Below are 64199 nucleotides of genomic sequence, written 5' to 3'. Positions count from 1 at the left end.
AACTGAATTTGTTTAAACATCACTTTTTAAAAATGTTTTGACACTTTTAAAATTGTATTTGTATTGTATTACTTTTGGAAAATTTGTCATGTTTGATTGAGTTGCTTTTATCTAATCATGAGAAGATTACTGAATGAGGTCTGTTCACAGTGCCAAATGAACACCATCTCCTAATCCAAGCACAGCTGTCCCTGCAGAGAGTCAGCAGTTTAGAAGTGTCTGGCAGAAAATTGCCCAGCAGTGACTTGGCTGCAGCAGAGAGCTGCCAGTGAAGAATTGTCCTAGACCTTCATCAAACTTCTTCTGCATCCCCAGCCTGGGTCAGTGTGAGAGGCAGAAAAGGCCTTGACTCTATGTTAGCACTGCTCAGCAATAACTAAAACATCCCTGTATTGACACAGTTTTAGCATAAATACAGAATATAAACCCATATTGGCTACTGTAATGAAAATTAACTCTAGCCAGCCAAAACCAGCACATGCAATTAAGTTATCTCTGCAAGGATGTTTTGATTAAATCTAGCTCCAAATCTGCCATATTTGTTTGCCACTGATGTAGCTCTCCCTTCTCCTTAACAATTCTGTCTTCTGAGGTCACTGGTAGTTCCCTTGCTGATGTTTTACAGCAAGGGTTTTTTAATTTATTAAGATGTGTTCTAATTAACAGGGCATAAAAGTATACTTATGTCTTTCTCTCCAAATAGTTAGGACTACAGTATTTTAGGTTGACCTATGTTTTCACGTTTAAAAACAAAAACAAAAAAACAACAAAAAGAAAAACAGTTTAAAAAAAAAGAAGACAGAATTGAGCCTTGTCATTCTTCTACCTGCAAAATCTTCTGAATATACATTATTCAGATAATGTATATTGTTGACACACCTCCCAGGTTAGATATCAAGACAGCAGATATAAAAGCCAAGTGACTTGATATATAACTCCACTGGCCTTTATTTGGATTGCAAAATTATACCCCAGAGCAGAAGCTGGTATTTTGGTTTTAGATTATACAAACTAGTTTTGGTTCTGATGACATTAATATGTTCCTTTTTTAAAAAACAGGTTGTAGGTTTACCTTCACAATTATATAAATATAAAGGAAAATCCATTGTGGACTATTTAATATCTATACTTACTTCATAGATAAACAGGTAGTGTGATAATCCTTAACATTAACTAAATATATAAATGTCCTTAGCCACTTATAAGAATACATATAGTCAATGTAACATGCAGCATTATTTAATTATTGGTAAATGTTCCCACCATTCACTGAAATAACTTCTACCATCTGTTATCTGATGATCACAGTAGTACAAGTAAGCTACTGAAGCCCAAAAAGGCCAAGCAAAACTGTTTAGAGACAGAGTTTTGAGCCTTTAAACAGCAAAGGTATTTATTTTCGCATCCAGGGAACTCCCAGCTCATGCTGGACAAAGAGTTCCAAGGGTTAAGGGAAAGGGTTAGGATATTTATACAGTAAAAGGGGAGGTTACAACATCATTACATTCTCAATTCTTGCTGACTTCATTGTATTGTTATAAGGTGATATCAGACCCTAGCCATAACTTTCTTCTTATCTGTTGGTGGTGATATCTTTATGTTCTTCATCTAGCAGATGTTCACATTCTTTGGTGCCCAGCTGGTGCCGAAATGGCCTTGGCAGTGTCTTGTTTTAAGAACAAGACTTACACTTTTAATTATCTCCAAGATAGAAGTTAATCCCGTTAGGACCTTGTATTGGTTATATTGTTCTAGTGGAAAATGGTATGTCTCAGCTGCTTTGTTCAATTCTTTCTCAGTTTAACCCTGAATTTTACTGGTTATGAATACAAAGTCATTAACATATATTACAAGTTTTAATTCTACATAAAGTAAATCCACACAAACAGCTTGGCCTGATCTTCTCTCCTTACAGGAGTTAGTCCTGTCAGGATCTTTCTCTTTTTCACTACAGTTTTGTCATCTTAATCACAATCCTTCTGTAATGAAAATAAATTAAAAAATCTATTTGTTATTGGAAGAGATAATTTTTGTGTTGTTTGGAACTTCATTAAGGTTACCAGAGGAAAAATTTACCTGCAGCATCCTATTCCAAGATCAAGAAAATAGTTGGCATCTTTAGTTCCCCCATTTTGGTTTCTTTCTTACAATATTTTGTAGAATTTCTGAATGAGATGTTAAGTGAATTGAATAAAAACAGAATAAAAAATAGATTTGATGCTCTATCATAACATTTTTATGTCCTTTATTATCACAGAATCATAGAATATGCCAAGTTAGTAGAGACCCTTAAAGATCATCAAGTCCAACTCCTGTCCCTGTGCTGGGAATCCCCAGAAGCACACCACGTACCAGAGGTCATCACCCAGAGCTTCTTGAACTCAGGCAGGGTTGGTGCTGTGTCTACTTCCCTGTTCAACTGCTTGGCTGCTCTCTGGGTGAAAAACCTTTTCTTAATATCTGACCTAAACCTCCCCTGATTCAGCTTCCTACCATTACCCCGAGTCTTGTCATCAGTCACAGGACTCAAGAAATTAGTGCTAGTTCCATCTCTTCCCCTCATGAGAAAACCATGCAGTCATACCTCAGCCTCCTTTTCTTCAAGCTGAACAATCTAAGTGACCTGAGCTGCTTCTCATAAGTCACCCCTTCCATACCCTTCACCATCCTTATTGTTCTCCTTTGGATGCTCTCCGATAGCTTAATGTGTTTTCTATACTGTGGTGCCCAAAACTGCACACAGTACTTAGATTGAGGCTGTGCCAGTGCAGAGCAGAGTGGGACCATCACCTCCTTTGAGCAGCTGGCAATGCTGTGCTTGATGCATCCCAGGACACGGTTGGCTCTCCTGGCTGACAGGGCAAACTGCTGGCTCATATTCAATTTGCCATCAACCAGGGCCCTAAGCTCTCTCTCCACCATGCTTCTCTCCCTCCACTCATTCCCCATTCTGTACTTGCCACCAGGGTTGCCCCATCCCAGGTGCAACTTGCTCTTGTTAAATTTCATGTTGTTGGTGATTGCCCATCTCTCTAACCTATCAAGGTCTCTCTGCAGTGAAACTGAATCAACTTGACAGAGCTGACTGCCCCTCTCAATTTTGTGTACTCCACAAACTTGCTTAAAATTCCTTCCAGTCCTGTGTCCAAGTCATTGATGGAGAGGTTGAAGAGGACTGGGCCAAGGATAGAGCCCTGCAGGACCCCAGCAGTGATCAGCTGCCAGCCTGATGTTACCCCACTCACTGTCACTCTTTGAGCTTGACCTGTGAGCCAGTTGCTCATCCATCGTATAGCATGGTTTCCAGCTGTATGGTGGAAATTCTTCCAGGAGGGTACTATAAGAGACAGTATTAAAAGTTTTCCTGAAGTCCAGAAATGTTACCTGTACTGGCTTCCCTTGATCAACTAGGAGAGTTTCCTTCATAAAAGAAAATCAAGTTTGACAAGCAGGACCTTCCTCTCATGGAAGGCATTCTGGCTGTGATCAATGATATGATATGATTTGATATTATATATTCAATGATATATTCAGTACAAAAAGATGCTTTTCCTCAGTTTGTTTCATGCAGCACGTTGTGCTACTAAGGAGACATTCAAAAATAGTAGCACTCGCAGAATATATTAATGTAGTGCACAGTTGTTCAAAAATCCATGCTGTTCTTTCACTGACATTTACTGAAAAAAATAAAAGCCCATTTATTCATCTTACAAGAGAAAAATGAAGAGTACCTACACTTTGCCTATACAGGAGAGATCCAGCAGAAGCAAGAGAACAGTCCTGGGAACCCCAAATGTCCATGTTGTGTGTGGATTTAGAAAGTCATAAAATGTAAATCACCTATCCATAGAAGTATGGACCTTTCCATACTCTCATAACAATCTAGATACCTACAGATAAAGTCCTAGATTGTTCAAAACAATGGCCATCACAGATTTCTAAGCATTTAAATATAACAGACAGATGAGTTATTAGAAACTTAGGAAAAGGCAATTATATCTATATACATTTTGTAAACAAATTGATAAAATTACCAACAATCATGGAGCTGCCATTAATTTATTTGAAAAACTTCAAGACAGAAGAATAATTGGATACAACATAGGGCCGTGATACCTGTTTATAATGTTTTTGTAAAAAACTAGTGGGATTCAATTATTTCTGGTTTTATGGTCCACACCTTTCACCTTTGCAACCACATTATATAGAGGTCAGATACAGACTTTACTTTGGTAACCTGTCCTATACAAAAAGAAAAGATAAGACCAACAACAAAAGAACAACTTTTCAATAATTAGCACATAGCATGATTTAGTTCTATACCACTCTCATTCCATGAGAAGTGCTGTGGTCATAACATCTGCCAGGACATTATTCATATGAGGTTAAGGTTGCTGGACATGCTTAAGTGCTTCTATTTCCTTCCTCGATGAGGGCTGCCTGCAGTACAGTGTCTGATTAAGACCCCTCAGTGCTACTCCTTAATGACTGTCCTTTCTTTTCTGACTCAAGCATCATGCCCACATATTTTAAATAATTGAGATAATTTGTTCCTTTTTAATACAAAGCTCATTCACTTGGCTTCTCAGTGTAGCTTCTCAAGAGTTTTTTTTCACTATCAACATGACTGGAAACAACATACATTATAAGCATAAAGGACAATTTTCATAGCATTAATCATGAACTCTACTCCACAGAGAAGTCATTGTTGTATAAAATCAATGTAAATTATATTAAAATCCAGTGAACTTCTGCTTTTAAAATTCTGTTTTAAAGCTATGAGATCCCCAGCAGTTTCAGTTCTCAAGAATTTACAGATGTTTTTATATACATATGTGTGCCCTTTGACAGAAACTAGGTTAAAACAATTCTTCCCATGTTGAAGGGAAGAGGTCTTTTAGAAGCCCCTTATGCATGATTCATTCCAAACATTTTTAAATTGTTTTGCCTTCTGGACCCTCCTGTTTGACTTAAAGTGAATGTTGCTCCTGGGTTGTCCCCTGGTGCTCTAAAGGATTTGTATGGGCATGCGCTACTTCCATTCTTGCATGGACCAGCTGTGGTGTCAGAGATTAAAAAAAAATAAATTCATGATTTAATTCTTTCTAAATACTTTGCATAATTCTAAAACTGAGTGTGTTTTTAAATACATGTTTTGAGTTTTAAAATTATTGAGTTTAAGATATACTGTTAAAGAATGCTTTAAAGACATTTCAAATATGCATCTGTGTGTACACAGGGACACATCTAGAGAAAAAATTATTAGACTCTACAAAATTATGGTTTTATTTTGTATCTTTCTTATAGTATGGGTTAAAGAAAAAGTAGTAAACCAGCTTAAAATTTCAGGGTTAGTAATGTCTGATTGTGAAATCCATCCGCTTTTCAGCAGAAAAACTGCCTTCTTGATGACATGCATTTCTATAGCTGTTAAAAGGGCAGTTTCTTTCTGGTAAGATCCTATTATATGTCCAAAAGAAGGAAGTGAGTTCCTGTATAAATGGCATATTCATTGGAGCAGCCATACTTCTGCTTTTCTTACAGACTGGAAGACACGTGAACACTCTTGCAATCCATTGAGGGAGAGATTTCCAAATGTTTTATATCACAGAAAAGACAATGGTGTTCAAAAGCATTGATAACAGTTCAGAATATTATTATTATTTTTTTAATATGACTGCTGCTTTTATTCAGAGGCAGGATATGGAAAGGCTAAGCCAGTGCTAAATCAAGTCTTAGAAAACAAATTATGATGGAAAGATGAGAAGTGTTGCTTGTGCAACTTTAAGATTCCTTAGGTTACAACCGCTCAAGTACTCTAATTAAGCGTGAAGATCCCAGTTGCAGCAGCAAACAAACTAAATTATACATAAGGACTTAATATTAACAAAGTGTTTATTATGACTATAAAGGCAGGAAAGTAGGTTATGGGAACATATGTTTAATATTTTGCATTATAAAACTATTTTATAATATTTCATAGCCTGATACATTTCCCATGAAACCTGACTTAGAGGTGTCCATGCTGTTTGTTTGGAAGAATACCTACGACTGTGATGCACAGTCAGCTCAGATCTGGACTCATTAGTTCAAGTTCAGTAATGGGGGTATGCATCATATCTGTTCCAGGGATATCACTAATGCAAAAATAGTATATCTGCTTTTTGTACACCAGTCAGAATCTGTGACAATTATAAACTGGCTTCATGAAGAGACAGACTGTAAATCTCCACAACCAGTCTCACAAAGAGGAGTACTTCTTGCTATCAGGAACACTCTTTCAGCTTCCTCAGGAAGCAATGTGGGTCCAGTTCAGATTACTGTCTCTGAACTATGGATGACAGCTAGTTCAGTTTCTATAAGGGCTTAATAGAGTAAACATAAATGTGCAGAAGCCCACTGAACCAGCACTAAATCTGAGCAAATACAAGGTACTAGACCACACTGCAAAGACAGTAACTGGCTCTGTAGGAAACAGCTGACAAACGTTACAGACAAAATACAACTGCAGCTGAATCAAAGTTGATTCTTGCAGTCTCTCTCTCTCTCTCTCATCCTTGCTCCTGCTTTTTGTCCTATCCTAACTTGCTATTGTATGGACATACAGTAACGAAGATATAATTTCATTTAGTGCAAGATGATAAATATGAAAAAGCTGATAAAATACCTTGATGGCCCTGATTTTTTTAAATTTACACCCTTCATATAGCAAAAAATATTGTTACTGAAATTTCTAGTCAAAGTAATGAATTATTATGTAATAAAACCAGCCATAATTTAGATTCTCACAGTAAGCAACCAGGTCAGTTATTTTACTCCACATCTCACCCGATTTATTTATGTGTCATTATACTGAGTTTTTCCTGGGGACTGCCACTAGTGTTCTCCACTTAAATTCGGCTATAAGTGAAATCTTTAAGAAAACACAAATAGCTGGTATTTATTGTACAAACTATTGCTTCTGTAACTGTCTTCAGGCCTTATTCTAAAGTAAAATAAGGGTCTTTTTTACTCCATGGGTAACAGGAAGAGGAAAAATTGTATGAAAATATGGACCTTCTTTTTTGAAGCTTCTGATCTAGCTCAGCTCTTTCTTACTTTAATACAGAACCTTTTGATTTTCTTTAAATGTTGTTTCTAGCTATTGTGCTACCACTGAATCACTGCTTTCATCAAAATTAAAATGAGGTAGATACTAAATGACTCCAAAATAGCACGTACTTTTGTTCTCATCATAGCTGAATTCAATAGATTCTGATGACATTTTACAGTATTTAAGCAAAATAAGTCTCTGCTGCACCCTTCTCTTTCGATAGATGTAGAGTCCCATCTTACTGAGAATAATTGCTTCTGTCATAAGAGACCCTTGACTGCTAGCTGTAGATATAATCTAGTATCAAGAATTTTAACCTCAAGTAAGATTGCCTCTCTGTGGTGTTGAGTATTTTGTTGCTATGTATTTTAGATAATTTAACATTCAATCAGACAACAAAGCATGAGCTTAGCTTACCACATTCCCTACTATAAAAACAGAGATGGCATTTTAAAAAATGGTCACATTCAGCCTGTAATTATCTTGAGAGTGAGCTGCAGTAGTACCCTTTGTGATGAAGCAGAATTACACAATGTCTGCAAAAGTACTTCTGCAAATACCACTACAATTGTAAACCAAAACCCAAGAGAAAATTCCCTCTGGAGAATGAAATAAATAATAATGCTTAGCTTAAGAAAAGTCTATTCCAAAATACCTACTTGTCTTTTCTGCTAATGATCTGAGCCCTCTGTTCAAGAAGGACCATCTTGAAAGAGTCCAGCACAGAGTGACCAAGCCAATTAAGGGAGAGGAACATCTCCCTTGTGAGGAAAGGCTGAGGGAGCTGGGTCTGTTCATCTTGGAGAAGAGGAGGATGAAGGGTGACCCCATCAATTTCTATAAATATGTAAGGGGTGAGTGCCAGGAGGATGGACTGAAGCTTTTCTCAGGGATGACTGACAATAGGACAAGGGGCAATGGCTATAAACTGGAGCACAGGTGGTTTCATATAGACATAAGGAAGAATTTTTTCACTGTGAGGGTGACAGAGCACTGGCACAGTCTGCCCAGGGAGGTTGTGGAGTCTCCTTCCCTGGAGACATTCAAAGCCCACCTGGATGCATTCCTGTGTGACCTGATATAGGTGACCCTGCCCTGGCAGGGTGGGCTGGAATAGATGATCTTTCGATGTCCCTTTCAACCCCTAACTTTCTATGATTCTATGATCTGTTCCTGTAACAATAAAGACAGGCAGTGGAAAGGCAACAGGAACAGACCCTTTATAACTCCACATTTCTGAAGCTTGAAGAGGATCAGGTTAGGTCCTGTGATTTCAAGGGGTCATCCAAATTGTTTTTACTACGCAGAAAAAAATTGGCAGATCACATGTTCAACCACCAAGGAGGCTGATTACTGCAACAGTGTCATGATATGTAAGAAATTATTCAGTTTTTTTGCACTGGGAGTAATCAGGACTTCGTCTACAGTAGAAGTTACTTCCCATTTCAGGGTTGAGTTTCTATCAAAAAAGACACATCGTTTCATGCAGAATCCATCTCCTCTTCCTCTAGCACTGATTGGCATGGCACAGGGTCATGTAGTTGTAAAGCCTCCCACCACCACAGGTGTACCCTCACCTTAAGCAAACTGTCATGCATCCTTAAAGCAGAGGTCCTTCAAATCATATTGCAATAACAAAAGCATTGAAACTCCTTTGGATGCTCCTAAAAGCAATGGAAGATTACAAATTTAATTATTTAATTATTGTAGTTATTATACACTACAGCTAGTTGGAGGCTGTGTGCAAACTGTTTCTACTTTATGTACCTAGATTGGTCAAGAGATTCAACAGATTTACTGAATCTTTCCAGAAAGTCCCAGATATACGCCAATAAAATTCAGCCAGACAAGAAGAGGAATTATTTTACTGTAATGATCACTGGCATCCTATGGAGTCAGCCACACATGACAGAAGAACTTCAGAATGATAATATAATTCTTTAAATAATAAATTCCACTGCTGTGAGTCCCATACCAAAAATCACTACAGAAATACTCCACAAAAAATCAGTTGGATTAAGTCTCACATGAAAGAAAAAGGTAACTGTGGAGAGCATCAAAAATATTCATTTCCCTTACTGGATTTCTTGTCTACTGCTGTTATGACCTGACTCATGCCAGCACCCAAGCACCCATGCAGCCAATTGCTCAATTACCCCTGCTCAGCAGGACTCAAGACAGGACAGGAAAATCAGAAGCAAGGAAAGTCATGTGTCAAGATAAAGACAATTTAATATGTGAAAAAAACCAAAAAGCAAAAACCTCACTCACCACGTCTCGCAAGCACAGTGATGCACAGCAATTCTCCAGGCAGTGGCCACCTAGGAAGACATCCCCACCCTTTGACCCTTTTTTGTCTACCCCTGGTTTTGTTTCTTGAGTATGGTGTGGAAAATTCCTTTAATCTGTCTCAGTTTTGTTTCTTTCCAATTTCTTGTCCACCTCACCTCTAGTTTAGACCTCTTGTTCATAGACAAAGGAAGTCTTAGTGCTGTGCAAGCAGTGTTCAAAACCAGACAAATTGTGTTATCAATATTGTTTTAGCCAAAATCCAAGACAAAGCACTACACTGGCTGCTATAAATGAAGGTAATTCCATCCCAAACAAGTCCAGTACAATTGCTTATGTTTACTTTAAAGCCATGAAGTACTGATAATTTTTTAACCAATTTAAGATTAGACTTCTCCTTAAAAAACACTTTATAGATCCAAAACTATTTTCCAAAAGCTATTTCTCACTGATTAACCTCTGTTCACATTTGCATATTGACAGGAAAGAACTATGCCATCAAAAAGTTGGGGTTTTTATTTCCTAACATGTAGGCAGTGCCAACAAGAAAGACATTGCTCTTACAAGAATTATCAAAAATCTCACTGAAGTATACTAAAACTAGGGATCTTTCCAACTGGTATGAAATATAAGAATTTTGCACTTTTTGTTGGTTCCATCAACTACAAGGGCTGCATGGTCCCTTTTGCAAAGAGGAAAGAAGACCAGCATTTCACCACTGAAAATAACACCTGTATCCCACATTAGTGCTATTACTGTTTTACTGTGGGGAAGAAGAAAGTTTAATTCACTTCCCAGTAACACTGCCCATTATGGGATATGATGTCACGTCATGTAGCACAGTCACAGCTGAGGGACACTTGTCCACCCTCAGGCTTCAGTGAGGCCCCTTGTGCTACTCATCAGCTCTGCATGACCCAAAGCAGGAGCAGTTGCTCCTGCACAGTCCCTGTCAAAGGATAGTTGCAATGTTTTCGCTCTGTGAGGTCATCTGGAGCAGGAATTAATTCCCTGGGTTCTGACGAACCCTTGAGGGACTTTCCCTCTGCTCACTGCCTACGCGCACTTAAGTCTCAACACCTAGAGTTTCTGCAGAAGTATCTTTGACTGAAATCTGGGGGAAGGGAGACAGGGGGCGGGGTGGGTGGGAAGGTGGGAACTGGAACATGAAGGGGGATATACTGTGCTATGGAAGGTGCCTGTATTGCTCCAAAAGAAAACACTAAAAGAGTCATTTTCTCACCAAGCTACTCTCAAGCACTGAAAGACACACAGGTTCAATATTCACCAGAAGTGTGCATATTCGCTTTCTCCTTAAGAGAAGCCTGCTTTTGAATCATTCTCATACTCCGTCCCATGAGTGCTGTTGAGAAGCCGTTCGTCCATCTTACAGAGCCAGCTGCCTGCGAAGCAACGCCGCTGCCACAGGTACCCGAATCACAGGGTACCAAAGGGGCCCCCATCACAGCATCCAGAGCAGCCCCATGCCCCGGTGTCCGGAGGAGACGGACACTTCCTTGGCCCCGGGAGAAGCGACACAGAAGGGGCGGTCAGGCTGCCGAGCTCGATGCCATGCCGAGCACTGCCGTGCCGTGCTGCCGGGGCTGCCCTCCTTCCTCCAGGGGATGTGGCCCAAAAGAGGGGTCGGGGGCACGGCGGCTGCACTCGCCGAGGATCAGGGAGTGCTCGCCGGCGCCCCGCTGAGGAAGTGGCCGCGGCTACGAGAGAAAACGAGGAAGCGGCGGTACAACCGGCTGCGAGGGTCCAGCTTTATCTCAACCTGGCCCGGCTCCGCGGAGCAGCCCGCCTGAGGGCTGCCTCCCAGCCGGCTCTCACTCTCCTGGTGGCAGCGACAGGAGGCGGGAGGAGGCGGCGATCCTTGGGGAAAGGTGAGTAGCGGCGCTTGGACGCCAGCATCCTGGGCTCGGCGACGGCCTCACGGCCGTCATCGCCCCTTTCCGCCAGCGCTGCGCTGGTAGGGGCTGGGGCCGGGGACCGGCAGACACGGGAGGCAGCCGGCCCCACGGCCGCACTCGGTATCAGCCGGAGCGCTCCGCAGTTGCCCGAGGGGAGGGAGAAGCGGCGCCGGGCAGCGGGAGATCCGCAAGGAGCGGAGGCAAAGCGGAGTCACGCGTGTCGGCCCCGCTCACAACGCACCACCTGGAAAGCCAGCGTGAAACCTTCCTGTGTTACAGTGTTTCTGGAAATAAATTTTGTTGTGTCTTGAAACGTATTGGGGTGGTAAATTTTAAACAGAAGTGCACACGAAAGTATGGCTTCTGTCTGAATTGCGCTTAATATGTCACAGCCTTGACGCTTGGTGGAATGTCTTAAAATGTGTTTCTTTCTGCTCTGACTTCCCTATTTTGTTTCCAAGAAAACAATTGTAGTGTATTAATAGAAGTGAGCTGGGTGACAGAGTCCTTGCTTTGCTATTCATGTGTCCAGATAGCATTATTGAATTTTATTCTTAAGCGCTGTGCTGTAGAAAATTTGTTCTGAAGATACCCAGATCATTTTGAAGTTTTGTTAACTGGGCCAAAGGCGAGCAATACTTGTGTTTGGTGACACTGGCTCCAGTAGAAGAGTGGCAGGTGGCAGGTATCCCAATCTGCCTATATTGTGTGACATATTATGAAGTGTTTCCATATAAAAACAAAAATTATTCCTTTTAAGGGAAGTAGCTGGGTTGTTGGGTTTTTTTTAATTATTTTTAAATATCTTCTCCTAGGCTTCTTTCATACTCTTACCCACAGAAGCTTACAACTCCTGAGCCTTGTGTTGAACCTACTATCTAATCTGTGGACACAGCCATCCGGCACAATACTAGTATCAACATGTATAGCTGAGTATTTTTACAGGCTTGGAGGCCATAGAGGCAATCCACTTAAAAGAAGTGTGACTTTATTTTTTTTTTTTTTACCCTTACAGTGGATGACAAACAGGAAAATAAGGAAGTTTGAATGTTCTTTCTATTCTGCCAGTTACCCTGTAGGGCAGAAAAATTACAGTGTGATGAAGACACAGGAATTTGAACTACAGTGTTTGTAGTCAGTATGATAGAAAGTGGCTGAAATAGGTAAAAGTAAATAATTTCTTTGGTTTTCACATTCACTTGAAGTAACTGCAAAATCCAAAGAGAAATATGATTGAAGCTTTGTTATTTTACTTCAGATAGAAAAATACTTGCATTCTGACAAATGTGAAGGGTTCATCTCTTACATTTGCATGTTTTTTGCCTAAGATACAAGAGCGGAATTCAGTCTGAAATCACAGGAAGACAAAACCTGAAATTTATTTTTAGAAGCGTCTAGCAGGCTACATTGAGCACAAAATAATGGTTTAGAATGGCAAAATTATAAGCTGGCCTTAAGCACTTTTGAAGGTACCTATGACCAAAAAAAGTGATGCAGGAGCATTTCCATAGTCTTCCATGCTTTCTATTATGCCAGAGGCTTTGTAAATGGGAGAAGGCACTTCTGAAATGTATGTTGTATTCAGAGGTCATAGTCTCACAATCATAATAATATTTCGCAAGAAACACTTTTTTCCTTCCTGACTCTTTCCTAATATTCACTATTTAGCAGAAAGCAATGTGTCTGTTGTAATTGCTGGTTTGAATATTGTGACTGTAAGAAGTGGTGTTTGCATCAGAATCCCCTGAAGATATTAGGTAATGTTATAATTTTTCCATCTTCATAGACTTTTGAATTATTGCCTCAAGATCTGTTGTGTGTGTATTAGACAGGCTGTGCCAGAATCTGCTTTCAGTTACATGTGTTTTGTTCCATAATAATCCAGAGGCAAAGTATAACTTTTACAAATACAAGGAATGCAATGCTTATCTTTGCATGTAAGTAATGGTTACAAAAAGATTGGTCCAAGAAGCTATTTAAAATGAACTTTTTTTTTTTATTATTTAAAGGTAAGCACATGCTTAACTGAGCATGGGGTGAGACTAATTCTACCATTTAAGGTGCCTGCTTAAAAGCTTAAGATACTCTTGCAAATATTTGTGAGCATGAGTAGTAAAGCTCGGTCATAAGAACCAAATCTTCTGATCTTGTAGGATTTTCAGGATCAGCATTTCAATTTCTAATTTAGAAAAAAATATAGGATTTTGTTACAGGGAAAGAGTTTCATAATCCAATCTAACAGTAGTTTTGCTTGTATTTGACAAAAGAAGAAAATATTGGGGAACAGATGACGGTAGCTCACTTTGTATCTCAGCTACCATTTCTAGAAAAGCTTTTACAGGGAGTCATTCCTAGTATTTTTGCCATATAACAGAGGAACATTAATTTCTGCAGTTTAATTTTATGCCTTTGATCATTCTTGAGAGAAAAAAAAATCCCTGGGCTTTGAAGGATCACTCCCTTTACTTGTGTGCAGTAGAGTATAATGGTGCAGTAGAGTATAGTACAATACGCAATTATTAGTATTTTTCTGGGCATAGTAAAAAAATTAGATCACAAAATTATTGGTAATATTTGCATTTCCCTCCCTTAACTTCAGGTTTTAGCAGCAAGCTTATGTAGTTGACATTGTTAAGGTTTTAATTTCATGACACAAGGTAATGTAGAGGCATACAATTACGCAGATTCGAACTTTTTGACACTGCCTTCTGTGTCCTTTCTGGGGCCATGGGGAGACATCAGCATTGCAGCTGCAACCAGTGTAATGGAGCCTATACAGTCTTGCATCCAAAGAAACAATTCTGGAATTTTCTAGAAGAGGATTAATTTTTAAGTATTTATAATGTTTGCTAGAAAGTATCACCTTCCCCAAGGGTATAAAATAAATTTTGTAGTTTGTTTTTACATTCCAGAGTTAAAATTGTATCATAACTTCCTGTCTCTATACATACAGTGAATAAATGGCCACTTCTTTAAATGTGGTTGCTGTGAAAAGGAAAGGGAAAAAGTATTTTTGAGGCTCACAGGGATCCTAATGTTCTGAGGAGACTTCACTATGTGCAAAATGCAGCAAGCCTTCTCTTTGTGTGAGGTATCAAAGAAACATAAAAAATTAACAAGTGTTAGAACCTAAATAGCTAATATACAGGACTATGATATAAAAAGTTTGCACAGTTTCACTGTCAGTGGGATTGTAACTAGCTGGTTCTGGAACATGTTGGTTTGGCCAGCTAGGCAGGACTGCTGTGCCATTTCTGCAGCCTTGTCTTGGTTTGCTATGGTATAGTCTTCTTCAGTACAGTTACGAGATGCTTTGTGTTCTGAGTGGATAATATGTCTAACAACTTATCTTCTTTTCAAATCACAAGAAGGCAACAAAAAGAATCTTTCTGAGCTGGTGCTCAGTAGTTTTTGTGGAGAACTAGGACTTGTGGCACTGTGGATATACCCAGTCCTGTAAATGCATAAGTAATCCTGGGTGAGAATGGAGCTGAGATTAGCAAGAGTCACGATTGTGGTTGGAGGTAGATAGAAAAAACGTAGGCAGCAGGTGTTAGAGTAGAATATGAAAAAAAGGAAAACATACAATTGTCAAAATATTTTAACACCTTTAAAGTTAAAAAAAAAAAAAAAAAAAAGAGAAGCAAAAGGTGATTTGGTTTCATTTTAAAAATACTTTAAAATCTTTGTCTTAAGACACAGATTCCTTAAGCCACGTTTTGTTTTGTTTTTTTTTCCTGTTTGGACAAAATAACCAAGTAGGTGAGTAGGAAAAAAAACCATATAGAACATTTAGAAGCCAGTTTATTATCTAAAACCAGTGCAACTGTGAACACCTGTGGGATGTTAAAATGAGTGGTGCTGCTGACCACTGAGTGTGTAGTTCTGCATTTGAAAATACTACTGCTGCTTTAAAAAATGGCTCTAAAATTTTCACAGAAATTAAGCTCAGTTTAAAACAATGTCTTAAAATTTTTTAGAAACTAGTTTGTTGGGAGTATTTTGTTTGTTTTGTTGGTTTTGGAGGGAGGGTTTTGGTGGTTTTTTCTCTGTAGGGTTGCCTGAAAAGTTCATTTCTTAATCTAGAATGAAAAACTGAGGTTAAAAATCAGCAATAGCAGCACTTCTTCCTCCCTTTCTTTTTCTTTCTCTTCCCCCCTACAGCGCCTTTAAAATATGTTGCAGGAAAACTTAAACTGAAAAATATTTTTTGTCATTTTTTGGAGAGAAATTAGAAAAGAAAGCTAGTAAGTATGCTAGTAGTTTATTACAGTAAGTTCCTACTCTAGGAAATTCAGTCTAAATTTTATAACTTCCATCAAGAAAACACGTTCACTCTATCCAAAAAACAAAACTAAGTTTTTGGCAAGGTGAAAATCTCCAGTATCTGAAATATGGGAAATGTAAGTAAAGGAAGCAGCGTTAATGTAGTCATCTTTGATATAAAGTGTTCCATTTGACTGATGCATTTCAAAGAATACACAGTATTTTGCCAAAAAAAAAAAAAAAAAAATTCAAGCAAACAGGATATTTAAGTAAGGATTATTTTTGTACATAAGATAATAGAATTGGCTATCATTTGAGTGGGTGAACTATATTGCAACTTATTTAAAATAGCTATCAGCAGCTCTTGTCATGCATACAGCAGGATATCCCAGAATCGAAGTGAGCACTGAGCGAGGCTTTGAGTGACTATTCTGTCCTCAGTTATCACATATGGCCTCAGGTGAGCTGAACAGCTTTGTGACAGTGTTCATCCAGTGGATGTAACAAAGGTCTTGCCCGCAGGGACTCCTGTGCACAGAGGTGTAGGAAAAAATCCAGTAAGGGAAGAGTGAACTCCAGCCCACTGGAGTCTGCTTTCTGTGAAGGACGCAGACTGAGAGAATGATGTTGCTAGTGTGAAATCCAGTTGCTTCTGACTCCCTAAGGGAAGATTTTCATCAAGTGGAGGCAGCTTTTTGGTATCTTGATGTTCTAACTACAGCGACTACTGATACTGTCCAGAAAATGGCATAAAATGAGAGAAGAAGCCTGACTGCAAGCTATTTTTTTCGAGCCTGGCATTTTTTCATGCAAGCTTTAGGCAAATACTGCCTATTGGCCCAGAATGTGCCGAGGCCAGGTGCATCCTTTCAGTGATAAACGGGCTTTGTCAAGAGTATTTCACTAATCAAGGTGCTGCAAACAGACTTCCTCCAGAGGAGGGAAAAAAGCTCATGCCTCTGCATAGCTCTGCTCTCTGCATAGCGTTTATGGAAAATGTTTATGGTTTACAGGAGAGGTGAGGCTACAACTTGATCTTTTAATAATTTAATAAGTGATTTTTTGCTGGACGCAAGGGATTCCTGCCTGCTAAAAGACAGTTTTATCCACTCTTCATGGCAAAGATAAGCAAGCTTTAATTGTACTGCTTACTTGGTCTTTTCTGGACCATTTATTCACTGATGTGCCAATTAGTATGCGGAGCTTCTTTGCTATACAGTCTCCCTTTTTTATATACGTATCCTCATAAAGCTAGTTAGGAACAGCTGGCTCTGTTGCTGAGGGCTACTGTTTTTGGGAGTCTGGCAGTGTGAGCAAGTATCACATCTTCTTTTCCAAAAAAAATGGTTGTCCTTTCATCCCATACTTTTATCTGTGTGAACTCTTTCAGGCAATAATTGCCAGCAAGAGATGTCAGTTACTGTTTCTCTACAGCAGAACCTTGCTATATCCTCCAACAAGGAGATTTTTGAACAATAAAATTGTGTTGCACAGTTTTTGTAGAATCTGGAAAGTGACAGTGAAAAACTCTTGAATAGTTATGTTAAAACTTGCCTCTTGTAAGAGAATGAAAAGCAAGTTATTTTTGTTTCTGCAAGAATTTCTGTCCTTTGTATTAAAGCAGGATACTGTATCAGACGAGAGATGACATTGGTCTGAAAGAGGCGCCTGTCTGGTTTTGCCACTTACACTGAGGCCAGTCCACTGAGGCATCCATTCAACAGGTTTTAGTGATTTTAGAGATAGACCAATACATCTAAGAGAAATGAATGAAGTATAGTGGTATCCAGATGTCCTTAGTTTGTTCATCAGTTAATTGCAATAAGCAATTGCTAATATTCATGTTTGAGAAATAAATAATTACTTGCATTTCTAGCCTGTAGTCTCGTTTACTGAGAGTGAACTAGAGACAGACAAAACTGTACAAAAAAAAGGATGTTCATACTGTCATAATTGCTTCAGAAATGTCAGCCTGGAACAACTAAGCAACTAGTTAAGAGAAAGTTAATGAAGATATTTATTGAAGCCAAAAAGCAAGCATATCTTTTGGATCTCCCCACCAATAAAACCTGCTTATCTGAAATTTTGCATGAAACATTTGGCATTTTGATTTAGTCCTGTGAGACTGCTGTAATAATGTTCAGTTTCTGCTCAGATACATTTTTTTCCAAGATGGAAGTAATACTTTTTTCCGCTTTCAGTTCCATAGTGACTTCCTCTTAGAATGGATGATGCTTTAGTTCTGAGAGACGTCTTGTTTACTGGAGATATAGCTAAGAATACCACAAGGAATTAAAAACAAAGTTAGGGATTGTGGATGTATCCACACTTGTAGCCTGACCCTTCTGAATTAAGCCAGCCTTTCTCAGTACTCATGGTAATAAAGATCCATGGTGTCAGCAGCTCTGCTTAGGGCTGCAGTTTTCTCTTTTTGCTTGTTTTCTGAAATCAGGCATTTATTCCAGGTTTGACCTTCTTGGAAAATGACGAACATTTTGTGTCACCATTGTCGTTGGTGCAACATTCTTGTAGATTTGCATCTTCTGGCAACTTCTTTCTGAGTTACGAAAAACAACTGACAGTAGTGAACAGTGGCAGTTTTTGCCATAGCTGCTTCTGTAAAAAGTCCTCTGTAAAAATCAGATATATTCCACTTGCAAACAGGCTATGCTGACATACTTAATGCCACTGTATCCTTAAATCTGGAAATATCCAGGCCATTAGCTAAGCAGTTCCATCTATTTTAGGTATTCTCCTTTCATTTAGGCTGATAACATTTTTCTCTGCTCTTCATGTGTTTTCACTGACTTTACAAGTTCATTGAGCACCTCACTCTGTGCAGCCATAGAAGTCGCTATGGTTGTCATCGTTTGAATAGGAGGAACTAAAGAAGGAGGCTTTCAGACTCCCGAGGAGGGTGGGAACACAAAGGAAGCGGTGTATTCCCTCCCATTTCCTGCCCATACTCTATAAAGACCGGGAAGGCCAGGCAGCATACTGATTTCACCATGAAGTTTGGTGTCATCATCAAACCTGCTGAGGCAGCACTTGATTCAACAGTCAGTGTCCCTGACAAAGATGTTAAACAGCACTCGTCCAAGTACTGAGCCTTGAGGCACACCACTCCATTTGGACACTGAGCCATTTATCACAACTCTTTGGGTGTAACCATATAGTTATCCAATGAGTGATCCATCCATTTAATCCATATTGTTCCAGTTTAGATAGCAGAATGTTGTGGGGGACAGTGCTGAATGCTTTGCACAGGTCCAGGGAGATGAAGTCTGTTGCTCTGCCTTTGTCCACTGAGGCTGTGATCCCATCAGCCACCAAATCAGTCAGGCAGGACTTGCTCTTAGTAAAGTTACATTGGCTGTCACCAGTCATCACTTTTTATCCAGATGCCTGAGCAGAGCCTTCAGAAGGATCTGCTCCATCATCTTGACAGGCACAGAGGTGAGACTGACTGGCCTGTAGTTACTTGGGTCTTCTTTTCTTCTACTTTTGAAATGGAGGTTACGTTTACCCTTTTCCAGTCGTCAGGAACTTCACCAGACTGCCATGATTTTTCAGATATGGAAAGTGGATTTTCAGCTTCATCTGCCAGTTCTTTCAGCAGCTGTGGGTGAGTCTCATCAAGTCCCATGGACTTAAAATGAAATTAATAAAATGAAACTAATCTTGGACCTTGAACAATATGTTTCACTGATCTTTCATTCATTATTCAAAGCTTCTGTCATGAAAACTTTAATCTCTTTATAGAGGTGCCCACTGTTTTAATCTCAGAATTAGAAGTCTTTATGATGCCCTTAGCTCAGGGCCTCGAGCACCATAAAGATGATGTGTTTTAATGTTTTGTTGTATCGGAAGTCTTCCAAAGAACGATGACTTCTTGAACAAACATTCTGGGTAGTTCTGGATATCACAGGCAGTTTCACTCAGCAGCTATGTAAGTTGCTGCAGCAAAGTCTCTCTCTGCTGGAGTAAAGTCTCTTCACAAACTGAAAATAATGGGGTGTATATTGTCCAAAACTTCTGCTCACAGAGATCGTAATATAAATCCAGGGTGCCTAAATATAGATGTGATAGATAAACACCTACTTCTTGCCACTCAAGACTCCACCACAACTACTGTTTTTCACGAAGTGTTTCTGTCTGTCCACTAATGTCGTTGGCATGTCTGGCCAGAGTCTCCTTTGGCTTTTGTGGTGTTTCATGTACGTGGGAGAATTCTGAATTTGCTGTGAACAGCTAGATCACATTTCCCCTATTTTTGACTGGTTTTCTAGTGAAACTGGCTCATCTAGTCAGCATATTGTCAGGCTCTCCCTGATAGCTCTTTTCTTTTGGCCTAATTCATTATAGCTGAGGGTCTAATCAATGAATAGTCTAATCAATGATTTATGGGAATAAGACACTGTGCCCACAGGACAAGCCAAGACAGCACCTCCAGTACATGAAGGCATGGAGTGAACATAAGCCTGCAAGCAGCAAACATATAGCTGCAACATGTATTTCCCTGCTACCCAGTATTTAGTGGATGAGGAGGAAGCTGAAGGTACTTGACTTGGTACTTGTGAGAATTTTGTAAGATGGAGCTAGTGTGTGTCTACCAGGATCCCAGATCATTGCTTGAATGCTTGTAGTGCATTAATTCATGGGAAACCAGGCATAGTTCACAGAGCAATTTGCTGTTTAAAGGAGAGTTTTGCATGCTGCTCATAATGGCCTTTAAAGAAGATTGAAGTACTGTGTAGAAGTGCAGTCAGTGAGTAGCAACAGGGTCCAGGCCAACACCATGATGTGTTAGTAGGTCAGGTTGAAGATCAGGAAAATTCAAGCTCCATCACAAGTAACTAGAACCATTCCAAGCCCATAATCTGAATAATGAATGTGCAGGTTAGGAGTTCCTGGGAACATGCTGTGTCTCAGTTCTGACAGGGCAGATCCCAGCTTCAGCACTACTGCTGTCTATCCAGAGATGACCCCAAAGGTGTGGCTATACCTTTTGTAGTTACATTAGAACTATTTTCAAATCAAATAGCTTGGTGACAGCAGCACTGCCAGAACAGCAGCATGAAGGTCAGCACTGTATAGTTTTAGAGCATTTTGCCAAATTTCCAGGTCAGCATTTGAACCCCAGTGAATGTCCTGAGGTACCACCTTCTTGCTTTTTATATCAGAGATGAGTAGTCAATTCAACTTTGTATGCCCTATGCATGCTTCTCCTTTGGAGAGTGGTCTGTAACATCTTCTAGAAAGAGCAGAGAAATTTTACTCTAGAGGCTGCTGGTCCTATTACTGTGCCTACTATCACTTCTGTTTCTGGGCACTGAGCTCATGCTCACAGGCCTGCAGTTTCCTGGATCCTCCTTCTGGCCCTTCTTGTAAATAGGCATCACATTAACAAGCCCTCCAGTCATCTGGGACTTCCTCTGTAAATCAAAATTGTTGAGAACTAATGGAGAGAACTTTGGTGAGCTCCTCTGCCAGCTCCCTCAGTGCTCCTGGGATTATTCCCATCATTCCCCATAGACTTGTGAGTGTCCAGGTTCTGGGGCAGGTTGTTAACTCCTTCCTCCTGAGTTATGGGATGGTTGTGCTGCTCTCCATCCTCCTCTCTCAGTTCAGAGGGCTGAATATCCTTGAGGTATCTGGTCTGACTAATGAAGATGTAGGCATAGGTGGCATGAAGTATCTCAGCCTTTTCCTAATCACTGGTTAAGAGACAAAGGTAAGTGCAGAGGAATATTTAGCTGTCTAGGCATTGTAAACCTTTCATGGAGTTTAATGAAAAGAAATTTCTCTGCTGATGGTGTAGGTTAGAGACTGGGATAACTCAGGTTACAAGAAGAATGGCACTTCTGTAGATAGGGTTCTGTATAGTCCTGGTGCACTGTTTTAAAATATATAGAAGAAAATAATAATATCTCCTATATGTATTATGTATCTTATGATTATTTTTATTACTATATTAAAAATTCAAGAATTGAAGCAGTTTATGTTACATTCAGTATTCTTCAGAAATGCTGAACTTGCTTCTCTTCTGTTTTTGTTTTAGGTGTGCCTTCATATTAAGGATTAAGGCAAACTTGTGCAGTTATAGGAAACTTATATTACTGGAACACAGGAAAAAACCTGCTACTGAAATTTAGAAAGACATCTGATAACAAGTTAAAAACAGATGTGATCTTCATCCTAAAATCTTTTACAATGCATTACCAACATGCTGCATGTGAATTACCATGTTACTGGTTTATCTTTTTCAACTGACACTCATGTCTCTGTCTTTGTTACTCAGATATAGAAGACTAAGTTTGCTTCTTGGAGAAAAAACCAAACAACACAACAAAACATGGCTGCCAATACAGCGAACCCTGCTAACCATTTGCCTTACTTCTTTGGCAATATTACACGTGAAGAAGCTGAAGAGTATCTGATGCAAGGGGGAGTGAGCGATGGACTATACTTGCTCCGCCAAAGCCGGAATTACCTGGGGGGCTTTGCCTTATCCTTGGCTCATGGACGAAAGGTTCACCACTATACAATTGAGAGGGAGCTGAGTGGTTCCTATGCTATTGCAGGAGGCAAGTCCCATGCCAGTCCTGCTGAACTCATTCACTATCACTCAGAGGAAGCTGATGGCCTTATCTGCCTACTGAGAAAGCCTTTCAACCGGCCACCAGGTGTTGAACCCAAAACAGGACCTTTTGAAGATTTAAAAGAGAACCTCATAAGAGAGTATGTCAAACAAACTTGGAATTTGCAGGTAAATCCAGCCTGATTTAAGCATTAAGTTGTCTTTGGTTTAGGCGAAAAAGAGATTGCACTGTTTGTTTCCCCAGTGTTCATGATGCTATGTAGTTGGTTTTTTTTTGTAATGGAATCATAGCTCTCTGAGTTTTGAACAATGCATTTTTTTCTTCCCCAATACATGTAGTAACTTCCCCGTAAGTGTTGTTTACCTGAAATTATACAAAACTTAAAGCTTTGTGTTGTCTTGGACTAGTGTATCCTTAATCTACCACCACACTAACCTGCATCAGATTTCCACATGCTCCAAAAATTATTATCTGTAATGAACAAGATACAAAAAAAGTTTTGTTTGCTTGCTTTTAATTATGAAGTTTTATGGATTGGTGTGCAAGCAGACATAATTACATGGTGACTTGTTTTAGATCTTCCCCTGTTAAGTGATCTTGTTTCTGTGATGTCTATTTAGATTGTGTCCAAAATAGAACTTGGTTTCTTAACAACAGAGCACTACCTACATGTCTTCATACTTCAGTTGTTGAGGAGGAATATTCCCTGCTGAGGAAGATGTGCTGGATTTTTTTAATAGGCCAGTCTTAACATAGACTAGAGTAGGGAGGCTGCCATGGGACTGTTTTATCACCTTGGGATTCCATGATTTACCATTGTGAACTCATGGAATTATGCTAGATGCATGGTAACTCTGAGTGCTCTGCTAGGTGAAATATCTGAAGCAATGCCCACACTGGAAAAGCTGAAACTTACACTATATTTACTACAAGTGCTGAGGTTTATATATCCTTCTGATGAGCCTGAGCTAAATCTAGAAGGAAGATGATGAACTCAAGTTCAAACTCGATTAAACTATAGGGTTTTGCTCTCCAGATCTGTGCCACATTTAGAAGAGAGAGATTGTAGATAGATTTAGAATAGTTTAAATTATACTTAAAATATTAATCTAGCTCATTCTAGAACTGAGACTGTCCTGTGTGCTTTTTATAAATTTGCATTCATGTATTCAACGTAGTCATACTGCAAAAACACAAAGCATGTTCAGTTTATTTCTGTGAACTACAATACAATATATAGTATGGAGAAATGCTATGGCATCTCAGAGTGAGATAAGTATATTTGTATATATATAAAAGTATATTTAATTATGTCTCTCAATCATAAAAATATTTTAAATTGTATTACTGATATATTAAGGACTTACGGCGTATTTTCCCTCGTGTTTCTGTGAGGTAAAAGAAGAGTCCCAGCTTTATCATGTTTGGATTACCATATGTTCATTTCTGTTGTACTATTTTCATAGCAGCCAGATTTTTTTTTACATATAAGAAATGCATGCAGGTTTTGAATATCCCCAAAGCAACCCAAAATTTGGAGTCACCCTATCATGTTCTATTGCAGGAGGCAGTTTGATTGTCATTCTATGTTTTTGCCACTCTCTAGGGGCATGCTCTTGAACAAGCTATCATTAGTCAAAAGCCTCAGCTGGAGAAGTTAATTGCCACTACAGCCCATGAGAAGATGCCATGGTTCCATGGGAGGATCTCTCGGGAAGATTCAGAACACCGTATCCTCATTGGGTCAAGAAACAATGGAAAATTTCTGTAAGTGCTTTTTTCTGTTATTGCTGTTATTCCCAACTAGTGTTGATATACTTCCTCTGAATGAACCTCAAATGAGAGTATGCCCTAAAAGTGAGTCATTCACAGTGAGAGAGCCCAGTCCAGCATGGTATATATGACTTAATCTTTCCTGTAATAACCAAGATTAATTTTCCACTTAACTGAAGATGGAAAACCATAGCAAAAGCATGGGTGATTAATTTTTAATCAAGTACTAAGAGAGAGCATTGGAGTAAGAAAGTAAATATTTCAATAGCAAGAAAAATTTATTAAACTTTGTTTTATTACTGATAAGCAGCACTAAGTGACTGTGGTAGCTTAACCTTGTCCTACCAAGCTTCTGTCACAACCCCTCTCTTCAAGAGAACAGGGAAATGGAAGAGCATGGAAAAGCATGTTGGTCAATATGAAAACGGGAAGATCACATACCATGGGCAAAACAGACCACTTTGTGAAATATAATGTAATATAATATAATATAATATAATATAATATAATATGTCATCAATTAAATTGAGTTGGACAAAAACTAAGACAAAAATAAAAGAAAAATAAACAACTTTTTCTCATTCCCAGTTTTCACAGGCTAACTTCACTCCCTCACACCCAATACCTCTCCTCACCAAGCAGCAGGGTGGGGAATGGATGGGGACAGAAGCTGCAGTCAGTCCCTAACATCTTGTCTCTGCCTCTCGTTCCTCCTCATGGTGTTCACTGCTGCCACTTGGTCTTAACAGAGGAAGTATCATTCAGCAAATAGGAACCTCCTTGGAAAGCTGCAGCACTGACACTGGCTCCACCATGGTCTCTCCCAGAGGCTGCTCTATCTCCTTAGCACCTCCACCCCACTTCCTCCTCTGCCCTTAGTGTTTTATTGCTCTCTCTGTCTTTCCTTTGATTTTTTCCCACTGCTACCACATACCATGTGTTCCTTTCCTCTTTCTTAAGGATGTGATGGGGATGGCCCACAGCCCTGCTGTAGAAGTCTGGCCACCTGCAGCCAATATACTGACTTGAAAAAACAAACTGCCTGTGTGAACAACTCTGCTGATCCATAGCTGTCAGTTCTCCTGGGGGCAGTGGTGGTGCTTTGTTTTACAATTAAGCAACAGAAGAAATTGCTGTTTTCCTTAATAATGCTATTCACCATCAGCCTCTATCTACTGTTCACTTAAACACATGATCTTTTGGTTTTTGAGTGCAAATCTGTCATTTAGGATAGTAAGTGACAGCCATCACCTTGTCAGTATTAGAGCCAGTCAGAATCTTCCAACAAAAAAATTTTGCTTTTGGAAAATCCCAGTTGGAAAGAAATCCCAGTTGGAAAGAAATCCAAGTTTTCATTGAGCCATTTTTCTCCCCCCTCATAAACAAGAGTATTTGTGTAATGTTATAAAAATCAAGCTTAAAGGTTATGACCAAGAAAGATCACTTAGAGCTATATAATTTCTGAGAGAAATTTCATTGCCTGCCTATATAGTCTCCTTCAGTACTCAACTATCTTTGACTTTTTTTAAAGTCATCTTTACTTCCCTAAGAATTGAAAACTCAACCATCTCACGGTCGCTTTGACCAAGTTGACCACCAGCCTTTTCATCTCCCACTAGTCCTTCTCTGTTCCCAAACAGCAGATCTAGCAGTGAGCTTTCCCTAGCTGGCTCAGTCACCAGCTCTGTTAGGAAGTTATCTTCCACACACCCCAAGAATCACCAGCACTGCTTCACGTCAGCAATATTGCAGTTCCAGCAGACATTTGACAAGCTGAAGTCTCCCACAAAAGTAGCAATTCTGAAACCTTACCCATCTGCCTGTAGAACACTTCATCAACCTCTTCACCCTGGTTGGGTGGTGTATAACAGACCCCAACCATGATATCTGCCTTGTTAGTCTTCTCCCTTATTCTTATGCTCAACCCTCCACCCTAGAAGAAGAAGTGCCACTGGAACTTAAATAATGTGAAAGTATAATCGATAGTATGTTCAGCTTGCAACCCTTTTGTTAAGGACAACATTATTTTCTTCTGCATCTGCAGAGTGCTTTCTGATGCATTAACTGTTTTTGCATGTACCAACTATCTGGTAGGCTTAGAGCTCAGTAACCACTTAGCTGCTGTTTACTCTTATGTTCCTCAGGAAAAAAGGGGGCAAAATCTTCATCTGCCCCAAAATTCAGCAGTGAGAGCAGCAAGAGAAACAACATGCTGTTAATTTGTGTCAGAAATTAGTTATTTTTTCTTCCATTGCTCTTCATAGCTCTCAGATCTATAGTCCTAGAGGTTCTTAGCAAATTCATGTCTAATTCAGAAAGGTTTTCTGTTTTCTGCAGTGCCTTGCCTACTCTGGGCTTGCTCAGCAGGTTCTGAGAAATAAACCACTCACTTGTTATCTAACTGAAACAAGCAAAATTGTTGAGTGTTAGAGAGGTATGTTGTTTCCCACTTCAGGCATGGGCATCTCATAATTTTTTCTTGCCCAGCAGCAGCTCATGTCAGGACCTTGTGCACATCTGTAAACTGGAGACTGAACTTGTGCTTCTGAATGTTGCTGCTCAAGGGGTGTTTTTGTCTCATTGGTCAAGACACTAGAGACCTGTATCTGACTGAAAGGTAGAATTAGAGAAATTCAATGTGTAAGAAAAATTTTCTGTTTATGGTAGGAACTGGAGGCTGAGAGTATAGAGGTAAGCTATGTTTTCGATGAGATGATGAACACTGAGGCTGTTCAACAAATAAACAAGCAAGTACTGGTATATGACAAAAATAATCTTGTTTATTATGTAAAAATTAATACTTTTCAAAAGGTATGCATATTAATGTATATTCCTTACGAGGGTGTCTAAAATTTCATTACACCAGAACTCTGCTATCTGTCTGACCTACCTACCTTGAATAAAATCCAGGACAGCAGTAGCTGTGTTGGCATCTAATACCTAGCTTTCTTTAGCAGTGCTTTGCAGAGATACAAGATGATCAGATCTAGACATTTTTAAAATATATAATATAGAAATAGTTGAAAAACTTCCTGATTGCAGTTCAAAATGTCACAAATACTATTACAGATCTAACACTTTGACTCATCCAAACTGCTGGAAAAGTTTGGAGCTAACTGTGGATGTTTTACTGGGGAATTTTCAGAAGCAGAAGTCCTAATGTCTAACCTAAATCTACCCTCTTTCAGTTTAAAGCCATTGTAATTTGTTCTGTCTCTAAATGCATTTATAAGAAGTCTCTCCCTAGCTTTCTTGTACACCCCCTTCAGGTACTGGAAGGCTGGAGCCCCTGAAGCCTTCTCTTCTCCAGGCTGAACTACTCCAATTCTCTCTGTCTTCCTAGGAGAGAGGCCTCAGCTCTCTGGTCATCTTCATGGCCCTCCTTTAGATTTGAATCAAAAATTCTATGTCCTTCTGGGGCTCCAGAACTAAGGACAGTACTCCACAGGGGACTCACAGGAGCTGAGGGGGAGAATCACCTACCCTGACCAGGTGATCATGCTTCTTTTGATACCCTTTTGATATGGTTGGCTTTCTGGACTGCAAGTGCCCATTTCTGGGTCATGTTGAGCTTCTCATCAAAAAATACCCCCAAGTCCTCCTCAGTGCTGTTCTCAACCAATTCACTGCCCAGCCTATGTTTGTGCTTGGAATTGCCCCAACCCAAGTGCACTACCTGGTATTTGCCCTTGTTGAACTTCATGCATTCTGCATGGGTGTTGAGGTCCCTCGTGCAGTGCGCTGTAGATATTTGAAGTGATAATGAATAGCCTTGTTAATAACATACAAGAGAGACAGTCCTATGGGTTATACAAGCAGAGAATGCCTAGACCTTGATCAGTAGTGGGGAATATCAGTATATCTGGCATGAAGGAAGCTGTTATCACTGAGAAGAGAAAGCAAAATCTAAACTTAAACATGTTCTTGGATGCAGGACTAGGAATAATTTCACACCATTCCTAAAGCAAGCGTTTTGCTAGTTTATTTTCTTCATTATTCTCTGCTGTAGAGTGCTGTGATTTCTTTTTTTCTGCATAGTCAGTGAAGAATGTTGTAATATCAATTTATGTGTTCTTACCCTCAGAGGTTTTTTCCTTTAGAAAGAAGGAAAAGTGGCTTTTCACTTGGATGCAGAAAAAAATAGAACATTGTCTGTTTTTCTTCTGAGCAAAAATAGACATTTTACCAAAGAAGAGAATGGATAGCTATTTAGTTTGTAGTGATATTCCAAGTAGTTACTGGTTGCTATTGGCATTACATTTGCAAAATCATAAAAGTACTCAAACAGTGAAAATTAAAATCAGTAACCTCTTTGCATAGCATCAGTTAACAATCTGAGTTTCTCAGTTCCCTCTAAAATTACTGTTAGAAAATGTGTGTCATAGTAAATCTAGATACCTTGGTGCATCTCTAACATACCTATGAGTTCAGATTTGCTCTCAGTGATGTTTATGTTTTGATTAATGGAAGTGGATGAAAGGATGATATTGTTTATTTGGAGGTATTTATTGTATTTATGTTTTTCTTATCTGCAATTCTTTGCAATCCCATGAAATGGAAGACCAAGTGATATTTCACTGCTGGCTTCCTTATGTGGAAAAATGCTTTTTAAAAAAAAAGATGGAGTTTTAAAATCAAGATTTCTTTGTTTCTTTGTTTTCAGTTTGTACTGTACTGTACACAGATTGTTCCTGTGTGTAATTTCAGAGCATATTAAAGCAGATGGTGAATTTAGAATTTTTTTCTCAACATTCTGAAAATTTCTACTTTTCAAAGAAGCGAAGTTCCATTTATGAAGATAACCCCTAAATCTGATGTGAATACCATGAGTGGTTCTGTAAGCATGCTCAAAAATATGTGATAGACCTTAATTTCCATTTGAAGAGGTTTCAGTTTAAAACCTTTCTGTTTGAGTAGCCTTTTTCTTTGGTTCCATTTTTTAATGGTAACTTTCAGGTACTGGATACTGTGTACATAGCTCTATTTCCGTAGCCTTAGCCTAATCTACAGAGCCATTGCCACAGTCTACAAAACCAAAATGAAATTGTGAAACATAGTCTGTGACATTGGTAATGCGATAGAAAATGCTTTAAGAATGGTTCTTGGACCTCTAAGGGATCTGGCTGCCAAAACTAAGACTGTTTTGCTTTGTAGGGGAACAAAGTGTGCTGGAGTTGACTGGCTACAATTTCAAAAAACACTGAAACACTGGAACCACAACCCCAAGAGTACAAGGCTCCTCTGGACACTGGTCAATCATAAGTGTGCAAATGGAAATCCTTTTGCATGTGAAGTGATAGAAATGTGACAGAAGTTGATAATGGCTGTGAACTGCAGAGTCAGTGTAGCTGTTGAGCTTGGGAAAAGAAGAGCTCAGAAATGCAACTACAAGCTTATTAACCTGAACTCTGCCTAAATTCTGGATACCGATAGGGCTGTTTGGATCTCTGCTATGGTCCTTAGAAAGCAGGACTCCTATGTCCCATTGATGCCTGTGCTCTCCAGAAATATTAACAATGCCTCTTGTGATATAAACAACTCTTCCAAATTAGTATCCATTTCCGTAGATCTCATTGTAATGAAGCCACCAATTTCTCATGGGAAACATGAAGGACATTTGTTACTGGGAAAAAATTTTTATAATCTTACCTGTGCTGTATTTATTTAGATGTGATGAAATGCCATTCATATGTGTTTTAGAAACAATGTCCTCTATTCTGAAAGCGTTTTTCCAAGTCTTATTTGCTAAGAGCCAGTCTGAGAATAAAGAATAAAAGTTGTTCTTCATTTTAGCAGAACCTGTTTCTCTCAACTCACCATTCGGCACAGGAAATCAGTATGCTGAGAAAATGCCCACATGTGAGAAACCACAAATTTGTTTCAAGTTGCTGTAGAGACACTAAGCAAGTCACTTAGGTTTCAGAAAAAAAAAAACCTAACCCTTCTTCCCTTTTCCTTTGGCCAGTTCACATCTTATGCAACAAGAATCACTCTGCTTGAAAAACAGTTGCATGAGTTCAGACAAAAACAGTTTTAGTTCAGCCTTGAGTGGGGTAGTTGAGGAGCAGAATTTAACTCTTGCCTTTGCAGTCTTCTGAGATGTGAAGTCACATGAGATGAGAAGTGAAGCTGCTATATTTCTTTCTAAGGCTTTTGAAAACTTCAAGTGAACGTGAATAGACTTCTGTGTACATTGAAACAAGATTCAGTGTTACTGAATCTCAGTTTTCCATAAGAAAACCCAATTATTCCAGGAACATCTAGCTGTGTTACTATCTCACTACCAGCAGAAAGTGAACATAGGCAACTCAAACTAAAAGAAAGAACCCAACTTCCTAAACTCAGAAGTGCTGTAACAGCTATAATGGTGCCAATAGCAAATTTCTATCCACTCTGAATCCAGGCACCAGAAGATGCCAATCTCAGCACTTTGCAGGAATCTCAGATGTGCTTGCAAAACAAAATATTCAAGGCACTTTACCTGAAAACAAATGACAGTAAGAAATAAATGAAAGGCTTAACAAAATGTCTTCAGAAGTTCCAGTCCTGATTTTGCTTTGGTTTTAATTAGAAGCTTAAAGAAAAGAGTAATTTCAAAATTAAATTCAACCAAATGCTCATTCCTAGTAAAGTGTAACCCTGAAAATCTCTCTTATTCCTACAGTATCCGAGAAAGGGACAGTAATGGTTCCTATGCCTTGTGTCTGCTGAATGATGGAAAAGTATTGCATTACCGAATTGACAGAGATAAGACAGGAAAACTCTCCATACCAGATGGAAAAAGATTTGACACACTCTGGCAGGTCTGTTAGATTTGTATCACTTTGGTATCTGTCATTGTGTTTTCATGTAACTGACTGTGGCAAATTGTTTTGCTTCACTGTGTGACAACAGTCTTCAGCTAAAAAGCAACCTGCTTTGGCAGGTTATTTGTCCTATGTTTCCAATGTTATATGGTTTCTGTATGTGAAGAAAATATATGTGGTTGTAGAAAGCTATGTATGTGTAGGGAGTTTAATATTTTTCAAATGTGATACCGCAGCCTGGACGAACTGAAAATTGATGTAATTATTATGCACTTAGCTAAAGATTCTCTGGAATCGAAGACCGCATTTCAAAGTGACCATCTTGAATAATAGCTATGGTAGATACAGTCTTTTGCTAACGTCCTTTATGGCAGTAATAAACAAAATGCTGAGAAACACAAAGGGGATGGTTTAGGGTGCTCTACACATACTCTTATTTAGCTTTGAAATTCTCTAACTTGAAGGCTGAAAAAGCACAGCATGCTATGGGTTTTCACCAAAACATCAGCAAAAAGAATGATAAAGGCCCTCCTGTTGAGTCAGGAGGTTCAGAGTGAACCCCTTGCTTTCTAAACTCCTCAGAGAGGAGTCGAAGTGCAACTGGGCCCACTCCCAGTCCCATACTTGATTAACAGTTTATGTAATAAGAAACAAGAACAGTGTTGGCTGGTGTTGACATTGCAGCATGGTTCAGTGAGAAGGGAGGCCTGCACCACCACATTTGCTCTGAGTTACAAAACTGGCTAGTAATGGAACCAGATGTAAAATGCTGAGTCTTAAAAGTGTAGTTTCTGGATCACGTTCCAGATTCATCCACAAGGTTACTGTAGAAATATACATTCCAGCTAAAGAGAAGTAAAGATGAGGTAAGAACATGTAGAATAAAGATCTTCTGTATAAACAGTTAATTTGCTGTAATATGTACCAATTATTTACATATGCAAACAACTTTAAAGAGATAATATGTCTAATTATATGCCCCTTTTCATATCTTTTTCTCTCCTGTCTTTTTTTTTTCTCTCTCCTGTCCTTATGGTAGTTAGTTGAGCATTATTCATACAAACCAGATGGATTATTAAGGGTTCTTACCATTCCCTGTCCAAAGCTTGGCTCAGAAAATGGTGAGTTATTCCAATTCTTTTGATATGTATAAATAGCTATGATAATGATGATAAAGATGTGAGCATTTTTTTCCACTCGCTATGTGCATGGGTGCACATTATGGTAGATTAAAGTTGGATATAAAAAACCTTAAGTGTTAAATTTACAGCTTTTCAAATTAGTTAATATCGGACAGACCATGCAGAACAGAGGCAGGTCCTGTAGCCTAAGGGAGGATACCAAGTCCAGTTATTGCTGTATCTAGGTTAATCAAAAACATGCTTTGCTGGTCAAAGTGGCAATGTGTGTTACCTGGCCCCCACGCACTAACAAATTGGTCATCCCACCACTCCTCTCTCCCAATGGTCCTCACTCCAAGCTGAGGGTAGCACACAGGCAGTGCTGCTACAGGCATTCAGGTTGGGTGCAGTGAGAAGTGGTTTGCTCTCTCTAAGGCCTTCGGTCATTCTAATTGGATATCAGTGTCATAGCAAGAGCATGTGCCCATACTTTCTATGCTCCTTTGGATCATTTAATCACTGCACGTTTTTGTCTCCGTGGCAGCAAGTACTAGAGTCCGCTGCATGTTGAAACAAAAGCAAAGAAGATGAACCAGGAGAAACACTGTATGTGATTTATGTAACATGATACCTCACCCTGCTCAGAATCTTTCTACGTTTTATTTTTTACAGATAATATTGTTTTTAACACTCGTCCTCCTCTTCCTGGTACCCCTTCAAAGGTAAGTGGTGATACAGTAGCAGCACTTGGGAAGGCTTAAAGCCACATACTCCTCTAGGAATCCTAATACTTGGATATTATTGCAGTAGTGAAATAGTTTTTCTAGAGATGCAAGCAGTAAGTTGTAAAGAATAAGCTTAATATAGTCTAGAAGGGTTATTGCTTTCAGCAGTGTTTTGCATGAGCTATTCATAATTTATTGTTGTGAACTTTTGTAAGTATGTGTGAAAACTAGTATTTTTTTGTATGATGATTGCCTCATTGATAACTGTGGAGAGGACTGCTTTGTGTACATTGTCCATTTTGAGAATCTGCTGACTGAAGAAAAAATGAAAGCTCAATTAATTTTCATATTTGCTGTGTGCAGGTAACATCAGACTTTGGATAAGGGTTCATTTCCTTGTGCAGTTAGACTGGGGGAAGTTCTTTCATAAACTCCATGAAGAGTGAGCAAGGCCATCTGTGATTATAATTGCTTAAGTGCTTAGAGTTCATTGGTCATAGGAGCTACCTGAGGTGTGATACATAACACCATCTCATTCAGCTGTAGTTGATCTCGTCTGAAACAGAGAGTTTAGTTGTTTAACCACTCCTTGGAAAGCCTAATCATCTAGATCATTATCTTGATGCAGTCTCCCATTATAGACAAAATATTTTTGTTCAAATAAGGAAATTATATTTATTTCAGTACCACTGAGTTCTTGTGGGTCCTTGAACAACCATTCTCATACCACCCCTTTCTGAAAATCAGATGCCCTGTTGAATAATTGGAAATTACACAACCAACACAGCTGCCATTTACAAGGACAACAGTGAAGTTTAAGCATGAGTCCATATGTATATCATCTGTTATATACAGACACAGGGATCAAGCACATTCAGCTTGGGGTAATAACACAAGTTTTAGAATGATCAAAATTTTGATTTTGATGAAAGTAAATGGGCCAAGCTTTCTTCTTTTCATCAGTAAATTGCAGTAAAACTGCCTCAGTTGTTCATGATGCTTTACAGGTGAAAGGCTCATACACTAAGAGTGTATGATTAGTTACCTAACATTAATTAACTCAGATGAAGAGCCAGTCATTCAACATATCACGAAGGCTCACTTTTGAGGAATTTTGAGGAATTTTGAAGTTAGAGACACATACCTGTCCATGTGTCACTTAGGCCTAGAAGAGGTGGAATGACTTTCCACTATTATATGCCTATGTCTTTCCCTCAGAAGAGGACCTAAGTGTTCAGTCAAGACTGTGAGTTGCTTGTAGATAGCCATTGTTTGGTGAGATAAGTTCCACCCTTGAACATGTGCTTCTCTAGCACACATTTAAAGACTTAAAGATGCTTGGTAACTTGCACTTTTTAGATATAATCATTGTTTTCAGGACTGATCAGCAGTTGTTTAAGGCTCATCATGATGGATAGAAGTAAAATCACCAAAGATGTAAGATGTGTTGAGTGTGTATTTTGTAAATATTCTCCTAAAACACTGTTTAAGCTACAATGTGTTTGACATTCTGAACTTTTAAAAACTGAAATCTGAATTTTGTATTTTCTTTAGGAATTTTAGTATTTCAGGAGTATACTATAGTTCTGTAGTAAAAATATAAATATAGAAAGTAGAATAAAATAGGTTAATATTACTATTTGTGTACCTCAGAGACTTCAGGTTTAATATTGCCAGGTTCCCATACATTAATATCCTTGTGCAAAAGCAGTAACTCACTAAAGACCAGTCATGAAGCTTTTTTTATACATAGAGACTGAACAGAACTATCAGAAGACAGGGATACATCAAGGGTATTTCCAGCTTGTTCCACACTGCTTAGGCCTCAGCTAAAATATTGTCACCAGTTTTTGGCACTGCACTGTAGAAAGTTGTCCAACAGGAAATAATCCAGAGTAGGTCAACAGGAATGATTGTGATTTTAAAAAAAAATCTTGATTAAAGAATCAAAAGGGAAACAGCAGAGGGACAGAAGATGATTAGCAGATGCAGGAAGGAGGGGCATGTCCTGTTCTGTGGGACCAAATACTACTGATGTTGCCATCCAGAAAATTTTTTTGTATATATAATAATAACTGAAACATGATGGTGAGAGTCCAAAGCCTTAGAGGGGAGCATGCTTAAGTCTGACGTTGTTTTGAAGCTAAGGTTAAAAGAGAGAGAGAGAAAAAAAAAAAATGAAAGAAAAATGAAAATCCATCTGGGTTACTTAAAAGTTCAGAACATCCAAGTGTTAGTTCAAAGACTGTTTGAAATGACTGGGAATATGACTCAGATTATAATTTCACCTTCAGCATCAGACTAAATACATGGTCAGTAAATATTGCATCACATTTTTAATTAAGCACATATGGTCTTTCAGAACTCCTTGAACTGCTAATTAGACATATTTAATTAAATTAATGTGTTACTATAAAACATATTTGCATTTCTTTAAAAAGTGTCTTTATATAGAACATGTACAATCTAAAGCCTGTTCATTTTTGTTTGTGTGCTTTTTGCTTTAATAACAACATTGTTGTAAGATCAAGGTGTGCTTCAAATGCAGTAGTCATACTTAAGGACATGAAAGTTGTCAACTGATTTACATGCCTAAATATATTGTAAAATTACTTTAGCTCAGGAATAGGCAGACAAAACAAACTGTACAAAAGAACTGGGGAAAAGACAATGTGATTGAATTTAAAAGTTGTATCTACAGATTCGAGATAGTTTGAAAGGAGTATAGTTGGAAGAAAGTTTAGTACCAGGATTTCCTGTACTGCATTTGCTTGATGCATCATATGTGTACTTGCAGGCACACAAAAGAGGAAGGTTGGGAGTGTTTTCTTCTTATTACTACATCTGTTTTGTAAAATACTGTTAGCTGTTTTCCTGACACATTTACTGTTCCTCTTTGACATTGTGGTTTCTAGACTTTGGCAGGAGGTGGAATTATCTCAAGACTCAAATCGTACACCTTTCCAAAGGCTGGCAGCAAAAAGGTGCCTCATAGTCTTTTTAGGTTTTTGGCTGGGTTAAAAGGGCTCACATTTTACTAATTTCACTCATTTTCCCCCTCTTCTGGCTTGCTGTTACTAAATGTATGTCTTGGCTACTAGCAATCAGATTGTGAAGATTTTGTAAGCTTTCTGCTTCTTTCCTAATCATCTGCATGATGATGGCTTTGATTTTATGACTAAACCAATGGTTTTAAAGAGGTTTTTTTAAAAAATATTTTTAAGAAATTTCTCACATCTCAAAATACTAATGGAGATCTCAACATGTCTCCAAATAAAATGTAAGTGATAAAATGTTTTTCAGAAAACGGTTACTTATAGCAGAACAAAATTTTATTTCTACTATCATTCATAATGAGGAAATTGGCTAACTTATACCAAGTTGTTACTGAGTAAATTTAGGGAACAATTTGTTAATAAGAACCACAAAATGTATTCTTACAAATCCTGTGTGCACAAATCTTGTTATGCATTGATGTTAATTACATTTGGGTAAGTGTAGTATGTCATGAACTAAGCAGAAAGGGAAAGATGGTAAGACCTCAGGAGAAAGAACTGAGCCCAGTACTACTGAAAATACTGTTGCATGGCCAGAAAATTTTACTGCCCAGTAACTGATGTGGTTGTCAATCATGTAGTTATGAGCCCTGTCTGCATGCTGAGAATAATATGTATGCTCCTGTTCCACCCATGAGACTCTCTATTTTATTTATTTATTTATTTATTTATAAATAAACTTTTCAACAGCTTTTCAACAAAAATGAGCAGGCATAAAAAGCGCTAGAGATATGCTGCTGTTCAGACTAACTGTTTTTGACATGTACTCTATTTAATAATACTTGTTATTTATTATTTATGTTATTTGATAATCCTTATCAAATTTGATCATATAACCCTTATTATCAAATAACATTTATTGGATTTTATATGACTTCAGTTCGCTTTTAGATTGAAGTACCAGTACCTGTTGTGCTCTGTATGCCCCTATGGGACCTACGTCTTGCTTTTACTGTGCTGTCATCTTCTGCAAACATTTACACAGTGTTCAGGATGTGTCCTAAAGCCATCTGAAGAAGAATGACATGCTATCACGCAATAGACAAAAGAACTAATTTGGTTTTGTTCAGGAAAGTTATTCTGGATCTGAATTTGCTAGACATGGCTTTGGCCAGTCTGCTATATGTTCACCAGGGAAAACCCCTGCTTCTTTATGACTGCCTTCTGTAGTCAAATACCTATTTCCTGCTTTCAGAGGAACATATCCTGAGTATAAACTGAAGCATGTTGGCAGAGAAACGCTGATTATTTAAGAAGATAATTCAGAAATCTGGTTTGTTTGCCATTTACATGTACTTAAATCACCATACTGCCAAATTTTAGACTCTAAGCCCTGATCTCATCTTTTCCAAGGTTTGCTACTCAGGGTTGAGTTGATTAACTCAACCTTAAAGGCAGAGTTGGCTTCAGACCTGGCTAATTAGGCAGTTACACAGTTACTTCTCATATGTCAAAACCTTTCAGACAGCAAAATGGAAAATTTAGTCATTCAGTCTTGAAAAGTATGGTATGGGGTTTTGCTGCTGGTGGGTTTTTTGCTTTTTTGTTGTTGTTGCTTGTTTTTTGTTTTTTTGTTTGTTTTTTTTTTGTTGTTTGGAGGGGATTTGTTTGTTTTTATTTTGCAGACTGGTTAGTTGTATATAATATTATCACTCATGTGAAACTTGATTTCAAGTTCCTATGCGCACTCGTTTAGACGCGATTTAAGTGAACTCGTGCCACCTACTGGTGGCTCAGCCGAAAAGCTCATTGACAATTTGTCACGCAGTATTCTACTGTTAGATTTTGTTTAGCAAAGTAATATGACTTTATAGTTATTGTTGCGTATCAGAATAGCTATTTTGAAAATAAATTATACTTCCTGTTTTGTTTACCTTCATAAGAATTTTCTTTACTATAATATTATCTTGACCATAAAATCAGACTTGGAGTAGTTACAGCTGTTATATCTCTATTTTAAGCAACCAGTAAGTGGATATTGTTCTCATTGCTATCAATCCTGATTAAGGGTTATCCTGCTAGAGCCTTACCCTTCCATAGAATGTTGAATTCTTTTTAGTAGGAAAGTATCTGCTAGTCAATGCAAGCTCTCTGTGTCCTGCTTTCCTCTCACTGTGGATGTGGCTATATTACAATAAATGTGTCACACATCCAGTCCCTAATAGTGTCACATTTAGATTAACTTAATTGTGGGTACCTGAGAAACTTAACCAATGAAAATTAAACCCTAACAGGGAATAAATAAATAAATGAATAAACTGGTGTTATAAACAGGACAGTCTCTAAACAGCATTCTAGTATGAGACCATAAAAAAACCAAAACCAAACAGAAACCTGCCCCATAGTTTATAAGTGTACATACCATGAAGCGTCACATAGTATGTGCCAGTTTTAGTAAGCTCCACTAGCATGCTTTTTTCTTGTATTCTTTTTACTGGATGAGAAAATCCATGGCATTCTCTGCTTCTTGTAAAGCTACAAGGACTAATCTCCTACCCTATATGTTGGTTGTATTAAGACAAAGCTCCTTTTGTCAGAAACAGATCTGCAGAATTAAACTTGCTGTTTTTAATGTGTAGAGGAGAAAGGACTGTGGATTTACATGACAATTAAATAAAAATGAAATGTTATTGTACTATTGCACTCTACATGTAATGATACATACTTCCTACCCTGTTACTAGTTAGCATTTGGGACAATTTTTCCCAATTTTTCAAGGGAAAAATTCCTACTTTTCTGCTGCAGCTGATTGCTGCACTAAATTCCCAAGTTAATAATATGAGCTTAAAAAGTTCCTGTAAAACATCAAATTACTGTTCATCCAGAAATACTAATGAAAAATGTTAAGCTGTTTAATCAAACTGTGACAATAAGGAATAATATTCCAGATATATACATATACTTTCTTCAAACAGTAAGTTCAATTCCATTTGAAATCTTGAGCTTGTAATTTTCTAAGGCCTTTCCCAAAGTTCTTTTTTATCTCATTTTTCATAAACTTGGGTTGGTATAAGGAGAAGTGATACACAGTCTTTATACTCACCTGAAAATGAAGTTCTGATGAAGCTGTACCCTTCTGTGGGGTGAATTTATGTTCATTGTTATTAACATCAACTACTCAAACTCTGTCCAGCACTTGACTGTGGAAAGAAGATAGAGCTACTGTGCTTCATTGCTTAGTTTGGAGCTACAGCTCTACCTGTGTTTCTTTACCTAATTGTGACTACAGAAAAGGTTTCAGTATTTGACGTGAGCAGTGTGTGGTGGGACATTTTTAAGGCTTGGGTGCACATATTCCCATTGCACTTCTGTGCACAGTTGAGGTACTCCCCACAGTGAGCAGAGGACAAGTGATGGTTCCATCAAAGCTTTCACGAAGTGCTGAGTCCCAGTGCAATGCAATCTTTTCTAATTTATATTCTCTGAACACTTGGCACTTCATCAAAAAGATTTTTTTTTAAAGGTGAAGTATGCAAAAAGTATCCTTTGAAATTGTGATTGTATCATTCCTAAATTCCTTCAGAATTTTTCTTCCTCTATCCTGGAAATTTCCACTGAAGACTTAGTGTCTTAGTCCCTTTCTTAGGTATTCATAATATTATTTTTTTTTACACCTGCTTCCTTTCTACTTGTATCTATCTGTACAAGCTAATACTTGTACTTGTATTCTGATTATTAATACCTAATAATCTATTATTAAGTATTAATGTCAGTCCGTATTGTTTTGTAACCATGCAGTTGGTGTTGAATTCTATTCTTAGAGGGACTTGGGGGGATTGTGAAAGGTCTATGGAAACAGAGTGATACAGGTCTTGGAAATACATTTCTTGCAGACATGGCAAGGTGTACCAGTGTAAAAAAAATCAAAACTAGAGCTGAGAATATTGTTTTCTGCCATTATATTGACTCTTTGTTCTTGAGGTTGGCGGGTCAGTGTGGTCCCTGGCCTATCACAGAACCATTTCAGGGCTCTTGTAGCTTATCCTGACAGTGAATGGTCTTTCAGAAGACTGAACAATTTAAGTCAGAAACATCACCCTTACAATCCGTGATGCCACCATGCTCATCGCACTAGGCATCTTGCTGAATTTTGGCCTCCAGTTCAGGGTTTTCTGTAAAATATATGGAGAGTAACCTTTTCTGCTTCATCCCCCTCGGCAGATTGCTTCATTACAATTTAAAGGTTTGTACTACTTGGGTAAGGCATGTTCCCTGTAAGTTACAGTTTTCAAGTGATAAAACTCCTATTGCATGTAATAATTCACTTCTGGACATAGGTCAGCATCTCCTGTTCACTTGAAAACCACAACTATAATTATTAAAAAAAAATAATTATACACCCAAATGTTTGAAAATCACCCCTTTCCAGTGTTTGCAGGTACAATATGCCTTTCTTTCCTATTTGAGCTGAGCAAACTCATGTCAATGTTTGAATTTTTGGTTTTAAAATAATTTTTCAGGAGCATGAGGTCACTCATTAGTGGAGTACAAGTTCTGCATTTAAAAAAAAAAAAAAAAAAAAAAAAGAAAGAAAAAAAAGAGAGAGAGATAAACTAAATTGCAGAAGTAAGTTCTGTAATTTCCTGTTCTTGACAGTTCACAGAGAGAAGATAGCAGAGTATAAATTACTTTAATGTCCCAGACTCAATCTTCAGCCTAGGAGCTCCAGAATACACCAGGTTTCTGCTGGAGTGGTTTGTGTGCTCTGCAGTAGTCCTCTGACAAAAAGTAATGTCAGAGGGATTGTATTAAAACAATAAGAATACGATCATTTTCCCCCTCCTCAGAGCAGACAGACTGGCATGGTGTCTGGTCCATGATGTTTGTCTACGATGATACACAAGCCTATTATTACTTTTTATCCCAGTTTTAACTATGAGGAGTCACTCTGTAACAGGCACAGGAGAAACAGGGAAGTATTTCTGTTCTGATTTGTGCTTGGAATTCATCCATGGCATAGATGTGGAGACAGATAACTTGGAAAGGTTAGATTAAAGAAAAATCCTTATAGCTACTTGTGTTACTAGGCAGATATGAAAGAGTATGTAAATTTAATATCTGCAGAATAAGATTTGTGCATGAACCATTCTTACTAACTCTCTCAGATCAAATGCAATAGCTTTCTATTCTTTAGCAATGTGTGCTTCATTTGGCCTGCATATTTAGTCAAGCAGTAACTTCCAGAAGCAAATAAACTTTGTTAGATCTCTTTCTTTCTGATTCTTGCAATCATTATGCAATAATCCTCAAGGAAAAAGATGTTTTTAACTTACCTGTTCATTGCTAAACATAAAAATTTAAATGTGTGCTACAGCTTCAGTCAACTATTGGTCACCCACCTGATGAAGCACCTTTTAATCCTTATGTGCTGCAAAGGAAAAGAGGTCAGACAGGAGTAGAAAAAGGTAGGAGGAATAATTTACATCATTAATATCATTTCCTTCTTTATGCCAGAGATCCCTCCTCAACCCATATTTCTGTTTTTTCATGCATGTATTTTACACTATGTTGTATATTGATATAGCCACTGTCAAAGCTCATCTGGTAACTGGAGCTGCCAGATGTTCTGTTATAAAAGTCATTTAGCAGAAATCCCTTTCTACATGTTGAAGTGAAACTTGAGCTTGACTTCCTTGACTCTAAAAGCTGCATCCTTGCACTTTATGAAAAGAATTGTGGCCTGTTGCATCCACAGTGCCAAGTTGGTCCTCTGGCTTTCTGTAAAACGCAATAAAGGATAGGTGTTTAAGAATGATCTATATTTAAGGCAACATTCTGAGTGAAGAGTTATCTAAGGTAACTAATGGAATGTTCTGCGTAGAAGAGACACCCTTTAGCTCTCATTCTGGTATGGAACCCCCTGATTTACATTATGCAGATGCTTAGTAATTAAAACATGTCACAAGATGGACAGCACTCTCCTTTGAGGTATTCTAAAGTGTCTGTAGTTGAACTGTTTGTGATTCCTTTATAATGCCCTCATAAAGCAAATGTGCTGATGATCTTGAACATAAAAAGGGTGAATATACAGGCTGTGACAGCAAAAATGTCTCACATGATACCTAATTTTTAAATTGGTTGGCCTGCAGGTGACCAGAGAGAGGCCTTACCCATGGATACTGAGGTGTATGAAAGTCCATATGCTGATCCAGATGAAATGAAACCAAAAAATGTCACTCTTGACAGGAAATTGTTAACTTTGGAGGAAGGAGAACTCGGCTCTGGCAACTTTGGTACTGTGAAGAAAGGGTTCTATAAGATGAAAAAGTGAGTATTCCCTTTTATTTTCTTGGACTCTAGTATGTGGAAGCTATAGCCTTCATTTTTCAGGGCAGCCATAATCTTTGCATGTCATATGGGGTGACAGACTGTACCTAGGTAATCTAGGCTAACATTCACCAGTTTCTCTCTTCATACATATGACTCATTTTTTTGACATTTATTTTCTTTTTTCTCTGTTTGCAGACACCTCCTTGCCCACAGCATAGTCATCTTGCAGCTGTTGATTTTGTCTGATAATAGAGCATGTGCCCCTTATGATAATTTTCTCTCCTGCCAGGGGTGGCAGAGTGGGAAGTCCACTGCCTCCCTCCATAGTATATAGGGGCAGTCATGCCACTCAGTATTTCCAAGCTGCACAACCTCTCTTTGAGAAATAGAGTGCCATGGACAGCTTATCTTTAGCATAGAGGTTTTCACCTAAAATAAGTGTGATAAATATCTATTTCATGAAGCTGGATGGTTGATTTTCAGGAAAATAGGAATGTTGTGAGTTTTTTTATCCCGTAACCATTGGCAGAATTGGGTTTTGAAGGGCTCTGGTTCCACCATGTGTATTTGCTAATCTTGCTTCATTCTTGAGCTCTGTCTTTCTGATCAGCCACTCTTTCGCTTAGTTGTATGAGCTGAAGGTTGCAGGAGTAGCCTTAGTTTATCAAGATTCCAGAGCACTACCCTGGGACCTTATGGTGCCTTGTGTTCTAGTCTCACCTCCAAAACAGTTTAGTGCTTAGAAAAGACTTTGTAGCATTTCTTGCCAGAAAAGCTTCATGGCAGTGTTGCCAGAATAGGCAATAAAATTTTTTCCATTACATTTGTTTTTAGGCTTCTCAAGACATTTTTATGGCTATTTATAATTTTCTCAGGTTCTTTCCATTCTCTTTTGCTTAAATCTCTCCTGAGCCTTTGATGGAGGAATGTTCCTGTTACACTGGAGTTTCTTTCCCTCTGAATGCTAATTCTGTCTTTTGTCACAGTTTGTATTACGTACACAGAAACATCAGGTGAAGATGATGTGCATTTGCATACAGATTTTTCATCAACTAATCCCCAAATTGGATTCTTTTTCATAGAGGTGCCAAACCAGTAGCTGTAAAAATTCTTAAGAATGAGAGTAATGATCCAGCCATAAAGGATGAATTACTGCGAGAAGCAAATGTAATGCAGCAACTGGATAACCCATATATTGTTCGAATGATAGGCATATGTGAAGCTGAGGCCTGGATGTTGGTAATGGAAATGGCTGAACTTGGGCCACTGAACAGATTTTTGCAAAAAAATAGGTATGTAAACTTTGACTCTATTTCAAAGTGCTTTTCCAAGAGGCAAAAAGATAAAATACTTTTTCTTTATTATTTTCTTTTTTTTTTTCTTTAAGGGCAATTTTAGGTAGCTATGATGGTGATGTAATAATTAATGCTTGTAATTACTTTTCACTGGGACTTGTTTACTTGTACATGTCTCCTCTGTGTAACATAGTGCATTTTGAATAAATGAAAGAATTTCGACATGTTCTTCAATTGCTCATTTACTGATACAATCACACATCATCTTGCTCAGGGCACTCTTATTCTGCTTGTTCTAATTAAACCTTAGCTACACATAAATATATCAGATTTCTAGTATGATGTGGGGAAGTTAATACTAAAGACTTATCTTTGAACTTCATGAAAAGTGATGACAATTAACTCCTGACCTTTTAAAAATTCAATTATGGTTTTTAGGCATGTCACTGAGAAGAATATAACAGAGCTGGTACATCAGGTTTCCATGGGGATGAAATACCTTGAGGAGAATAACTTTGTTCATAGGGATCTGGCTGCAAGGAATGTGCTATTAGTCACCCAACATTATGCCAAAATTAGTGACTTCGGACTTTCTAAAGCTCTTAGTGCTGATGAAAATTATTATAAGGTAAGATTTGAACAAGACATGAAAGATGTATAGTAGCACAGATTAATAAGGTTAGTTTTGGTTGAAGTGCAGCTGTTTTTAAAAGCTGAAAATTACAAAAAATAAATATAATCCAGTAGTTTGTAACCTCATAGTAAAGTCACTGATTTCACAATGGTGATCAACATTAAGAAATGTGTAGTGAGGAAAAAAACAGTCCTTTCTTTTATTTGCTTTCTTCTTACATTTACTTTTGATAGACTTGTCACTTGAAAGTTGAAGTTTATAGTAGAAATTAGGTAACTATATATATAAAAAAAGTACGATTTCTTTACTGCAGATAGAAACTTTTGGGCACTTAGGGTTTTCATCATGTCCAAGGAAAATTTAGGCTAGCATACTGTATTGTTGACTAGCATAGTCAAATCTGGGCAGTTTTTTTAAAATACGCCACTTAACCATTGGTAAATAAGCACTTGATTGAAGCAGAATTTTTTTAGTTTGGTTTTCATTTCATAATATCTCTGTACTGCTAGAGGAACTGAAATGGCTGCCACATCTATTAAGGTAAAAACATCTGAGGGAGACAAAGGCTCTAACAGCGCCTGCACCTCTTTTTCTGAAATATGTCTTTTGCAGTTCAAATTATTTCTTCCCCTTGCCTACCCTCTTTTATCAGCTATTTAAAACTGATAAGCAAGACCATGAAATTCTGCAGAAGTGGTGCAGACACATACTCCCTTTTCATGCCCTTCCTATTGGAATAACAGCTGCTGAGAGAGAAGGCAGTAACATCTAAAGCCACTGCTACTAGCCTAGCCAGGGATGCTTGTCAGAGGTTTCAGTATTGCTGTTGAAGGCCCATTCCCTCTCCAACTCCATAAAATGAAGCATGGTTCTTTAACTAGATTTAGCATTTTGCTGGGATACCTTGATACTTGCATCATAATAACATTCTGGCATAATATAATGAAACTGCAGTTTGCCACATGAGAGTCGCTGTGCTTTGAAATAGAGCATCAGCTTCAGGTAATAATGAGACTTGGTGTATCTGAATGTCTGTCTCTTACCCTCTGTGGGTAACCTAGGTGAAAAACCTTAAAGAGCAACTTTTAATATCATTCCACTGAAAACAAGGCTCCAGGTCACTTACTTGAGATATGCCTTACCTTAGATTTCACTTCAGTGCATTATTTTGAAAGTGGAAGATTAGGAACAATTTTGTAACACTCCTAAAGAAGCTGCAATCCATTCTGTCTAGTGCCAGCTACATTAGAAATACTGTAGTATTTAGTACAAAGATATACAGATCTATATTAACTTGGTTTATACGACTTCTGATGTTGTTTACTTACCACTTTCTCCAGCCTGTTTGTTATTTTTTTCCTTCCTGATATGATTTATTTTAGGCACAAAGTCATGGAAAATGGCCAGTTAAGTGGTATGCTCCAGAATGCATGAATTTCTACAAGTTTTCTAGCAAAAGTGATGTCTGGAGCTTTGGGGTTTTAATGTGGGAAGCTTTCTCTTATGGGCAAAAACCATATAAGGTGAGTGGTTGTATCTGGCAATTATTTTCTGTAAATATTGAGAGCAAATTTGAACCAATGCCTTTTCCTACCTAAAAAAACATTATTGCAGGCCAAAACAGGTCCCAGCACTCCATGTGTTGCAACTAATGAATCAAAGGATAGCCTAAAAATAAACTCCAGGCCTGTATTTGTTGAACACTAGCATGTGTGCAGTATACATTTGCGACATAGATGACTGTTGTGGTCACCCTGTTCCAGGGAATGAAAGGTGGTGAAGTTGCCCAGATGATTGAAAGAGGAGAACGAATGGAACGTCCTGAAGCCTGCCCAACAGAAGTCTATGATCTAATGAAATTGTGTTGGACATACAAGTGAGTGTGATGGTCTCTCTTCTAGTAGAAGTATATTTTAATACACTTAGTTAACAGCCAGAAAGACAAGGGAAGAACATTTCAAAGCACGATTTTTCAGCTGATGCTTAATTAGAGCCAGCCTCCAAACTGAGGAGTCAGTTGCACTTTTTTAAGATAAAATTATTTGAGTTTTTTAGTGTACTACAAGACACTGATTTCCCACAGCTGATTTTGAGGGAACAGTTCTATGAAGAAAATCAGGTATCATAAAAGGAATTACCTTCCTACAAAAGGATCAGTCTCAGGTATTTTCAGAACAAAGTTTGAAATTAAGCAAATATTCTCCATAGAGGAGGATGTTTTACATTAGAAGGACCCTTCAATATCATCTAATTCCAAATTCCCTGCCACAAACAGGGGCACCATTCACTGGACCAGGCTGCTTAAAGTCCCATCCTGCTCGTCCATAAACACTCCAGGGAGGGGGCATCCACAGATTCCCTGGCAACCTTTTCCAGTGTCTCACTGTCCTCACAGTCACGAATTTTTCCTAACAAGTAATCTGAATCCACCCATATTCTATTTAAAGCTGCTCCCCCTCGTCCTATCACTACATAATGATCACTACCACCATTCCCTCCAGGACGTCAACTATACTACACATCTTGGTGTCATCTGCAAACTTGCTGAGGCTGCATTCAATCTCACCATCTATGTATGTTGCCAACAAGGGTTTTAAACAGCACTGGTGGCAACACCAGCCCTTGAGAGACATCACTGTCATTTGGACAAAGAGCCATTGACAACTACTGTTTGACTATAAACATCCTGCAGTATTTATCCACCAAGTGGTCCATCTGTCAAGCCCATGTCTCTCTGCTATAGAGACAAGAATGTCTTATGGGACAATGACATCACTTGCTCTTTCCTTATCCACAGAATCCTTTGGTTCTGTAACCAAATTTCTCAGGCAGGATTTGCCCTTGGTGAAGTCATGTTGCCTGTCACAAATCACCTTGTATTCCAGATGCCTTAGCATAGCTTCTAGAAGGATCTGCTCATGACTTTGCCAGGCATGAAAGTGAGATTGACTGGCCTGTAGCTGACTCGGTCTTTCTTTTTTTCCTTTTTGAAAATGGGGGTTATGTTTCCCCTTTTCTAATCAGCGGGAGCATTACCAAACTGCTATGATTTCTCATATATGGTGGATACGGGCTTAGCAGCTTCATCTGCACATTCCATTGGGAGCAGTGGATCTCACTGAGTGGATCTCATCAGGTCCCGTGGGCGTATGCACCTTCAGGTTTTTTAGATGGTCTTGAGCCTGCAATTCTCCAGCAGTGGGAGCCTTTCCCTCATCCTTTGTTGTAATGTTCCCCCTGCATCCAATAAAGGATGGAGATTCTCCCTGGCTTTCTTTTTATTGTTAATGTATTTGTAAAAATTGTATTCATTGTCTCTTATGGGCTGGGCTCTGTGTCCAGCTGGGCTTATGCCTTTCAAATTTTTTCTCTGCATAACCTGGCTAGATCCTTATACTCATCCTGATGATGCCTTCCCCTTCTTCCAAAGGATGTGAACTCTACTTTTCTTCCTGAGTTCCAGCAAATTCCCTGTTCAGCCATGCCAGTCATTTTCCCTGCCATTTCATCTTAAAGTGGACGGGCACATCCCGCTCTTGCCTTTTTAAGATTTCTTTCTTAAAGAGTATCCAGCGTTGCTGGTCCCCTTTGTCCTTCAGGACCCAAGGTACCTCAACCAATGTCCTGAACAGGCTGAAGTATGACCTCTGGAAGTCTGTAGTGGATGTTTTGCTAACACCTCCGCCTTACTTCACTAAGGATATAGAGTCATTTCCTGATCACTAAGTCCAAGACAACCTCCAACCACCACATTTCCCACCAGTCCTTTATTCTTTTCTTTAAAGTATTTCTATGCTAAATAAAGTAGAAGATTAAATGTATCTGATACACCATTTCTTTCTTGTAATAAATTCACTAACCACAAAGTAGCAGATATGATATTAGATCCACAGACTGGATGCTTTGCAGAGACATTGGCCACTTGTTATTCATTTTGTAGCATCATTTTGGTAGCCTTAAAATATTGTGGACAGCTTTAAATGGGCTATCACTGAGATAAACACCCAAGTGCTGCAAGGCCCACCTGTCTTTACTGCTTTTTCTTTCCTACACATTGATACTTGTTGTTTTTCCACAGCATTGATGACCGACCAGGATTTGGTGCTGTTGAGCTGAGATTACGAAACTACTACTATGACATTTCCCACTAACAACATGAAGAACAGCAACTTCCAGCCAGCACCCTCTGAGAAGCAGCTCAGTTTACAAAACCAAATGACTTACTCTTATGCTTAGTTTTTCCAGTCTCATTTTAAATATGTCAAAATTTCTATTACCTATTCCTCACAAGCAGCTATTTACTGGCATTTACATATATCTCAGGAGTTAAATTGTTTTTATTAGGTATAGAGATTTTAGAAGAATGTAAAAAATAAGATAGAGTTAGATATATTTATTAGATATCGCTGGTTAGAACATACATGTTTCTTAGAAGTTGTTCTTAGAAGTTATTCTTAGAGATGCACTGATACTTTTTTTCTTGCAAAGAAACCATGGCCAATTAGAGTGAGAAAGTGTGAAGGAGATTACTAATTGCTATAAACAAATGTAGGAGTTACTGTAATGTTTTGGGGTTTTTTTACTAAGTTTATGGTCTATTTTTAAAAAAATACCTGGTAATTTTGGGTAATATAATCTTGGGTGTCCAGCGCAAGACACTGGAAGGCACATTAGACCATGTTTTCAAACGAGACAAAACATGACATATCAGAGAAGAGTTATTTTTTGTTTTGTTTTTAGGAAACAGTTTTCTACTAGGAAGGCTTGTGTAGAAATTAGCCATACTTAATATGTAGGCCTTTTATTGCTTAAATCCTGTCGCAGAGAAATTGCTAGCTCTACATGTGCAATTAGGACATTCATGGGGATATTAGTTATAAACAAATTGCACAAATCTTTACTAGCCAGTGAGTGTCAGCACTGAATGTGTCTGAGAAAGATGTCTATGTATATATTTACATATAAATATACACGTATGTATCTCTTAAAAAGTGTTATGTGATACAACAAAACTGGAGGAAAATTTCTTCTCCTCTCTTCAGAGTGAATGTCACTTTCTGGTGTTACTTGATAATTTTTATGTTCATTATTGTGTAATAAAAGTTTACAATCAAAATCTAAAATACTGTGAGATTAATGGATTAGGATTTGAATTTGAAACCAAACATACAGTTTTACTAAAAATATGTTTTATCAGTAATTCTTTAATATTTAAGTGCTTTCCAAAAGATGATTCTGTGCACAAGTGTGTATATTTACTGAATTACTGGGATGTCTGAAATTACCTGTTGGCACTGCAAGGTACCTGACACAACTTTGGCACCTGTTCAGGACTAGGAGGAAAATTTCCACAAATACACATATTTTTATTACACCTAAGCCATTTTTGAAATCCTGCTTTTCAAAAGTACTTTGCTGGATCTGGGAGGTTAGAGGTCTCAGGAGCTGGTGCAACGTATTAGCTGTCCAGGGATTTTTGCATTACAGATATTAGCTATGCATGATTTAAGTCACACTATACCACATGGTATAGGCAGCTGTTTTGTGTTGCCTGATGTAGGCATGGGACTGAATGTGACTGAATGATAAACAATGAAGTCCAAAAGCCAGGTAACTGTTCAAGCAGATACTTAACTTTGGGGAGAGATCAGGCAGTAACTGATTTACATAGTACTGCTCTGGTTGGTTTCCTCTGTAGCAAATCTGGCCTATTTTTTTCCCACTTGTGGGACAACAGCACCATCCACTGATACAAAGGGGCTTTTGCCTTTTGGCTGTCTGAATTTGGAAACTCTTTGTTTTCAGATTGCCTGATACCAGAAATGCCATTTGACAGTGTAGCCCCACAAGTAATTGTCACAGCGGTTAAGGGGTAGCAACCCACAGCACGGGGGAAGGGTGGCTGGTGTGATAAACTCAGAGAATAAGGAGCAGGTACAAACATATAAAAAGAGGGTTTTTTAGTGAAGGAAAACACAGTGAAAATACTACTTTGATTAGGACTCAAATCTACAAAATCATGGAGTCTTTTTGAGAGCATATGGAAGCCATGTACCTTTTCCCATAAAGACCCAGACAAACTTCCCAAAATGCCTAATGCAGTTTCCACCTGCTTAAAACATTGTGCAAAAAGGGGATTTCTAATCAGACAGTGAAAAATACCCTTAATTTTCACATCTGAAATCATCACAGTCAGGACTGATGCACTTGTCACACAGAATCACAGAATGCTAGGGGTTGGGAGGCACCTCTGGAAATCATCTAGTCCAACCACCCTGCCAGAGCAGGTTCACTTAGAGCAGGTTGCATGATGGTGCCCAGGCGGGTCTAGTTCCATCATTTCTGACACTCTCTTCTGTTTCTGTGCCTGTTTGGTTCAGAGGAACTTGTTAGTCTATTTGCTGCTTGCTCTGAAGTTCCATGTGAGGACAAATTGTCAGTGATCTATATCTTGAATGATATGCTGTGGATGGTTAATGAAGATTTTGGAAAACCTGTGTCTCTTGTCTTTTAAGTGATACTTGTACTGCAGGATTGCAGGCAGAAAGACAGACTATGTCACATTCATGTAAAGAAAGGATTCAGGATGCCATCTGGGTGGTAATTACTAGCCCTAAATTTAGTGAGGACAGAAAGTTTGTAAGTCATGAAGAAAGAAAAGAAGAAAGAGGGAAAAAGATGTACCATCTGATTCCTGACAGAGAAGAAGAAGAGCAGTGGAGAAAAACAGAATTGGACTTGAAGTGGTTCCAGGCTCAGAAGAATAAGTTGCTTGAAGAGTCAATATCACTGTTTCCTAGCAGCATGTCCTGGTGCTATGTGTTGTGGTGTGACATGAGACAATGGCACAACCTCATGTGGGCCCCGTCTCTCCTTGCTGGGTCAGCTTGTGGCATTGGGGGGTGGCTGTCAGGATGATGGGCTGAACACCTCCTGCTCTAGCTGCTGGCAGCTGAGACACAAACACCTTTACTGGGGCATCCAGGGAACTTGTGAAGATTTGCAGATGGAAAGGAGGAGAGGAATGAGACTGGAGCATGTGACCTCAGAAAAGCTAAGTATGTAGGGAAAGAAAGCACCTCCTCTTAGGCTGATCAATAGTACGAGAGTAAAGAGAGAAGCCTGTGGCATACACATCTTTCTGTGAAAAAACTGTCAAGCAAACCCAACTGAAAAAAACAGCCCTCCAACTACCCAGAGCTCTCTGAGTCTACTGTGCATCAACTTCGGGGTATTTTACCCACTCTACTTTAGAGCTGTTATAAATTGACTGGTTGTCTTGGTTTGATGTTTCTTCTCCCAATAGATGTGTAACTTCGTGTCAGTGTTCCCCTGTTTTTGCACAGTAATCACAGATCTTAGTCAAGGCTGGGTATAAACACCTAGATTATCAATGTCATTGTGTCTCAACCAGATTTCCACTGATGCCAGAAAATCCCTCAGACTTGACCATTTATATGTGTGCAGCTAAATTTCTGTTCTAGCAGAACATTTACTGGGGAAACAGTAATGAGCTGCCATGCCAAATGCTCATAATGGATGAGGAGGTTTAAAATGGATAAAGCGGGGAGCAAAAAGCAGGAGCTGGTGCCATTTCCACAGTGTGTTACATGTTGCCTCACGTGCCCTGTGAGAGTACTTTTCAACATTTGGTCAGGCACCACTGGTGTCTTCACCAGAAACTATGAATGACATACAACACAGCATAGCTATACAAAAGCATGCACACACTGCTTCTCAAGCCAAAAATTACAGCAAAAAGAATGGAGACTATTCAGAGACTAATTTACAATTTGTTTGATTGGAAATGCAAATCAGTGTGAAGGCAGCAAACTACCTGGTCTGTAGAATTTTATCCAGAAGGGCTAGCTTATACTTGGATTTAACCACACTACAAAGTAATAAGGGCATGGTCAGATGGGGAACCTGGACCCCTCTTCGGAGTCCTCCATTGCCCACTCTGTGTATTCCTACCCTATCAGATTTGGGGTGCACAGACACAGAAGGCTGGTTGCATGAAATGTTTAATTGTCTTTCCTCCCATGTTGTAGGGAAGAAGTCTTTGTTTCCTTAAGCAGTTTCATTACTTGTGTGTCTGGTCGTATGTGCCCTGTCCCTTGTAGGCTCCAACGTAGCCACTGTTGTCTGTCAGATCCTCGCGGCCAGCAAGACCCTTCCCTTTGCCACTTTCATCAAAACGCTCTTTGTGGCTGCCAGTGTATTTGCTGGTGTCTGTCAGCCTGTCTACTGCACCAGCCTTGCAGGCTTTCTGCAAGAAAGAAGGCATACAAGAGGTAGCTGGTATTAGGAGACAGCTCACAAACAGGCTCCTCCCCACATTCCATGACAGCAGCGACAGACGGTCCCATGGCAGCTCAGGGTGCGCGGGACGTGAGGAAACCCATACTCACTGTGGTGCCTGCGCTGCCAGGCTCCTTCCCCTCCATGAGGCCATACACAGCCTGCAGTGCTTCCTCTGGTGATTTTCCTTTGAAGCGCTTGCAGCAGATCTCCTTCATGGCCTGCTGGAACTCACCAAAGGTGATGGTGCGGGCACCCTTGGTCCTATGTTGAGGGGTGAGACCAAGAGGAAAGTTAACTTGCTACTAGGTGGCAGCAGGCTGGGAAACAAACCCCAGAGCTGACCCCCCACATGACAGCCTTCCTGCCCCCTGCCTTTCCCTCCTCCCACCCAGCTGTGCTGCTCATCATTCCTCCCTGTGACACTCACTTGACTTTGTTGAATACAATGTCAATGTCAGTGCTGGTCACAGCTTTCCCATCCATCACTCCACACTCTTTGCACATCTTGGAGAAGTTTTTCCCTGTCATGTCATTGCCACTGGCAGCTGTGTCACCATATACAGCAAATTTACGGAAAGCTTCTTCTAATGCCTGGCTGCTTGGGAAGAAAAAGAGTTATCAGGGAAGGAGCTGAAGACCACGGGCTGCAGCTGCTGGACATACACTCTTGTACTACTCACAGTACCTCAAGCAAAGCAAGGAGAATGACCCACTGATATTTCTCCACCTTAGGAAAACTGTGATGACCACACAGGTATTGACACAACACCTGGGATCCAGCCAGGATCGAGGCAGGGACAGGTAGGGACCCAAGGCAAAGCAAGGAAGGAGTGGAGTTCTGGTGTGATTTAATGACTGCTGCATGTGAGTAATGAGGCATCCAAGGCTTGTGAGCCTTTTTGAAATACAAGTTTTAGCTAGACTATCTTGATAAAAATTGCATGCATTTGTCAGCTGATTTGTCTGCTTGCTTCTGATGATAATCCAGATTTGTCTTTCAGGCCCCAGATAAGTACTTAAAATCTCCCAGGCCTTCTTGCAAGTAGCCACTAAGGAGTTGTTGACATCTTCCCCCATCACACTTCATCTCCTGAATTGTCCCCTGTATGTGTCCTTCTCCTGACACAAAGTGAATTTCTGCTAATGGTCAACTTACACCACTACAACCAGGTACCAGGGATTTCTGAGAAGAAAAAAGCTACAGCTCAGGTTGCAAACCAGTCCACCACAACCTGAGCAGCCAATTCCTGTTGCTTCTCCAACACACTTGAAACCTTCTGAGATAGCTCATCTCTCCTACAGCTGTGTGGTTCACCCAAGGGCTCTGTGTCTCAAGGTTGCTTATAGTCTGACAATTAATAATCTTGCCTGAGTCTGCACCTCTCCAGAGCAAAAATCAGCCAGGCTTGTACCAGAGAGGCTGCGTGCTGTGAGTATGAAAGGGGGCAGTGGGGTGGCTCTGGAGGTGGGGACCCATCTCACCTTGAGCTGCCAGCCATGGTGATGGTGATGTTACTTTCCTGGCTGTTCTGCAGGCAGTGGGCACTTGGAACTGCCCTGCTGGCAGAGTCAGTTCCACAGCCATGGACATCACAAAGCTTGGAAGGTCCCACAAGGTGGTGTGGGGAGGGGGGAGGTTGGGGGCTGCGAAGAGAGAGGAAAATAAGGGGGGGACTAACCTGTGCCACCAGAGATGTGGTGGTCCAATCCCCTTGGGGGGGGGGAGGCGTGGGGGGGGGGAATTGTACCTCCAGCCCACTAGGGACAAAAACCACCAAATGCATGAAGCTATTCAGCTAACACAGGCTTCACACACAGGAAAGGTCTCCCATACTGGGACATGTAGTCCAAAGGGAAGGGGCTTTTATTCCTACAAACCAGTAAAACCAGCCAGTCTTTGCTTCTTCTTCTTCAAGGAGCTGACTGGCTATGGGATGGGCCCAGAAGCCTTTCAGAGTTACTGCAAAATCAGGAATTGCTAAAGGCAGAGAGGAAAGGGAGAAGTGCTTATCACCCCAATGAGGTGTTTCTTCTTTCCTTGTTGCAGGAAGATTGTTTTGTCCCCCAGCAGTAATGCCAGTCTCCCTGTTCAAAGAAAGCAGTGAAGAAATAAGACACTAGCTGTCATTGGAGGAATGGTCATACGTGGACAAACGTGCATGTTGTTGAGAAGGTGCAGTTCTTACATTCAGGAGAGGTGCCATTTTTCTGTGGTAGAGTGTACTTTTGGAAAAGAATTCTCCTCTTTTAGTTACAGCATGCAACTTCTTTAAAACTGAAAGATTTGTACCTTCTTGGAGGTGATTATGTGTAGCTGAAGGATCCAGAAAACAGGCAATACTTTCTTAGAGCAAATAGCCACATGCCCATCAACTTCAAGGTCAGCTCACCTGGGCTTTTTTAGCCTGTAGCTGAGAAGTAAGGAGAGAGGAGAGGAGAGGAGAGGAGAGGAGAGGAGAGGAGAGGAGAGGAGAGGAGAGGAGAGGAGAGGAGAGGAGAGGAGAGGAGAGGAGAGGAGAGGAGAGGAGAGGAGAGGAGAGGAGAGGAGAGGAGAGGAGAGGAGAGGAGAGGAGAGGAGAGGAGAGGAGAGGAGAGGAGAGGAGAGGAGAGGAGAGGAGAGGAGAGGAGAGGAGAGGAGAGGAGAGGAGAGGGGAAGGGAAGGGAAGGAAAGGAAAGGAAAGGAAAGGAAAGGAAAGGAAAGGAAAGGAAAGGAAAGGAAAGGAAAGGAAAGGAAGGAAAGGAAAGGAAAAGGAAAGGAAAGGAAAGGAAAGGAAGGAAAGGAAAGGAAAGGAAAGGAAAGGAAAGGAAAGGAAAGGAAAGGAAAGGAAAGGAAAGGAAAGGAAAGGAAAGGGAAAAATATGTATCCTACTGAGATAATGTAACACATCTAAACAGACATGCATACATAATATTCCCCTGTTCCCAAAACGAACACACCATTAAAGGAGATTCTCAAATTATTGAAGGATATGTTAAGTTGCTTAAATCTTCAGTTTTAGGGCAATCATTTATTTTGTATCAGTAAAATAGTTAGCTGAAAAACAGACTGGAATCCAGCATCTGTTCAAATACTTACATAAATCTACAGGAAAGCTGGAAGACAGCTTTGATGCCATCTACATGGAACCAGCATTATTTATTTAGGGAAAAATAGTAATATGAGGAGACTAAAAAGAACAAAAAAAGATGTTACAACATCTGTAATACTGAAGCAATCCAAACTACCTCTGTGGAATAACAGAAAAGAGTAATGTGTGAGACATTTGTGTAGGCAAGAATACTAACTTCTGCTCCTATGAATAAATTAATTCTAAATTATTCTTTGTCTGCTAGATTTTATGAACTATTACTATAATTGCATAAACCTCTTTTTTTTCATGTAAAGCTATATATAGCATAAGACTTCCCTTTCAGCACCATAATCAGAGAAACTCTTAGGAGACATCAAAGCAGTGAGATTCCAATTACTGTATGAAACACTCTAAATTTGGTAAAATAGATAATTAGAAAAAAGGCAAGTTCCCTTTCTGTTTAGAAGTTTAGCAGTTGCTTCTCATTTCAAAAGCCAAGCACAGGAAGAGTTGATAATTTCTTCTTTGACCTGCTGTCGATCTGAATATGCATCTGTCCAGGAAATGTGTGCTTTTGGGGGACATCCACAGAATGGTCCTTTTATGGGAATTTTTCTATGGTAGGTTACATTTTGCAGTTGTCACAATGGGAGATTCCTGGTTGCACATCTGCTTAGTACTCCAGCATTTTCATGCAATACCACATTGCTGGCTGCTCGCGTGCAGAAGTGGAGGTGTCCCCCTGCAGTGCTGGTGTTTAAACTGGTGTTTCCAGTTTAAAAAGAGACTGGATGTGGCACTCAGTGCCATGGTCTAGCAGCCGCAACGGTGGTTCAAGGGTTGGACTCGATGATCTCTGAGGTCCCTTCCAACCCAGCCAGTTCTGTGATTCTGTGATTCTGTGTGAATGACAGAGGACAGACACCTAGGCCTACAGCACCCATGCCCAGGAACCATGTGGGAAAGAAATACCTGCTGCACACACACACAGTTGGGCCAGGTTGCCATCGTGTCCACTGGCTCCTGACTCCCTTGGCTGCTCCAGATGGAATGCTCTGCAGCTCCTGTGGCCTCTTTGGCCATAGCAAAGCTGAGGAGGAGGTAAACTGAACCTGAGAGCTGGGCTGCACAGCAAAATTGTACAGGAGGAAGGATAACTACAGTGAGCATGAAGAAGCATTGGACTGCATTTCTTTCATGCTTCACATCTCTTACTATTTATTCAACAAAACTCCTCCCACACTCTACCATATTTATGTGTTTAGAGATGGCTGAGGGAGAAATGAAACAATAATCAGTTTTCATTACAGGAATTTCCCTCAAATTCTGTGTACTTAAACATTTTATTTTTTCTCAGAGCTAGTATTAGTCTGCCTAGTACTCGTATGGAAGGTTTGATGGCTCACGGAGGCATTAAGAAAGATCCTGCTTAGTGCTATCTATATATATATGGCAAATTCCATCTGTGTCATTACTGCCATTGAGAGCTTTGTACGGTTCTGTACTATGCAAATGTTACTCTCCAGTTTAATGTCTGTAGGACTGGACTAGGAAGGGTAAATAAATAGATAAAGGGAGATGAAGGCTTAGGTCAGTTCTTTCAGAAAGTTTCAGCCAGAAACTCTCTTTCTTCTCTTTTTAGGTGCCTTTTGGAGCACAGTGTTGGCTGGAACTGATTTTAGCTGGACGGTGAAGAAGTTTTGTTCCCCCTGCATCATTCCCTTAAGGGCTCTGGCAAAACTCTCTATTACTGATATTCACATGCCTCATTCCTTCACTTTTCTCTTTAGACCGAAAAATCGGTGTGAAATATTCTGATGGATTAAGTGCACCTGATGACCTTCATCTCTGTGAAGATTTAGATTGAGCAGATTTATACAACATTTGCTTATTTTCATGAAATTTTATGAGCACTTTTTCCCCACAACTGGTACAGTTTAATTCAAGAATCATCTCTGTCACACACAAAAAAAAGAAAAAAAAAAAGCCCTCAACCACAGAAGAAAAATAAATGCCTAAAAAAAAGAAAAAATAAGCTCAGCCAGCATACTCTCATCAGAAACTTAATTTTAATGACATTACAGCTTCATTTTGAAGCTATTGTTTCTTACAGGCACATTGGCAGAATAACCATCCTATCTCAAATTAACTAATCTAATATAAATATGTGTTCCCCTCATAACATAAGTGAGAGCATGCTATGGCCCATGGTATTGCATGAAAATGCTGGAGTACTAAGCAGATGTGCAACCTTGTTCAACCTCTCTCAAGACTTATAAAGAAACCCAAACTTAAATAAAGGTTTTTACAGCTCTGTAGTTAACTCATTAGGAAATATAGCATTTTATAATTGCATTAACAAAAGAGGTTCCTAACATATTAAAAAGGTAATTTTCACATATATTTAAAAGGCCATATTGATATATACAATTTCTATAGAAAATATGAGTCATATTCATTGCCAGTGTAACATCTACAATTCCATTCAAGCTATATTAGGAACTCATTTTGTTCCTGAAGGCTGTTTTCCTATTTGACATTAGTTACATTATATTATATCCCTCCAAAGGCAAAATTGCATTTACTTCAAGCTTGATTTGATGCAATTATCTACAAATTATCTTGTTTTGGCGTGTTTCAACAATTTGAGCCATTTGCATGTTTTTTCAGCAACTTCTTTCTGCCTGCAGAATTCTCCTGGCTGTTCTTCAACATGTAGGGAGGGAGTTACAAGAAATACTAAGTTAAAGCTATTTTTAAGGCTAACATACTTGCATACAAAAAGCTGAGTTTCAAACTAGAGAAGAAAAAAATATCATAATTTATCATCACTGTTGGCTTTGTGCCTTATTGTGTCAAAGAGCAATATTTTTTAACACACCAGTCCATAAAGGACGTAGCTTAACGAATATCTAAAAACACATACTTGACTTTATTTCCTGAGCAAATACTAAGCAATATAATGGCTGATTTCACGAAGTGCAGTCATAGTAGTACACTGTCCTTTCACCATACCTTTCACTTCTCTTTTATCTGCTTTCCATAAAACCAAAGAAATCCCTTATACAACCCATCCAAAAAACACTAAGCACAGCAAGACTTAAACTAACCATGAGAATTTACATTATGTTTTAGAGCTTCCTGTAGTATTAGTTTTTCTGCACCAGACTTTCAAAGCTACTTGTTCCTATTGTCATCTATGAATAAAAATAAGGGGTATGTTTTTATCGCTACTAAGGAAACTGACATCTGATTTCAAAACACTTCAGCTTGCAGGGGAAGAGGCTGTCTTTACTGTCAGACAATGGTTCAAACTTCAAAGACATTGCTGAAGGCAAAGGGGAAAGACAGGCCATGAACCCTTGCCTTTAAACACCTCCACAGGGAAACGCTGTTGTCTAACACAGACAAACACTTCTGTTGTGACTATTGGATAGCCATTGTTGACAAGATGCTTTGTGTAACAGGAATATAAAGATGTTGAAAAAGCCATTAGGAAAAACCATAGAAGAAAGGTCCTTAAAAGGGCCACTGATGATAGAGAGGCAACAGTCTCCAGCACGGCAAGTCTCTGAACCTGTCTGGTAGCCATGAAATTTTGTACAGGAGGATGCTTGAGGAGCATGTGCTTGTTCTGGTTTAAGCACATGCCAGAGACTAGGTGTGAATGGATGAACTTTTTTTCTGATCTGGTACAGTTACTCTTGTACTGACAGTCAATTTAGTTTACTTGCTTCCCAGACCCAGTGAGATACTAACCTGTTAGATTATTAACTGTTTCTTCCAGTTATGGCCTACAGTGTCTCTCTGAGAAAATGGAAAAATCTGCTACAATTGTAGATTCTTCTGAAAAAATAAACAAACAAACAGCAAGTGTACTACAGAATAGTGCTTCTCTTAGGCTGGGAAAGTTATAAAAGCCATGTGTTGCTGTGGATGGAAACCAGAACATCACACACTTGCAGCTACACTGAACAGGATTACTAGAGCCCTGGACACCAGAAAATTATAGAAGACAGCTCTTAAGAACTGGGAGAGTTTGCACAAGTGCACAATTTCCACAGTTTTACAGCTTGTAAAATAACTTATGTTTTACTTAAGCAACAGTGGCATACTCCTGCCTGCACGAGAACAGCTGATACATGTTTTGCATACTCAAGCAGTGCAAGCTGTTGGAGGCAGATACTTGGGCAGTGTGTGTGCCTACAACACATTCGATGTGGCATAATTTTTGTGGTACAATTTTAAGAAAAATACATGTATGTAGTCAGTAGCAGTTACCAGCTTTGAATTCTGCAATGACACATCTCTGCTCCCAGCAAGGCTGCAAAAAGGCCACAGGTAGGAAGTGCATGACACTGAGAAGAAAAAGAAGTGTTAAGAAGACCAACAGTAGCCTTGACACTAACACGGTCCCAAGTGTTCAGCTCCTTACCATCTCATCTTGTGCAATGCAAAACACTCTGCTTCCTTCACACTTCTTCGCCAGGACTAGATGCCCAAGATATATAAATCAGCTTCTCAGCACTGTGATCACCCAGCTGACATCAGCTGAGGCTTTGGTTTCTTTCAATGTGTCAGAAAACCTGAGCCCTGCTGTGTTCCCTCTCACATGCCCCATGGAAGCAAACCTAGGTGCCAACAGTTGAGTAAGAAAATTAGTATCATTTTTCGAAAGCACTACTGTAAAGGAGAAGGGAAAACTGCCCCTTAACTCTTCCTATTCTTGTCCTTTCACAGAGGCTCCTTGCTGCCTCATACAGGGAGAGGACTTGCTGGACATAAGCAGGATGTTTCCATCCACTCAGAGAAGTGGAACAGTCCCATCTATGTCAAGCCAGAGCCAACCCACAATATTGCAACTATTTTTCTGGTGGGATCAAATGGTGTGGTATCTGGGACATCTGCCAGAAGCAAGACACCCTTTGTGGGAGTATAGACAACTCAGCTGTCCCCATGCTGCCTCTTGATATTAATCATTCTTGTCATTACCATGTTCTGCACATCTTGTGCAAAACTCAAGAATCTGACATCCCCCTGCACACCTCCCACCTTTGCCAGACCCTCTTTTTGAGTGAGAAGACAGGGTGAATGCATTGTTTTGGAAGGACCTCATCACTTGTCATATGTAATTAAAGAGGAGTCCTGGTCTGCATTAGCAAAAAGCATACCACCATAAACACACATTCACACTCTCTGCATATACAGCCATTCTACCATGAATTTCAGATACCAGTTCCTTCAAGGCAATAAGAAAGTCTCTTTTCAAAATCACAGGAAACACATCAGCCCCTTTGAATGGGTCAACAGAAGCTTGGCTTCAAGCAACATGACTGAAGGACAGAACAAAATGTGTGGTTTACTTAATGTGGAAAGAAGCACTCTTTGTCTTTTCTCTTACTCATCTGTTAAGTGAGGATTTGCATAGTCTGCAAGTGAGCTCAGCCAAGGGATAAAGACCACTCAGAGGATTTTACAGTTAATATCCTTCCTATTATTCAACCCATATGCTTTGTGGCTGAGGAGATGGACCACAGGCCTCTGAGTGGCCTCTGAGGACCTTCACTTCAATAATACCACATCTTTCTCTGGCAAGACAGTAGCATGAGATTTATTCATTCTTTGACAAACTCCAAAACCAAAACTACATTTTTTGTTCAAAACTACAGTTTACTGAAGTGCGGTTTACATGATCATATGCTATTTAAAATATATAACAACCTAAATGTAGTTGGAAAATCAAAGAAATTGCAAAGCACTTATTAGACTCAAATACCCAACAATTAAATATGAATTCTACATAGTACACAGTTATGAAAATAGGAGAGGACTGGCAGAAACCTCAAACCACAGGTAAAGGAGAGAGGAGGATGACAGGAACCTGGAAGAGACTTCAAGAGGTCATTCAATCTTTTTCTTGGGGCAAAATCATTATCTCTGTTATTCCTTACAAACTTAACTTAGACAATATAAGACAAACGTCAAATACACTACTAATGTGGATTCCACAGCATCTCCAGGTAATCTGCCCCAACATTCATTATTTCTGCTTTTAATGCCTTGTCTAAGCTTTTCTTCCCTCACTTTGACTTCGTTTCTTCATGTCATATCCACCACAGACACGAAAATGAGTGGCAATCAATGTAGACAAATAAGGCTGTGCTTTGGAAAAAGGACGGCAAATTATTTTTCTTTAGAAGTTCATCGTTAGATGCAGAGATGGGCTGGAATAATGACATCTTTCCTGAACCTATTTTATAATGTCCCTGTTAGAGATCTAAATCAGCAAGACCTGGTGACCTGCTGGAGTTTTCACTTCTGACACCTAGAAATAGGAGCAAATTTGATTTTCTTACCTCTCAGAATATCAGCTGAAGTTTTAAAATGTATTCTGGTTTGGCCAGATAATTCCTCTCAGGCAAGTAGAGTTTTGCTACTAATGTAAATTGAAACCTTTTAATAATTGGCAGGAATGGAGTCTCTCTGGGTGCAGGCTGCATCTACTTTCTGGCTAGTGTATTGCACTGCCAGAAAGAAAACAGCACACAATTTGCAGAAGTAGTGCTTTTGAGGTTCCTGTGAAAGAACATTAGTGAGTAATAGCCACATTGATGGCCACATTCAGCTTGTCCCACACTACCCACATAACCATGTACTTGAAGAAACCAAGGGCAGATCTGCTGCTCAGAATGGGCTCTTGTAGCTTCACTGTCTTCCACTGAGTACCAGTGGTTTCCATAAATTAAGAACCTTATCCTCAGACAACGTGCTGTGTTTTCTTCTGTGTTTAGAGAAATACTCTCCACTGGCTACCAATTAAAGGGAAAATCAACCCTTCAGATGCTGGCTGATCTCATTTTGGAAGTTTTCATGAAGATATTATGGTTGTGAAGGACTTCAGCACAGCATGATTGCAAACACTTTGGTACTTGCTAGTAGGTACAGAACAGACAGATTTTTAGAAAATTAATGAAATAAAACTGTCCTTGTGTTAGTTCTGCATTGAAAAGAATGTATTTAAGATGTCATTCCTGCAGTTGATGTGGGACAGCTATTACAAGTAAATATTCAGTATAACATAAATTTTGCCACATGGCAAATGTGTTTGACAGCATAGTGGGCAGAATCTTTTCAGACTTTGATACTTCTATTACAAAAACCAGTAATAATGTTTATAAAATGGTATTCCATTTGTTTTTATTGAGATTCTACTCACAAGATTTAAACTATAGAATAAAGATAAGAATGCAAGCTGACCTAATTATGGGGAAGAAAAAAGTCATACCCAGATATACACTGATTACAGCTGCTTAAAATCAGTCAGATAAACTGTCTGAAGACAAGTAGCTTTTTCTTTAGGTATCTGCAGTAGGAGAGCAAACCAAAATAGTTCTTTAAAGAGGCAATAATGAGCAGAATTTCAGCATCAAGATTTTCAGATTTTGATGAGAAAGGGCAAAGGACACTTCAAGTAGGTGTAGACCATGGGCAAACCTGAATGCTTTGAATTTTGTAGATAAAAATTATGCCTGTCACAAATATGCAGGCTGATGCTGCAAGGCTCAGAGCAGCTGGTCACTCCGTTTGCCAAAGCCTTCTGATAGAAATTTTCTCACACTGCCTAACTCTGTTAACGGTGTGAAAGTTTGATGGGACAGGACACAATCTGCTAAAAACGCCTGATGTATAGAAATACAGAAGCACATGAACAACCTTGCATTCACGATCACATCACAGGCAGTACCAGGCCTGTTCCCATAGGCAACCACCTTGAGTATGACCTTTGGATGAACCACTTTTCATCTTTTGATATTGTAAATGCAACACATCCATCACCTCCATTGTACAATATTTTCATTCAACCGAAAGGGAAAAAAACACAGGTATACAGGCTGTTCTGCAGAAGAGTATTTGTCTTTCTTTCTCTTCACCGTGATTTAATGTTACTACTTGTATCCAACATCCTGCAGCACTGAGAGACTTTCCTAAGCAAACTGCTCACTTTATTGTTCTTCAACATCTCTGCAAAACTGGAGCAGAATTTGGCCTTGAGTCTCTTACTCATCTCTCATCTGTGTGTGATTGTAGGTATTTTTCATCAGTGTTGAAAGGTACTGTCAGGACAGCTGTGATTTCTTTTTTATTCTCTGCCTGACTCGTTCACAACAGCAAAATCTCTAGATGCATTTTGTTTTTGGCATAGAAGTCTCAACTGTCAACAGTCAAAAGAAAATACTTTACATGAGACATTCCCCTGCTGTTTTAGCAGAGATTCCTGGGTAGTCTGTGCTAGGAAACTCTTCCAAGCATGGTCAAGATCTCACCTCCATTTTTCCTTCCTTTCATTGCAGGGCTTCTGTGTGACCACTCCACGCAAGTAGAAGCTCCTATCAAACCTCACAGTTACGTGGGGAGTCCCAGGCCTTCTCCACACTGTCCCACTGCATGCCCCCGAATTCTCCCCCACATTTTTGCTACCAGAACCCAAACTGGGATTGGCAGCTCAGGGGAGGAACACCTCAAAAAAATTCAGTGGGTCTTCCAAGCATTGGCAAATCCCTGGGAACCTCTGTGTGTGTGTGTATAACCTCCCTGTCACTCTTAGCAACAGGCAATTCAGATGTAATAGTCCATTTATTACATTAACATTTGAAGTTTAAAAAATGTGTTACAAGAAAGAAGATAAAACAAAATAAAAGACGTTTATTTAGCTCAAGACGGCTTCTCTGCTACATTCAGCCAGCAGTTCCAAAGCCAGCCTAACCTCTGGGGCAACTGTCACTGCTCAGAACAATAACAGAAATAAAGTCTTTCTTTTTCTTAGTCATTTTACATGCATGTACACGTATTCCTAAGGATTTTCTGTAACCCCTAGATCCAATAAACAATTCAACTAGGATGTCAGCTTGTATCTATGTGCCTTACTAATGAAATCCCATCTATCACCAGCTCAGCAGCTGTCAGGAAAATGGCATTTG

At 39.2% G+C, this 64199-nt stretch overlaps 2 protein-coding genes across 2 annotated transcripts; one reads left to right on the top strand and one right to left on the bottom strand.

Moving 5' to 3' along the window:
- Positions 1-11081: 11081 nt before the first annotated feature.
- Positions 11082-48381, top strand: SYK (spleen associated tyrosine kinase). The gene is made up of 14 exons (XM_030468021.1): positions 11082-11271; positions 21866-22333; positions 23773-23933; positions 30604-30742; positions 31785-31866; positions 32539-32588; positions 35507-35575; positions 40962-41052; positions 41737-41914; positions 43000-43209; positions 43651-43840; positions 45229-45369; positions 45610-45722; positions 47925-48381. Exons 2-14 carry the CDS (start codon positions 21920-21922, stop codon positions 47995-47997), a joined length of 1911 nt encoding a protein of 636 aa, XP_030323881.1. The 5' UTR covers positions 11082-11271; positions 21866-21919; the 3' UTR covers positions 47998-48381.
- Positions 48382-51929: 3548 nt separating this feature from the next.
- On the bottom strand, positions 51930-53749 carry TPPP2 (tubulin polymerization promoting protein family member 2). The gene is made up of 4 exons (XM_030467529.1): positions 53633-53749; positions 52578-52748; positions 52258-52411; positions 51930-52115 (listed from the first exon to the last, which is right to left on the bottom strand). Exons 1-4 carry the CDS (start codon positions 53647-53649, stop codon positions 51930-51932), a joined length of 528 nt encoding a protein of 175 aa, XP_030323389.1. The 5' UTR covers positions 53650-53749.
- Positions 53750-64199: the final 10450 nt, after the last annotated feature.

This window comes from Calypte anna, chromosome Z (genome assembly GCF_003957555.1).
Source record: "Calypte anna isolate BGI_N300 chromosome Z, bCalAnn1_v1.p, whole genome shotgun sequence".
NCBI classification, from domain to species: Eukaryota; Metazoa; Chordata; class Aves; order Apodiformes; family Trochilidae; genus Calypte; species Calypte anna.
Note: the sequence above shows the minus strand (reverse complement) of the source record. Positions and strands in the feature narration are given on the sequence as shown.

Excerpts from the sequence above, each read along its gene's own strand:
- SYK (XM_030468021.1), top strand. The coding sequence starts at position 21,920 with ATGGCTGCCAATACAGCGAACCCTGCTAACCATTTGCCTTACTTCTTT. Across the intron at positions 41,915-42,999 it reads GGGTTCTATAAGATGAAAAA|AGGTGCCAAACCAGTAGCTG; the intron begins GTGAGTATTCCC and ends TCTTTTTCATAG. Across the intron at positions 45,723-47,924 it reads AAATTGTGTTGGACATACAA|CATTGATGACCGACCAGGAT; the intron begins GTGAGTGTGATG and ends GTTTTTCCACAG.
- TPPP2 (XM_030467529.1), bottom strand. Across the intron at positions 52,412-52,577 it reads ATTGTATTCAACAAAGTCAA|GACCAAGGGTGCCCGCACCA; the intron begins GTGAGTGTCACA and ends CCCTCAACATAG. Across the intron at positions 52,116-52,257 it reads CTGGCAGCGCAGGCACCACA|AAAGCCTGCAAGGCTGGTGC; the intron begins GTGAGTATGGGT and ends TCTTTCTTGCAG.